This window comes from Ictidomys tridecemlineatus, chromosome 8 (genome assembly GCF_052094955.1).
Source record: "Ictidomys tridecemlineatus isolate mIctTri1 chromosome 8, mIctTri1.hap1, whole genome shotgun sequence".
Classification (NCBI taxonomy): domain Eukaryota; kingdom Metazoa; phylum Chordata; class Mammalia; order Rodentia; family Sciuridae; genus Ictidomys; species Ictidomys tridecemlineatus.
In genome coordinates this window covers 155,500,010-155,560,957 of record NC_135484.1, presented here as the reverse complement: position 1 = coordinate 155,560,957, position 60,948 = coordinate 155,500,010, and the positions used below count along the sequence as shown (strand labels likewise).

The 60,948-nt window shown below is 49.7% G+C and overlaps 2 protein-coding genes and 2 long non-coding RNA genes across 5 annotated transcripts; all 4 read right to left on the bottom strand.

The window, feature by feature from the left end:
- Window positions 1-1,552: 1,552 nt before the first annotated feature.
- LOC144366400 (uncharacterized) lies at window positions 1,553-14,214 on the bottom strand. The gene is made up of 2 exons (XR_013425506.1): window positions 13,583-14,214; window positions 1,553-4,534 (listed from the first exon to the last, which is right to left on the bottom strand). It is a non-coding gene; the product is annotated as an uncharacterized LOC144366400 (long non-coding RNA).
- Window positions 14,215-19,694: 5,480 nt separating this feature from the next.
- Window positions 19,695-28,112, bottom strand: Btn2a1 (butyrophilin subfamily 2 member A1). The gene is made up of 8 exons (XM_005337077.5): window positions 27,632-28,112; window positions 27,163-27,293; window positions 26,052-26,399; window positions 23,667-23,948; window positions 23,085-23,306; window positions 22,704-22,724; window positions 22,586-22,612; window positions 19,695-21,224 (listed from the first exon to the last, which is right to left on the bottom strand). The coding sequence occupies exons 2-8, from the start codon at window positions 27,242-27,244 to the stop codon at window positions 20,626-20,628; spliced, it is 1,581 nt and encodes a 526-aa protein (XP_005337134.2). The 5' UTR covers window positions 27,245-27,293; window positions 27,632-28,112; the 3' UTR covers window positions 19,695-20,625.
- A 2,870-nt stretch (window positions 28,113-30,982) lies between these two features.
- On the bottom strand, window positions 30,983-44,047 carry Btn3a3 (butyrophilin subfamily 3 member A3). Of its 2 annotated transcripts, XM_005337074.5 has the most exons (10): window positions 43,694-44,047; window positions 40,753-40,882; window positions 40,157-40,504; window positions 36,687-36,968; window positions 35,479-35,679; window positions 35,311-35,331; window positions 35,198-35,224; window positions 33,387-33,413; window positions 32,998-33,024; window positions 30,983-32,667 (listed from the first exon to the last, which is right to left on the bottom strand). In XM_005337074.5, the coding sequence occupies exons 2-10, from the start codon at window positions 40,832-40,834 to the stop codon at window positions 31,994-31,996; spliced, it is 1,689 nt and encodes a 562-aa protein (XP_005337131.1). In that variant the 5' UTR covers window positions 40,835-40,882; window positions 43,694-44,047; the 3' UTR covers window positions 30,983-31,993. The 2 variants fall into 2 exon arrangements, with proteins under 2 accessions (XP_005337131.1, XP_077876781.1); XM_078020655.1 differs by lacking the exon at window positions 43,694-44,047 and having other exon boundaries at window positions 40,157-40,667; window positions 40,753-40,884.
- Window positions 44,048-52,394: 8,347 nt separating this feature from the next.
- On the bottom strand, window positions 52,395-54,592 carry LOC120889234 (uncharacterized). The gene is made up of 4 exons (XR_005733139.2): window positions 54,374-54,592; window positions 54,038-54,268; window positions 52,977-53,095; window positions 52,395-52,574 (listed from the first exon to the last, which is right to left on the bottom strand). It is a non-coding gene; the product is annotated as an uncharacterized LOC120889234 (long non-coding RNA).
- Window positions 54,593-60,948: the final 6,356 nt, after the last annotated feature.

Below are 60,948 nucleotides of genomic sequence, written 5' to 3'. Positions count from 1 at the left end.
CAGAGCAATCAGACAGATGAAAGAAATTAAAGGGATACAGATAGGAAAAGAAGAACTCAAATTATCACTATTTGCAGATGATATGATTCTATACCTAGAAGACCCAAAACACTCCACCAGAAATCTCCTAGAACTAATAAATAAATTCAGCAAAGTAGCTGGATATAAAATCAACACCCATAAATCAAAGGCATTTCTGTACATCAGTAACAAATCCTCTGAAAGAGAAACTAGGAAAACCACCCCATTTACAATAGCCTCAAAAACAAAACATAAAAAACAAACTTGGGAATAAACTTAACAAAAGAGGTGCAAGACCTGTACAATGAAAACTACACAAGAACATGAAAGTAAGAAGTTGATGAAGATCTTAGAAGATGGAGAAATCTCCCGGCTTCCTGGAGGCAGAGTTAATGTTGTCACAGTGGCCACACTGACAAAAGCACTGTACAGATTCAATGCAATACCAAGTAAAATCCCAACATCATACCTCACAGAAATAGAAAAAGCAGTCATGAAATTTATTTGGAAAAATAGGAGAATCAGAATAGCCAAAGCAATCTTTAGCAAGAAGAGTAAAGCAGGAGGCATCACAATACCAGACCTTAAACTACACTAGAGTCACAGTATCAAAACCAGCATAGTATTAGCACCAAAATAAACATGTAGACCAATGGTGCAGAATAGAAGACAGAGACAAACCCACATAAATATATTTATCTCATACTAGAAAAAGGTACCCAAAACACACATTGGAGAAAAGATAGCCTCTTCAACAAATGGTGCTAGGAAAACTGGAAATCCATATGAAGCAAAATGAAACTAAACCCCTATCTCTCACCATGCACAAAAGTCAAATCAAAGTAGATCAGGACCTAGGAATTAGAGCAGAGACCCTACACCTAATAGAAGAAAAAGTAGGCTCCAATCTTCATCATGTTGGTTTAGGCCCCAATGTTCTTAACAAGACTCCTAAAACACAAGAAATAAAATTAAGATAGATAGATTCAAGCTAAAAAGCTTCTCAGAAAAATAAACAATCGGTGAGGTGAATAGAGAGCCTACAGAATGGGAGCAAATTTTACCACATGCACATCAGATAGGGCACTAATCTCTAGGATATATAAAGCACTCAATAAACTTAACACCAAAAAAACCAAATAACCCCAATCAATAAATGGACCAAGGAACTGAACAGACACTTCTCAGAAGAGGATAAATAATCAATCAACAAATATATGAAAAAATGTTCAACATCTCTATCAATTAGAGAAATGCAAATCAAAACTAATCTGAGATTTCATCTTACTCCAGTCAGAATGGCAGCTATTATGAAGACAAACAACAATAAGTGTTGGTGAGAATGTGGGGGAAAAAGGCTACTCATACATTGCTGGTGGGACTGCAAATTGGTACAGTCAATATGGAAAGCAGTAAGGAGATTCCTTGGAAAACTTGGAATGGAACCACCATTTGACCCAGCTATCCCACTCCTCAACTTATACCCAAAAAACTTAAAAACAGCATGAAAGAAGAAGCGATGTGAGACAAATCACCGGAGAAGTTCCACTTTATTACAAAAGACTGTGGGCTTATATAGATCTAAGGAGAGGTGACAGGGCTTAGGTAAATGATGGGTCACACATTTATTGGTAAGTTCTTCCATATGTCAGTTCCGGAGCCCACAAAATTAGTTCTTATTGGGGCTAAAGGTTTCCCAAGAGCGGGATTTGAATATTAGCGCTGGCAGGAGAATTGGTGCCGGTGGGAATTTTGGGCGTGGGTGGGAAAAGGAGAGGCAGGAAGAGAAGCTCCTCAGGTGCCATGTTGGGTTTTTTTGGGGTGTGGCTGCAGTTATACCTTTTCCCAACAATCCTCCACCTTTGTTTTCTTAGGAACTGGGGCGTCGTTGGTCAGATCTGGCTGCTTCCTGCTGTGTGGGGGCGGCGTGGGACCTAGAAAGGGGAAGTGGAGGAATGTCCGGGGGGCAGGCCTGGGGATACCATGGCAACCAGAAATAAAACCCAGTGGCTATAGACAGCTACTTCGGTAGGGGTGAAGTCTATAAAAGTTCCTTGAAGCCACAAGTCGTCGATGGCATCGAACCAGTCCTGGATGGAGGAGATTGTTGGTATCAGCCACTGGTCTTGTAACAGAGACTCTAGGAAGTAATGGAAGCGTTGCCTCGACATGGCGTCACCAGCACCTGAAGAAGATCAGAGCGAACAAAAACAGGATGAAGATAAAAATTAAAGTAAAGGTCAGTTTTTGGCAGAAGTTCCATGCTGGGGGACTGACAGAAAAGAGGCCAAGGGCCATGAGGAGGCTTAAAAGGACATAAAGGCTCAAAAATCCAGGATGGCAGGCTAAGAGTTCCTCTGGGCTCGTTGTCTCCCGCTGTCCGATGTCCGCTGTTTTCCATTGTGCCTGGTAGTAAGCTTCAGCACTGAGTGAGCTGTTCTCTTGAAGATGTTGGGGGTTCATCAGTCATCAGAGGCTGGTAGTACCTAAGCAGAAGCTGGTTGAAAGTTTGATTAGAGGGCTGGGGATGTGGCTCAAGCGGTAGCGTGCTCGCCTGGCATGTGTGCGGCCCGGGTTCGATCCTCAGCACCACATACCAACAAAGATGTTGTGTCCGCCGAGAACTAAAAAATAAATATTAAAAATTCTCTCTGTCCTCTCTCTCCTCTCTCACTCTCTCTTAAAAAAAAAAAAAAAAAAAAAAAGAAAGAAAGTTTGATTAGAAATTTTCTGTAATTGGGTTTGAAGGAACTTCGTTATGCAGGGCAAGAGAGGGCAAAAAAGGGGCCCCAAGAAAGGTAGCAAGTATGTGGTGAGAGAGGATTGGAAGAACCCCGTTATGGGGTTAGGGGAGGTGGGTTTGAGCAACTGGGTCGACAATTCCTGTAATTTAACAACATTCTTTTATGTTAGCCCAGATTCATTAATATAGTAGCAACATTCCTCTCTGAGGAACAGGCATGTACTCCCTTTTTCTGCAGTGAGGAGATCAATCGCCCTTCGGTTCTGTAAAGCCACCTGTGCCAATGAAGTAACCTGCCGCTGCAAGGAGCCCAGAGATTCAGCAGTGGGATCAAGCGCATCTTGCAGTTTTTGTTGAAGCTCATTGGATGTCCACAGCGAATGACCTATAGCTCCACCAGAGAGTCTGAGACTCGCCACTGAGGTTGTTAATGTGAGGCCTGCTAGTACCGGCAGAAAGACTGCCCTACGGGTGCGGGAAGGTGGGACCAATTGTCGGAATTCGGCAGAGGTGTACAAAGACAGCTGAGGAACTACAGTAACCAAGAAACAGGTGCCACAGACATTGGTCATTGTGGTACTTAAAGACCCGTTACACCAGAGGAAATGTCCAGGTTGCATAAACGCAGGGCTTGATGGGGTGTCATAGTTCAAGGAACAAATGGGTAAGGGATTCATTGTTGGCAGGTGGAAACAGATGAAAGGGAATGAAGCATTGGTGGAATACAGTTCTCACAATGGGATGCATGCCACGTGTAGGGGTTGTCCTTTCTTTGAGAAATTATAGGTTTTTGCAGAAATATTTCCTGCTGCTAGAAGCGGACGACTAAGTGAAGCACAGAGGAAGCACTGAGAAGTGAGCACAGAAAGAGGGGTGGAGTTTAATAATCGAAGGGTTTGGAGCATCAAATTAAGCCATGTGGGAGGGGGCCTGAGGAGGTTGAAGGCTCTGAATCCCCTTGGGATGGGCTATCAATAAGACCTTGAAGTTGTGATTCTGACTCCTTGATATGCTGGACTACTTGGAAGGCTGCCTTAGGTGGCATTATCAGGGAGCGGGAAACAGTCATCCATCCTGTGGGTCTGGCTGAGGTTGTCCAAGCATAGACAGCAAATTCAACATAGTCCCAGTGTTTGGCCTTGGGGTCAGATATATCTAAAGTATACCATCCACTGTTATCGGATAAAGAGCCCTCGTGCCATCTGAGGTAACTAGAAGTCCATCCTTCGGGGTAGCCAAGTGAGTGGTAAGAATAACTACCGCGTTCATCATGGAGCCTGCATGACCAATAGGGGCACCCATTATATACCTCAGGCCACCAACGGCAATAGTCTTTGGTTTGATCAAAAAGGAAGCAAATGAAAGGCCAGTTCCAGCTACTGGGAACAAAGGACCTGGAAGGTGACAATATTAGGGACACAGAGGTGCAGTTGTGGATGAAGCAAGTGTTTTCATCAACTTTGCGGACCTTCTGCATGCCATGTTCCGAGTATCGTTCCTGAAGGGTGAATTTGTACATAGTAGGAGGGGAAGGTGAAGACCAGGCCCAACAGAGCACAGAAAACAAGCAAAGAAAGAGAATTAGAGTGTTGGGAGAGCTCATTGTGCCTTCTTTAAGAGGAACTGGGCTGCAGGGAACACCGCAACTTAAAGGGATGAGATGGGTGTGGAGAGCAGGAGTAAAGGGGAGGTTCAGGAGGTGACTCTTGGAGTTCCTCTGGGATGGTCCTGTCGTCAGTAGATGAGACCTCTTGATGGTATGGCTTCTACCTAGAAATGGAATCCAGGGGGTGAGACGGTTGTCTGGTAAGGAGAGTTTGGCGGCGGTGGGGGTACAAAGAATGACCGGATAGGGGCCTTCCCATTTTGGGCAAGAGGCCCTTTTTCCTCTGGGGTATTATAATAGACTAAATTCCCAGATGTTAAGGGAGGAGTATTTGGAGAGGAGTCTGGGTCCGGAAGAAGCCAGTCTTGATATTTCCAGAGTTCCGAGCAGAGATGAAACAAGAGAGGTAAAGACAAATCTCATGTGAGAGGGGTCCCTGTGAAACCACCAACCCAGGTGGTATAAGAGGTCCTCCATACATTATCTCAAAGGGAGACAGTAGAGATGGTTTCTTAGAGAGAGCTCTGATCCGAAGCAAAGCCAAGGAAGCTTGACCCAGTCTAAGTTTAATTCCATAGTTAATTTGGTGAGAGCCTCCTTCAGGGTCCGATTTACTCTTTCCACTTTTCCTGAAGCCTGAAGGCGATATGGACAGTGGAAATGCCACTTGAAGGAGAGGGTTTGAGAGACCCTTTGTGTGATCCTAGAGATAAACTCAGGGCCATTGTCAGATTGTAGGGAAGTGGGCATACCAAACCTGGGGATGATGTCTGTCAGCAAGATTGAAGCTACAGTGGAAGCCTTTTTATTGGAAGTGGGAAATGCCTCCACCCAACCAGAGAAAGTGTCCACAAAGACAAGGAGGTATTTAGTGCGCCATACTGTGGGCATGTTGGTGAAGTCTACCTGCCAGTCAGCAGCAGGAACATGTCCCCGGGCTTGGTGGGAGGGAAACGGTTTAGGCCTTAAAGGAGTATGAGGGTTGGTCCGCTGACAGATCTGACAATTAGAGGCCATATTCTGTAGCATGGCTTTGTCAGAGGACTTGAGGGAGAAGCAGCTCTGTAAGAAGAGGGCCAAAGACTGAGACTTGGAATGGAATAGAGTATGGAGGAACTTGAAAAGGTCCTTGTTCTTACTGGAAGAAGTAGGGGCTTCAGATGGACAGTCTAAAGTGGCCATTATATGTCCCCCAGAGGGGGTCATAATTGGAAGTGGTGGCAGCCATCCGTGCCACCTGGTCAGCTTTGGCATTATCCTCAGTGACAAGAGAGCTGTCCTTCTGATGGGACCTACAATGGACAACTCCCAACTGGGTGGGTAAGTGGGAATCCTCTATCAGATTGGTTAAAAGAGCCGAATTAGTGACCTCATTACCTTTCGTGGTAAGTAGACCTCGCCCCTTCCATACTGCAGCAGGGGATAATAGAATATGGAAGACATATTTGGAGTCAGTATAAAGGGTGAGGGATTTGCCCTGCGCAAGAAGGCAGGCACGAGTGGCTGCTACAAGTTCAGCCTGTTGGTTAGTGGTTCCCGAAGGCAGAGCTTTGGCCTCTATAATCTCAGTGGCCGAAACTACGGCATATCCAGAGTAATGAGTGCCGTTCTGCCTAAAGGAACTGCCGTCAGTGAACCAGATAAGGTCAGGCTTGGTGAGTGGTCCCTCAGAAATGGAAGAATGACAGGGAGGAAATCGTCCAAGGTTTCCAAGCAATTATGAGCTGGTGTGTCAGGTGTGGAGGTCGTTGGGAGCAGGGAGGCCGGGTTCAGTGCAGAGCAGGGGAGGAACGTAATATTGGGGTTTTCCAGAAAGGAAGTGAGGAGCGACAGAACTCTGGATGGTAGAAGGGTCTGAAGGCCCTTATAAGCTAAAAGATCCTTCAAATGATGTGAGGAGTGGATAGTTAAAGGGGCCCCGAAAGTCAGCTTAGAGGCTTCTTTGTGTAAGATTTGTCCAGCAGCCAGAGCTCTTAAGCAAGGGGCCCACCCATGGATGGTAGGATCTAATTGCTTGGACAGATATGCCACAGGTGCAAATGTAGGTCCATAAGTTTGACCCAAAACCCCAAGTGCCTGTCCCCCTTTTTCATGGACATATAGATGAAATGGTCTTGAAAGATTGGGAAGGTGAAGGGAGGGTGCCTTTAAGAGGAGTTGCTGAAGTCTGCGGAAGTGGTAGTGGGGGGAAGAGGCAAGAGGTTCACCAGGGGGTCCCTTTGCTAGGTCACACAAGGGTTTGGCTAGAAGAGAATAATTTGGGATCCAGGCCCTAAAATACCCTGCTAGTCCTAGGAATGATAGTATTTCGGCTTTCGTACGAGGTACCGGAAGATTAGAGAGGAGTTGCCTCCTGTCCAATGTTATTTCCTTTTTTCCCGGTGCAAGGCGTAGACCAAGGTAGGTGACAGTAGACTGGGAAACCTGGGCCTTGTGGGGAGATACCCTATATCCCTTATCTGCTAGGAAATTGGGATTGAGACTGTTTCCAAGAAGGACTACATAAAAGAAGATCATCAACATACTGAAGGAGGGTAGATTCAGGACAGGTAGGGTGGAAAGATGTGAGGTCCTGGGCAAGGATTTGGCCAAAGAGATGGGGCCTATCCCTGAATCCCTGCGGAAGGACGGTCCAGGTAAGCTGATGAGAATGGCGGGTATGAAGGTCATCCATGTAAAAGCAAAGATATCTTGAGATTCTGAAGACAAGGGAATGGAAAAGAAGGCATCCTTTAAATCTAGGACTGAGAAGTGGGTAGTAGTGGCAGGGATCTGAGAGAGAAGGGTGTAGGGGTTGGACACTAGTGGGTGAATGGGGACCACAGAGGAGTGGACGAGGCGAAGGTCTTGGACCAGTCTGTAGGACCCGTTAGGTTTCCTAACTGCCAGAATGGGGGTGTTGAAAGGAGAGTGTGAAGGCCTAAGATACCCCTTCTGTAATAACCCGAGGAGGGCTGTGGTTGTGAGTGGATATTGTGGTTGATTAATATATCTTGAAGGGTCCCGTAAGACAATATGAATAGGAATGCACTTAGCCATAGAGGATGTAGTTGTGTCCCAAAACTCAGGGTTAACTGGTTTAGATAGTTGTGGGATAATGTGCAGAGGAGGTGTATCTTATTAGGACGGTGGTGATGACCTTCCCTGAATGACCTGGGCCAACATTTGGAATTTGGCATTTTCAGCCTTCTGTCTGTGGCGTTCGCTTTCGTCCTCCCTACCATAGAAAACCTTGAAAGCGACCGCGAGGATTTTGGTCTGAGGGGTAGCAGGGCCCTGTTCAAGCTTCTTAAGCTTGGCTTTAATATCAGGGTAGCTTTGGGCCAGGAAATACGTCATTAAGACATGACGGAGGTCAGGGGTTTCTGGGTCGAGGTTTCTGTACTGTTGGAGGGCCTTGGTTAGTCTATCCAGGAATTCTGAAGGTGTTTCTTCCTTCTTCTGAATGACCTCCTGCACTTTTTGAAAATTAATGGCCTTGCGGGCAGCCTTCTTAAGGCCCGCCAAGAGGCAGGATGCAAAAAGGTCACAAGAGTGTAAGCCTCCAGGGGTGTTGTAATCCCATAGAGGTTCCTGCTCCAGGACAGCGTGTGGGCCCGTAGGGTGGTTGGGATTGGTTCTATGATTCTCATCAGCGTGGGCCTGGGCTAGTTCCCAGACCCGTTGACTTTCCTCAGGGGAAAGTGTATTGGCCAGGAGCATGTAAATGTCGTGATGAGTGAGGTTATATGCTTGCAGGACCCACTGGAACTCCCGAATGTAAGTGGTGGGATAAGTGGTGAATGAGCCTAACTTCCTTTCTAGCTGAGTAAGGTCCGACATGGAGAAGGGCACATGTACTCGGATAACACCCTTGGGACCAGCTACCTCACAAAGGGGTGCGATCATCATGGGAGCGGGAAGGGATCCCTTAGATCTGGTAACAGGAGGACTGAAAGAGCTGGATGGCAACGCACAGGAAGAAGAGGAAGGGGAAGGGGATGTCTCCACGGAGGAGGAGGTGGAGGCAGCGGCGGAAGAGGGCAGAGGGGAAGGGGATGAAACGGAAGGTTGAGGATCCGTGGAATCAGGTGGAGAAGAGGAGGGGATGGCAGGAGGGGAGGAGCAGGTGGGGCTGAGGGATAAGGTGGGGGTTCGTCTGCCGGGTCAAATGAGGAAGAGTCCTCGAGGTCAGGAGTAGAAGTAGGGGAAGGGAGGGGTTTGTAAGCAAGGAGAACCTGAGAGGGAGAGCAGGAGGAGCAGAGAGCAGGGTGCTGGGCAAGAAGGCTAAAACCTTCAATGTAGGGAATCTCCTTCCATTTTTTCAGAAGCCAGCAGAAGATAAAAAGGACCCAGAGAAGATTTGGATCTAATGAGCCTTCTAGAGGCCAATGACTGCCATTATCCAGAGGATAGGTAGGCCAATCTTGGGTACAGAATTTGATCAGGAGTTTGGGCTTGATGTCTGGTACGAGGGAGAGTGTGGTCAGATTTTTTGTCACCCGAACTGCAGCTCTCGGGAGGCAAAAAGCCGGAGGCCACAAAGAACCTAGTACTAGGATTTACTGGTTACAGAAGGAGGAGAAGGAAGAAACCGAGGGGTCTCTCGCCTAAACCCAGAAGTCTCACTCCCCAAAAGGAGAACGGGTCGCCAGAGAGTCCATTGCGGTCGTAAAGGCCTTAGTGGGGTGGGTTCTCTCCCCTCTATCGGGAGTCAGGAGTACCAGACGATCATGGTCACAGTTCCTGCTGTAGCCCGAAGAGGGTGACCTGCCAGAAGGGGAAATTACTTAAGTCCGATCGGTGGTGGGTGTAAGGAGCCAGTGCCTGAAAAGTTGGACGAGGGTGAGATGTCTCAGCAGAGCCGGAGATGGGGCTCTGTTAAAATGAGCTCACCCGTCTCCAGGTTTCGGCACCAATGAAAGAAGCAGCAACGCGGGACAAATCACCAGAGAAGTTCCATTTTATTACAAAAGGCTGTGGGCTTATATAGATCTAAGGAGAGGTGGCAGGGCTTAGGTAAATGACGGGTCACCCGTTTATTGGTAAGTTCTTCCATATGTCAGTTCTGGAGCCCACGAAATTAGTTCTTATTGGGGCTAAGGTTTCCTGCCAGCAGGATTTGAATATCGGCGCCAGCGGGAAAGGGAGAGGCAGGAAGAGAAGCTCCTCAGGCACCATGTTGGGTTTTTTTTGGGTGTGGCTGCCATTATACCTTTTCCCAACACAGCATACAAAAGGGACACAGCCATATCAAGGTTTATAGCAGCACAATTCACAATACCTAAATTGTGAAACCAACCTAGATGCCCTTTGGTAGATGGATAGGGAAACTGTGGTATATATACTGAGTAATGGAACATTACTCAGCATTAAAAGAGAATAAAATCATGAAATTTGCATAGAATGGATAGAGTTGGAGAACATAATGCTAAGTGAAATTAGTCAATCCCTCAAAATCAAAGGCCAAATGTTTTCTTGGATATGAGGAGAAGATGCTGACTCATAGTGGCGATGGTGGGGGGACATGACCCATGGGAGGAATGGAGGAGTTCTAGATAGGGCCAAGGGGAGGGAGGGGAAGGGAGAAGGCAAAGAGGTAGGAAAGATGGGGAATGAGTTAGACATTATTACCCTAAGTACATGTATGAAGACAGGAATGGTGTGAAAATACTTTGTGTACAATCAGTGGCTTGAAAAAAATCGTGCTCTATATGTGTAATATGAAATGAACTGCATTCTGCCATCGTGTATAACAAATTGGAATAAATAATTTAATTTAAAAATCTTCTGGTAAAAATCAGCTTTGAAAAGCTAGAAAATTCCCTACACCATGGTAATAAAAAGTATGTAACATAAAAGTACAGAGCCATTAGCAATTATTAAGATTTTAAAGTTACCTTGCTTTCATATAAATAAGTTTTGCTCTACCCATACTTGCTTCATGAATCAGGCATGAAGTTATCAAGTATAAAATAAAGACTGTACTTTAATATCTTTTTACATAAAATAAAACCAGTAGTGTATATGTGTCTCACAAATGTTACTGTTTAGTGATAAAATATAAATAAAATATCTCCAGAAATGAAAACAAAAAATCTTCCAAATATAGTAATTTGCCATTTGCAAATTGAAGTCAGTCAGGAAACTAAGCCTAGAAAATTAACGGAAAAACTAGCTGGGCGTGGTGGTGCACACCTGTCATCCCAGCAGCTTGGAGGCTGAGGCAGGAGGACTGCAAGTTCAAAGCCAGTCTCAGCAATTTAGCAAGTCCCTCAGCAAGACTCTGTCTTAAAATTAAAAATAAAAAGGGATGGGGATATGAACAGTGGATAAATGTCCCTGAGTTAAATTCCTGGTACCAACAAAACAAAATAAAAGAAACAAACAAAAAACTGATCTCCACTACAATCTGGTACAGATAAGCACTCAGACCTTGCTGTGGGGTAATTCTTATGGTAAGAATGTACAAGTGACAATGGAGGAACAGAGGAAGATCAGAAGATGGGGGTTGACGAGGTCCCAGTCAGGGGGTAGGTGTGGGGTGGAGCAAGAAGGGGAACCTGCATGCGGCAGGATCAGCCTTGTCACCGTGCACTTAGCTGCTTGTGCAACGTGTTCACAGACCCTGGGAATGTGGAGGCTTTGGGAAAACAGGAAGTTAATAAATTTTTTGATATACATAGAAATCTTTAAACACACTTCTTGGGGAGGAAAAGAGGGAATAAAATCAACCAAATTATGCTACATGCATGTATGAATATATCACAATCCGGAACTTTTATGTATGATTATAACGCACCAAATAAGAAATAGTTAGAAGGAAGACCAGAGGAGTACAGGAAGGCAATCAGTGGGAAAGAGGAGGCGACAGACAGAGGAAGTAAGGGGACAAAAGGGAGCAGATGATGCTGTGCGCACACATGAACATCACACTGACCACCACTACTGTTAGGCAGCTATTCAGTCAGGAATAGGTGAGCAGGACAAAGACAGCAGAGGGCACAGAACCACAGGAACCTTATCTGACAGATGGGGGCGTGGTAGGTAAAACCTGTCTCATTAAGGAAGCCGGTTCCTGAACCTATATGTGAAGTGCTGGGCCTGCATTTTCTTCTAGCATGTGCGGGGTTTCTGGTCTAATTCCTAGGTCTTTGATCCACTTTGATCTGAATGCTAGAAATGAAATAAAAAATCAACAAACTAAAAATCTTCACAGCAAAGGAAACAATCAAGAGCATGAACATAGAGCCTATAGAACAGGATAAAATTGTTGCCACCTGCACCTCAGATAGGGTGTTAATCTCCAGGATACACAAAGAACTCAAAAAAGCTTAACATCAAAAAAATAAATAACCCCATCAATAAACAAATGGGCAAAAGATCTGAACAGATACTGCTCAGAAGAAGAAATACAAATGGTTAACAAATACATGAAAAAAAGTTCAAGGTCTCTAGCAATTAGAGAAATGCAAATGAAAACTACACTGAGATTTCATCTCATTCCAGACCAAATGGCAATTATCAAGAATAAAAGAATAAAAGTAACAATAAATTTGGTGAGAATGTGGTGAAAAAGGCACACTCATACATTTCTTGTGGGAATGTAAATTGGTACAACCACTTTGGAAAGCAATATGGAAATTCCTCAAAAAACTAGGAATGGAACCACCTTATGACCCATTATCTCATTTCTCTTTTTATATCCAAAGGATTTAAAAGCAGCATAATACAGTAACACAGCCACATCAATGTGTACAGCAGCTCAATTCACAATAGCTAAGCTATGGGGCCAACCTGGGTGCCTCTCAATAAATGAATGGATAAAGAAAATGTGGTGTATGTATACACAGTGGAATATTAATCAGCCATAATTAAGAATGAAATCATAGCATTTGCTGGTAAATGGATGGAACTGGAGAATATAATGCTAAGTGACATAAGCCAATCCCCCCAAACCAAAGTCCAAATGTTCTGATATACAGCTGCTAATACACAATAAGGGAGGATGGGTAGGGGAAGAATAGAAGTTCAATAGATTAGACAAAGGGGACTGGAGGGAGGAAATGGGGGATAGGAAAGACAGTAGAATGAATCTCAGTTTTCCTATGTACATATATGAAAACACCACAGTGAATGCCATCACCCTGTACACCCATAAGAATGGGGTCCTAATTAGAATAAGATATATCCCATGTTTGTATAATTATATCAAAACAGATTGTCACATACAACTAAAAAAAGAACCAATTTAAAAAAAATGTTTCAGATTTAATTAAGAAAAACTACTCTTTCCTGGTCATGTCTTGTTACCTCTAATAACTAAGTCTCCAGGACCCTCCCTGATCACCAAAACTATGTCACAACCCCATCACCCCAATTGCCCAAACAACAAGACCCTCACAAAACTTGATCGGGACTATTCAAAGGGTTATGAGCTGATTAAGGAGGGTCAGGAAATTGAGACAACAACAGCAAGTGACTCAAGTTCCTTAAAAGCTCCTTCTCTAAAAGTGCCACCCCATCCTCTTGGAGGTGGTCCATGCAGCTCCTACAGTCAGAAGTCAGAAGGTGGACTGGGCTCAGGACCAGCCTCCGCACCTTAGCGAGGCCCTAACCAAATGGCCTGGAAATGCAGATGTAGCTCAGATTCCCAGTATCTCTGGGCTCATCCTCTAGTCTCCATATACAGAGAAGTTGGGACCAGCGGGACTTCCCCCAGAAAGCAGGAGGGGCGCAGCCAACCTCTCCCCTTCGAGAGGGCCCAGTCTCTCCCTTGAGTGACCCCTTTCCCTTCTGATAAACTCCTGTCTGTCACTCTGAGGGACAGATCTGAAGTCTGACCCGATCGCCAGAGGGCGGTTTCGTTCCCGAAAGGCCCGGGCTCTGCAACACTGCTCTGCATCATCATCATGCACGAATGAAGACATTTTAAAAGTTGATTTAGGGAGCTGGGGCACAGCTCGGTGCTGGAGTGCTTGCCTCGCAGGCACGAGGTCCTGGGTTCTAATCCCCAGCGTCATTAAAAGAAAAAATAAAAGGCTGCACTTTTTGAGCCCTTTTGAACACAGAGGGCCAGGAGACCCTCGCAGCTTCCTCACTCGGGCTGTCCAGCTCTGCAGGAGCTCACTCCCGCAGCCTCCGCGCGAGCCGGCGCTTCCCGGCGCGCCCACCCGGCCCTCGGCCCCGCTCCTCCCGGCCCACTGCCCTGGCTGGGGTCCTTCCCCACTCACCCCCGGAACTCCATCCGCAGGTCGCGGCCCCCGGACGAGGTAGCCCATAGTGCGCCCAGAGGAAACAAGGACTTCAGGCAAACTTGGCAGAGTTGAACTAGGAGGGCACGATTCGGAGCGCAGCCGGCCGGGGAGCTACGGGCCCGGCCAGGACCCGAGCCGCCGCAGCGCGCCAAGAGACCGCCAGGCCGAGCCCGCCTTCAGCCAAGGCTGCCTGTGATTGGCTGGAGCTTGGCTGCTGTGATTGGCTGAGGCTTCCCCACGTGAGAGCGGTATCCTGGCTGCTGTGATTGGCTAAGAGACGACGGTCACAAGAAGGTACGGCTATTAACTTCTCCTTACGTCGTGAGTTAGGTGGCAGATCCTTACGTAAGGAGTCGGGTACGGGGGCGCCCTGAGGCCAAACTTCGTGTCACTTTGCCCATCCTTCCTGTGGTTCAGATGCGGTGGTGCAAAGGAAAAGAGATGGAGAAAGAAGCTGAGAAACAGTACCGGCCCTTTGCCTGGACAAATCAGGGTTTTGTATGTGTGAATAATCAGCGTTTTGTTTTATTCCGGCCGCTCAGCTCCTTGAACCCAGGGGCGCTAACCGCGAGCCACCTCCCCAGCCCCCCTTATTTATAAGGCCTCTGGATCCCTCAGCTGTGCCCGCGGCGCCGCCGATCAGTATTTCTTTACGTCCACCTGCTTCATGTCTTCCACTAGGCACAGCAAAAAACGAGTAGGAGAAGATTTCAATGGGTGAAGAGAGCAAGAGGGATTGATTAAAACGACACTGCAGCTTTCTGTTTTCTCCTTGCGTGCACGTGGGCACGTGGAGGAGGTTACAGCCTTCTGCAGCAGAGCCCAAGGAAGTACTAACGCAACGAGAACAGCCCAGTCCGCCTGTCTCAGTACTTCCAAAATTCAAGTCTTAGCTCCACCGCATTATGCAGTTTTACGGTTTCCAGAGGCAATGCTGCCAGTGATTTCTTGGTGTGTTTTTCCATAAAAATATCTTGGGTGTTGCTGAGATCTTCATTCACCCACTGGCTCCTTGTTCCTGCAAATATATGTCTCCATATATTTCTGTTTCTCACTCTGCCAGTGTGGTATGCCCTGAGGTTAAACTTCAGGTAGACTGTGAATGGTGTCTTTGTAAGGGGTCCTTGGAACAAACTTTGTCACCTTGCACTCAGGACTTTTATTTGAATAAACAAACCAAAAATAAGTCCTCACTTTATTTAGGTCATAAAATAGACCCCCTAAAGTAATTAAATCTCCCAGGACTTAGCTGTTATCTTGGCTGATGAAAGTTTATATCACAACCATTTTAATTTAAGCTGTGTGGAAGGGATGGCTGGGTTGCTTGTGTTCAATGTTCTTAGTAATAACCACCTCCCCCCACTCAGTGTTCAGTGTTCTCAGTAATAGCCACCTCCCTCTCTCCTTATTGCCATATGCTCATGCCTCTAACACAGGGGAGGCCAAGGGGCTGAATTTGACCCAATGGTTTGAGGGTAGCAGTTGTGCTTCTTTGAGAGATCCTTAAAAGAGGAGGTTGAAACAGCTAGGAGACTCTTACATCTCTCCTCCTTCCTCCTTCCTCTTGTCTGGAACGTGGACTTTGGAGCTGGAGGAACAGCAGCCATTGAGGATGGAAGCCACATGTGGAGACACTAGAGAATAATAACAGGACACCGGGTGTGAATGACACCGCTGTCATTTCCAGATCAGCTCTGGACAACTACAGTCTGAATTCATTTATGTGAGAGGAAGGTAAACTTTTGTTAAAGCCAGTGGTACTCAGGTCTCTGTTATCACTAGTAAAGTGCAATTCTTCCTACTAAACCCAGTTCATCATGAAACTTTTCAAACTTAGCAAAGCTGAGCACACTGTTTCATCTCCAGCCCCCATGCTCACCAGGACTTCAACACTGTGTCCACTCACCTACTCCACACCTCCACGTGAATCTCTAAGGGATCCCTCAACCTTGACACAGCCATAACTGAATGCTGATTCTCTCTTGCTCTTTGTCTCTCCGTTTCCCCATCTCAGAAATGGATAACCTCATCCTTCTGGTTTCCTTCTGGTTTCTCAAGACTACAACTTGGAGTCACCTGGCTCCACTCTATTCACGCCCAAGGCCACATCCACCAGCAAAGCTTTCAACTCTGCCTTTAAATTATTAACCCAGCACCAGAAACCTCTCACCTGTCCCACAGCTCCGCCCCACGCTGATCATCACCTCACTGTGGGTTCCCGCTGGTCTTCAGGTTTCTGCCTGCCCTCCTCTACCATAGCCCAGGCCCAGCCAAGCATCTGAAACAATTTTTGAGTCAGCAGTCAGAGCCAACCCTTCTCTGCTAGACACTCCAGTGACTGCCCTCCAGAGGCCACCAAGGCCTGTGCATGTGGTCTGCCCCCAAGCCTCTGACAAGCCACCTCCTTGCTCCTGGACACTTCCTGTCTCCAGCCCCAGCAGGCTCTTTGTACCTCTGCACCACCTGGGAGCCCCTGCCTCTGGGCTTTGGTGCTGCTGGTCTCTGCTTGGGGTGATTTTTTCCCCAGAAATTGTTATGGTTTGCTCCCCTACTTCACCATCCTGTTTTAAATTCCAACTTTGATGTCCTTTACCCTGGTTTATTTATCTCAAGTGCTGTCATCACCATATACCCTGCCACTATAATGCCAGATTCATGGGACCCCAATAGACCTCCAGGAGCCGAATCTGACACAATCACAAAAGAGTCTCTCTCTCTCTCTCTCTCTCTCTCTCTCTCTCTCTCTCTCTCTCTCTCTCCTCTCTCCCTCTCTCTCTCTCTCTCCTCTCTCCCCTCTCCCCTCTCTCCTCTCTCCTCTCTCTCCTCTCTCTTTTTAAAGAGAGAGGAGAGAGAGAATTTTTTAATATTTATTTTTTAGTTTTCGGCAGACACAACATCTTTGTTTGTATGTGGTGCTGAGGATCGAACCCAAGCTGCACACATGCCAGGCAAGCGTGCTACCACTTGAGCCACATCCCCAGCCCCAAAAAAGAGTCTTTATTGCAAGTGTTAAGGTCTGTAAACAAGTCTGGATGGGGCCTGGCAAAATGCCAGAGGGAGTGGTTTGTGAAGTATGGCCAGTGAGCCATTAAGTGTGGAGATTTCTTATTGGTTGACTGATGTATCTAGTTTATGCTAATTAAGATAAGCTGTGTGAAATGAATAAATACCGCTCCTGTCCTACAATAAACTGCTCCCACTCCTGCTGTATCAATCTACACAAGTTGCTCGTCACCCCCTGGACTCACAACTGTTCCATTCCCAATGCAGCGGTCCCAGGGAGTGAGTCCCGGTCCTTTGTTAAGTGAGATTTTATAGGTTTTTGGAGGGATACTCTATGCGTCACAACATCACACAGCAAATCATTCCATACCGCGGGAAAGCCAAACAACAACTCTTAACATTGATTAGCACATTCACTGGCGGAACAAGTTGGGTAGGGGTGATTGGTTAGCACAAGAGTCACAAGAGGGGGATTCCTTTGAACTGATTGGTTTAGGCCATGAGGAGAGTACGTGCTGAACTACATGGTTTCCCAACATGTTATCAACACCATAAACTACTTGGTGTCATCTGGCATCCCAGGTATTTCCATGTCTCATGCTGATTGGTGGCTGCTAGGGGGTTGCTATGGGTCCTCACCCAGCCTGACTGAGTCAGGGACACCTGGCACAGCAGATCTCTCCTGTTATTTGCAGACAAACAACTCAGCAGAGTGGGAATGTGCCTAGGAGTGCTCTGTGGGTTTTTCTAAGGACAAGGGTCCCACCCTCTTCTTTAGGACAGGCCTTGAGGTAGAAGCTGGTTCATCAAAAATGGAGTCACATCAGTTTCTCATCACGTCACTGAATATCCTGTGTCTGTCTCCTCCACAAGCTTGGTCTCTGTGACCTGGGCGTTCTGCTCTCTTCACTTCTGTGCCCAACATCTGCCCAGCAATGCACTCATGTTGAATGCATGAGTGGACGGTATAGCTAAATCCCAGGGAAGCCGGAGAGTGGGTCTGGATGAGGGTGAAGGATCAGTGTCTCACAGGAGAAAGGACACCTGGCCACTGGAATCAGAAGAAACCACCAGGAGGGGCATTGCCTCGGGGAAGCAGGAAGCTGGGGACCTCCTTGTTTCCTCTCTGGCTGCTAGATTGTGCTGCCTCTGAGAGGTGGACAAGGGTGTGCTGAGGAGGAGCTGTGCCCTGCACAGGGTGCTGAGTCCAGGCCTGGTCTCTGCGTCCCCTGCCCGCCCCTCTACCTTTCTCTGGCACCCAGCCTCTTTCTGTTCCTTGACTCACGGCTGCTTCCTGTGTTGATGCCCAGGGTTTGCTGTCCTACAGCTCAGCCTTGGCAAAGTGACACCTCTTCTGGAGGCCCTCCCTAGCTGGCCCTGTAAAACAGGCCACATCCATGGCCCTCTCTCCAACCTGGTGGCACCACCCGAAGACTGGCCCATGCTCCTCCTTTCTGTTTAACACATGGCTCTCCAAGAAGATGCAGGTCTGTGTCACTCACCAGTGTTTCTGCATGGCTGGTGCTAAGTTGGTCCAGGGGCCAAATGGGCATCTGTGCTGTGGGTTAGAGACGGATCGAAGGAGGGGAGGGATTGTGTCTTATGCTGTTTAAGTGAACAGAATTGGGTTCATGTCTAGTGTCAATAAACACTTAAAATTTATCAATTTTATGTTCAGGAGGTACCTTAGAGATAAGGCACGATTAACTGAAAAAAAAATTGAATGTGAACTATTATTTTCCTTGAACAAAAAAATACAACTTCAACTTGCTAGACCCCAGTAGGTTACTGTGAAATGGGATAAATGTGTCTGCTGTGAGAACTCAAAGATACAGCCTACAAGGAAGTGCTCTGTATATAGATGATAACAAAAGACATCCAAAGATGTCTTAGAATCTTATTTTAGGGCAAGAGATGTAACTCTGTGGTAAAGAATTTTCCCAGCATGCCCGAGGCCCTTGGTCATACAGAACAATGAAAATCTGTAAATGTCTTAGATTAATATGCAGCCCATTATTAGCAATACTTTATTCCTTATTCACAGTATGCTGTTTTTATTTTAAAATATTCAAATAAAGCTGGGAGTGTGGCTTATGCCTGTAATCTCAATGGTGCTGGAGGCTGAGGCAGGAGGATTGCAAGTTCAAGGTCAGCCTCAGCAATTTAGTGTGACTGTCTCAAAATAAATTTTTTAAGGGGTGGGGGGGTGGCTGGGGATGTGGCTCAGTGGTAAACAATCCCTGGATTCAACACCTAGTACCAAAAATAAATAAATAAAGTTCAAACAACAACAGAACTAAAAGTAAAAACAATACATACACTGCGACAGACTGAATGTTTTGTGTCCTGCCAAAATTCATGTGTTGAAATCTAATCTGCAGTGTGAAGACGTTTGAAAGTGGGGCAGCTGGGAAGTGACTGTTTCTTGGGTGTGGATCCCCCATGAGGGAGAAGAATATCTTCTCATAGAGAGATCTTACAAAACTCCTTTGCCCCATCCTCCAGCTGAAGACACCACAAAAAGAGTGTGAGCCAGGAAGTGGGTGGCACCTTCACCTTGGACTTTCTCTCTTTCTCTCTCTCTCTCTTTTTTTTCTCCCCAACTCCCAGAACTGTGAGAAATGAATTTCTCTTGTTTAAAAGCTTGGTTGAAAAATATTTGAATGGACTGAGGCAGGCACATAAGTAACAACCCAGTCTTCCATCTTAATGATCTGCTATCTCCATGTGTCCTGATTCTTTCTATAGTGTGTGCATTAGTGGCTCCAGTAATACAATTTTAGGCTTATAATTTTTTTTCATCCCAGTTTTACAACTGGATTACTAAATTGTCTGAAATCTAAAATATGGCCAGTTAAGCCAGCAAATCGACCTGGATTCCAGGATTCTCTATCTTGGTTCCCAAAATATGGATTATGGGTTCCTGGGGGATGTCTGATATAGTTTCAAGCCATATGCAAAATTAGTATCCCTTTCCTAGAAGTAATAAGGCATTTCCTGTTGCCCTCACTCTGATTCTGTCAACAGTGTACACTGTAGCTTTCTAGATCCTGTATGATATCCCGGCAAATTAAATGCAAAGGCATACATGACAATTTTGCCATCTTTTATTAAACCAGATATTAGATGTGCAATAACTTAAATAATTCCACAATTCTCAATAAAATCTATTTTTGCTTAGGAAGTAAGTTATTTTTCTTAAGAGAGGCTATTTATGATTACCTATAGTTGGTTTATTCTTGTTGTTTTAATAATAAATACACTTAAAATTTCTCAGTTTCAATCTCAAATGTCATAAATAATAGCAGATATTAAGCCAAAAGAACAAAAGCTCTTTGGGTTCCTCAATAATTTTTAAGTGTCTAAAGTCATCCTGAGACCAAGAAGCTTGAAACAGCTGCTGTCCCCACTTGCCCTGAGCCCTGTGGTGGTGGACTGGGTCACCTGCTCAGCGGGACCTCATCCCCTCATCAAAGACTGAGTTCAGCTCCTGGGTTGCTGCACCGACTCCTGAGCCAGACCGACCAAAGGAACTACTGTCCTTCATTCCTCCTCCTCCAGGTCCAGGCCTGCAGATATGTGATGTGGGCTCCTTGTGTGGTCTGGAAATCCTGGAGTGGGCCAGGCTTAACCTCACCCCACCCAGCTCTCTTGTTCCTGGGCCACCTGGGTGGCCATCTGTGGTCCCTCCTTCCTCTTACATCCTGGTGCATCCTATGGCCCTTGCCCCAACCGCCCAGTGTCTGGAGTGTGGGGCTCAGCCTTGTCACCTTGATGCTGAAGCCACAGGTTTTCTGTCCTTTAGCCTCTTACACTTTGCTCTTGGCCAGGAGCTTAGTCCCTGAGCCCGGGGCCCTGCCTGTACTCACCAGCAGCCCGGCCTGTGACAGCACTGGGGTGGGCCTAAGGAGGAGGAGGCAGGGGAGCTGAGTTCTCAGGGGACCAGGGGAAGGAGGACTGTATTCCCCAGGGTGCCTTAGGGTAGTGGACAAGGCACTGAGACCAAGGAATTGGCCCTATGAGGCACCCCTCCTAGGGGTCCCTGGGTTGTGCAGGATCAGGCCATCCTCGGGAACGGTGGCCCCCCGGGCCCCTGTGAACACTGGGCAGATGGAGAGGGGGCCGTCATCGGAACCCAGCCTGAAGAAGGGCCTCAGAGGTCCGGGGAAGGTGGAGCGCGGACAGGTGTAGATGTGGGACCTGTCTCTCGTGTTGTAGAAGGACACGTCTCCGGCTTCGCAGTCCAGGAAGACGGCCACGCGCTCGAGGCGCTCCCCCAGAGGGAGGGTCCTCTCGGGCGAGGACAGGGCCCGGTACTGGTGGCCGAACCTCTCCAGGGTCCAGAAGCCATTCTGGGGCAGCAGCAGGGCGTCCCCCTTCCTCTCCACGCCGTCGGCGCACACGCCCACGGCCCACACCATGGCGTGGCCCACCTCCACTTCCCAGTACTGGCGCCCGGAGGAGAAGCTCTCGCGGCCCAGGACGCACGGCCTGCAGTCGAACCTCTCGGGGTGGTCGGGAACGCTCTGCCGGGAGGCCTCCCGCCACACGCTTCTCAGGTCCTCTGACAGGAAGAGCTCGGGATGAGCCGTGTCCGGGTCCAGGACCACGTCAGCTGCAGGGAGACCTCGGGCTCAGTCCTGGGGTCTCGGGACCCCTGCAGACTGTAGGCTCCCTGGTCCTCAGAGGGGTCCCCAGGGCTGCTGGGGGATGAAGCAGCTCACTGCTGGGACCCTTGAGGCCACAGCTCTGCCTCTTGGTGACAGCAGTGTTACCCTCGGTAGAGGACAACTGGGCCTCTAAGAAACCCTGGAAGTTTAGCAAATGGGCCAAAATGGGAGGCTCCTCCTTGCTCAGCATTCTCAGACTTGCCTTCTTGTGGATTCCTGACTTGGGGCCTCTGGGCTCTAGTTAGAAACCAGCCAGTTTGGCTTAAACCAGCACAGAGGCTTTATCTCCCACTCCCCCAGCCCTGGGTCAGCTAGGGAGTGTGTGTGGGGTAGAGGGTCTCTTCCTTGGTCCCCTGCATCCCTTTGACCAGGTGACAACTGATTAGCAGCTGACGTGGGCACCCTTCAAAGGGAAAATGAGGAGGACAATGTCTCCCAAAGACAACCTGCGCCTGAGAAGTGTTTGGCTAACATAGACACTTCCATCCATTTGTTCTTAACAACATGGTTCTGAAGCCCACAGTGACGTCCTTTCTGGGGCAGGGAATACTTCAGACCCCCCCCCCCCCCCGCATGTATTACTGCTTATTCTGTCTATCTTTTTCACTATGTTAAAATGATTTCCTCCTTTCCCCACGTTGAGAAGTCTGAATGTGATGGTGTGCCAAATTGTGACGATTTTGAATATCTCCTAAAGTGTCAAGGTCCACACAACATGGCATCTGGTGAAACCTGCATTTATGCTGTGTGCTTAGGGCAAAGTGTTCATTCGGAGTAGGGGCTTGGAGTCGGCTTGCCCCGCTCGCCTTCCCTGGAAGACTCAGAGTGCCAACACGGTCTTGGGAGCACACAGGCATTCTGGACACCCCGTTGTTCACCCTCTAGTCAGGCACAGGAAGCTTACTGCCTCTTCCCCACGCCAGGCTTCAACTGTGCAGAGCCTAACTATCTCTCAGGTCATAAAAACAGCACTGTTTAATTAATTCCAATTAATCCAGGATCCAAGAGCAACCAGTACTCAAGTGTAAACTCTCAGGGAGGGCTGCTCTGTATGGATACTCTGGTAATCATGGATCAATTTTTTTCTTTAAAAGGAAGTATCGTGAGAAGCAGACTGTGGGGCTGACTCAACCCTGCAAGGATTCCCTAACAAAGCAGGGATCCAGCGTTGGTGGGTCTGTTGGCCAATGGCCCTCAGCCACCTGTGGCGCACCCCAGCCAGCCTTGGCCCTGTTCATCTCCTCTGGAGTCCTGCGGGCTAGTAGGGAGAGAGCCCTGGATGTGAAGGGATGTCAGAGGCACTCACCAGCATGTAAGAGCGTTCTCCTCCATCCTGCAAGCAACAGACAGAGGTCAATGTCCCCAGAAAATAGATAACCAAGCGAACTCAAACCACAGAACAGTTCAGGAAAGGCTACACTTACGCAGTTCCTCCTGAAGTTGCTCTGAAAAAGAAACAGAAACAAAATAACTTCTTCATAGCAGCACTAAGAGAATTTGAATTTGTATTAAAGCCTGAAGGATCTGCCCCTTCTGTAACACCAACATCGCTGCCCCCACCCCCAGGCCTGGGGCACTGTCAGAAACCAGAGATGATGTACAGTCTGCTGGCGGGGTAGCATTGGTATGGTTTTAGGCTTCCTTTTGTGCAGCCAGATGGAGGAGTGCGGCCCTTGCCTGATGGAAGAGAGTGAGCTGCCGGGGGTGCCTTACTAGGACCTGGTCACCAGCCCTTAGGGCTGCTTCTGTGCTTCCTCTGCTGAATGCTGTCCCTTTGTGACATGAATCCTCTTTGACTCCTTTACCTTTTGTTTGGCGTTCTTCCTCTTTTTCCATACATTCTTTCATCAGTTTCTTATGTGTGGCTTCTTTCTCTTCATGTTCTCTCTCTTTTTCCGCTGACAGAATCTTTTTTTTCCTGTGGAGTTTCTTGATGAGACTGACACTCCCGAACAGGAGGAGGATCAGAAGGGGAAGGGTGACAGCCAGGGCCACCATCCAGGCAGATACCCTGGGCATGAAGGATTCTGAAAAGGGAGCCAGGAAAGCCCCGTGAGTGACAGACGGGACACTGGGGAGCAGTGAAGAGTTGCCGTGGGGACCTGCTGTGTGGGTTTCTGAGGATGCCAGAGAGAGACACATGGCTCATTTTTTCTTAATGTTGAGAATTTGCTGCTGCACAGGGATCTTACTAGGGAAAAAAGGACCAGATTTCTGCTCCTGAATTCCCTGTGATCAGGGAAGAGGCCTTGGCTCAGCTGCAGCTTAGCTCTTCCCAGCCTAGGACCCTTCCACCCACACTCCTGTCCCCCGTCACCACTGGGCTTCACTCTCTGCTGAGGATCCTACCTTCACAAGTCGGAGTCTGCAGAGGGCAGAGGGCTTACCTGGAATGAAGATCACACTTTCCATCTCCCTGCCCAGCAGAGTGTTGTTGACGGAGCAGGTTGTGTTCCGCATGGAGCTGTCTCTGATGATCACAGCCAAGGTGACTGTGAACAGGCCATCTTTGTCAACCGTGTAAGCCTTCTCCAGTGCAGGCATGACCCCACCATAGGGGTCCTTCCACACCGCGTGGGGCTCTGGGTACCACCCTCCAGATGTGCACTCCAGTAGGATGCCCCCATCTTCATGGCCCTTCATTTCAATGAGAGGCTTAGAGCCCAGGCCTGGGGGAGAGACCAGGGCTCAGCTAAAAGGTGGTGGTCTCCCAGCCCTGGGGTTTTCCATCAGCTCTAATGTTAGGAGCCAGGGCAGCGGGAAGAGAAGTGGGCAGCTGCACATGCAAGGTCCGTGCATTCCTGCAGGGCTCTTTCTAAAGGCAGGGAGGAAGGAAAAGGAGGAAGGGAGGAAAGGAAAGCTGAAAGAAGGAAGGAATCCCGTGCTGGACATCACCAGGAGGCCACGGTGCCAAACAGACCAAGCAGTCTTTGGGCGCCACCTACAGGCTCATGACAGCACACACACTGCTGTCTGCTCTAATCAATTGTTAATTCCAACCCAACTTTCTCACTTCCCAGGGGGGTCTACCCAGTGCAACCCACCGGGCAGGCTTAGAGGGCTTCACTTTCTACTCTTTGGGATAGCTTCTCAGTAGCCCTGGCCTCCTGAAATTCTAGAATAACACAACATGGAGAGACACTGCCAGGTTGCCACAACCCTAAGAACAGTTTGACCTCAAGACATTGTCCTTCTCTTCAGGGTTTCACTTAACGCTTTCCCTTGCCTGGCCAAGCAGTGCCAGAAATCACCCACAGATGCTCACCTCCATAGGACCTGCTGTTTTCAGGAGTGTGGAAAAAGTGATCCTGCAAAGTCAGACCCTGGCCCAGTTCAGAGATGCTGCCTTCCCACAGGCTGTCAGTCAGGTACCTTTGAATGTACCTCCCAACAGTCACCTGTTAGGACGACCTAAATGCACCAGAGACACTTAAAATAACAATATCCCTTCCTCAGTGTATGCCATCAGAACATCCCAAGAAATCCAGACTCTTCCAACTATATTCTATCTTTAAATTAGAGTCATTGCTGGAAGAGAATTCTAGGTGAGAGGAAGGTGCAGACACATGGTCCTGGAGCCCTCTGTCCTGTTAATCATGTGTCAATCAATGATCATTCAAACGTCTATTGAATAATTCCCTTGTTAAATTCACCCAGAAAATTATATTAAGGCCAGGAAATTAAAGCACTCATGTAAGTACAGTGCTTCTTGCTCAACTTGATTTTTTTGTCAAGGAAAAAAAAAAGCTGTAGATTTTAAAGACTTACACAGAAATAAGACTCAAAAATGACTCAGAAAATTTGGAGATAATGATACAAAACGTTCCATGGGGTTCGATAAACACAAGACAGTAGTCTACAGGACAGATCACCCAGCCAATCAACCCAACAAACAAAAAATCAAGGGAAAAACAAGCGAACAATCCTATGGCAAGGGTGATGCTGGGAAAGAGTCGAGTTTCCACCACCCACGTGGCCAACAGCGGAACTGCTAAAAGGCAGGGCCAAAGGGTCAGCAGAATCTCCTTCCCCATTGTGCAGTGTCAGGCAGAAACAAGGCTTCCCTTACAAGCAAAACAGATGGGGTCTTTTACCAGTTACCATTTGAGACTCAAAACTCCCTTCCACAGGTCTAGTGCATGGAAATGCTAACATTGATTCTTCTATGTCTCAAAGGCCCTTCCCGTCATCAGATCTTTATTTTAAAACATAATGTACTGATGCTGAGGAGTGATGTCATTCACTCCTAGAAATCCCAGTTCCTCCCCACTTTCATGTTGGAGGCTCTTGGAACTGCTCCTGGCAGATTTCTCATTCAGTTTCTCTGTGGGGCCCGGGCTTAGTACATAATTTGGCCTCTATACTTAATCACACTGGAATGATATCATCTGCTTACATGTCAGTCACTCGCTTTACAATCAGTATTTGGGAAAAGGGAAAAAAGACATTAATATTTATCCACAAATGTGGCTTACACCTGAGCTTGCTTATTCCAATTGCTTAGTGCAATTACCCACAGTGACTTCTCTGATCTCAGCCATAAGGCAGGACTCTGAACTGTCATCCATTCTCCCCTGCCAGGGCCACAACTGAGCCTGTGTGTGCCCACGGCTGAGCCGACCCAACCCCTCCGTGTGGCCCGTGGAAAACGCGGCTGAGTCTTTAAAGGGATCCAGGCAACGATCTCCTGCTCTGCAGAGGGCCTGAGATTGAGAGAGCAACTCCCCCAAAGTCACCCTGGGAAAGGCAATGGAGCAAAGCAAGGGGCTCACCTGCCACCAAGAGGCGCAGGATGGCCTCGTCGTAGGACCTGCCCTCCTGGAAGTAACAGCGGTAGACGCCGTTCTCCTGGGCCGTGACGTTGCGTATGACCAGCGCCGCACCGCCCTTGCTGAGGTCCCTGCTCAGGAAGGTGGTTCTTCCCCGATACTCCTCCATCTGCTCCTCTGCTCTCGCTCGCCTGCCCTTATACACGAACACCGCGGGGGAGAACTGAGACCGGAACCACCGCACCTCCATGTCCTCGGCGCTTCTCTCGGGCAACAAGTGGCAGTGTAATGTGGCGGTTTCTCCCACCATGGCCAGGATGGGCTCGGCCGGCCCCACGACAGAAAACTGGGCTGTTCGACAAAGGGGAGAATCAGCAGGGGGCTCTTCTGATTTGGATGGATATTGCCATCCAATATCCAAGATGGGAAGGGAAGTGGATATTCCAGAAAGAGGCAACTTCTTTCCAAGGCCAGAGGGGATTCCTGTGCTGAGGATTCTGGGGACCAGCAGCTGTGGCTGGAGGGCAGCATACCTGGGAGCAGACCCAAATGACGTTGCTAATGTTTTCTAAAAGGAAAACAAAAGGGCAGGGGGGGGCAGCAAGGAGCTTATCCTGAACATCCTCTGTAGACTCAGTGCTCACAAGGATTTGGTCTTCTATCCCCGAGTCTAGCACAGTGCCTGAGTGCAGCATAAACTTGAACTGCCCAATAGGGTACCCACTGGCTAGTTCTAGTTAAACCGGGGTTTAAGGATACAAAACGTGTACACAGGATTTTGAAGATTTAGAATTAAAAATATTAAATGTCTCGTTAGTAATATTTTGCATTCAGTAAGCATCTAAATATTAATATCTGATTGGGATTAAATAAAATATATTTTTAAAGTTTATTTCATCTGTGTTTAACGTTTAAAAAATGTTGCTTCTTGTAAATTTGCAGCTCTCCTTTGTGGGTCTCATTTCTATTGGACATCCTGGGTAAATGCAGTGACCATGTTCAGAATGAAAGGACGGATCAGCACTGCCGCAATCCTTCCGGCTGTGCTTTCTGAAGACTGAAGTGTTCTGTCCTCTTTGAAAAGCTGATAGGAGCAAGTGGGACACAGCCCTACCTGAGACCAGTGCCAACAGGTCGAAGAAGGAGAGGAGAAAGGAGGCTGGCGGGCAGAAGCGCAGGCAGGCAGCGGGCTCCATAGGTACCCAGGACAGACCGCGTCCGCCAGCACAGGCGGCGACCAGGAGCCTGGGGTGCAGAGGAGCAGAAGTGAACACCAGCGTCGTTGGGTCTCAGGGGCTCCCCGACTTCTGTCCTGAGCCCACAGACCCCTCATCCCAGGTATCTCCCGAGGGACGGGTTCGCTTAACCTTCGGGGCAATAAACTACTAGCCACGGCCGGGCAGGCAGCTTTCTGCCCCCCTGGGCGCACTTCTCTGCGCAGAGGCCAGCTCTCGGCGACACTCAGTTTCCTCCCCACGTCCGCCCGGCTCCACCCCCTAACGGGCCGGCCCCGCGCAGAGCCCGGGGCCCGCTTTCCACCCACAGGGACGGTCCCCACCTGCGCCCCGCCGGACCCTTCCTACCTTTAGCGTTGACCCGCGTTTCTCTTCTCCGACCCTCGGATGGGGGTTTTAGGGCCGCTCCCCTCCTTTCCACCCACCCCCGGGCACAGCCATCGCGGGAGAACCAGCTGTTCCCAAAGGGCTCGGACACGTTTTCCTTGCCTCCCGTTGGCCGCGGGGTGCAGGGGGTTCACGACCCGGGATCTCCGACCCGGTCCGCTCCGCGCACACCGAGCCCCGGGATTTCCGACCGGTGGTTCAGGGTCCAGGATTGGCCGGCGGCGGTGTCCCGCCCCTTTGTGTCACCAGCTGCTGGGCGGACTACACGGAAACAGTTCGAAGAGGGGAAATCTGCAAGAAGGGCTTTTTGAGAGCATTGGACCTTTTAATTTTCGTTTTTCTCGTAAGAAACAGAACACTGCTCTTCGGTTTCTTGCAAAGCCTTGAGATTCCCCGCGAGTTGTGGCTGCTGGCCACGGGGAGAGGCCTCTGTGGAAGGGCGTGTGGAGGCTGAGGCTGAGGACGGCCACGGGGGAGGAGCAGCCTCTCCCCACAGCTGGAGGCCTCTTCCGGGGCCAGACTGGAGGCTGACGCAGAGGAGCCGTGGGAAGTGGGCGTGGGCTAGGAGGGCGACAGCAGGGGCTGTGGCCCTATGAAGACCTTGCCCATTTAAAAACTATTGGCTAAAACCAAAAATATTGGGTAAGAGCTTCTGAGGATACAGCGAGAGTGCAAAACCCCCTCGGGGGGGGGGGGGGAGGGTCCATCTGGGAAGACGGCAGTGAACAGGCTTTCTAGTTATGCCTCGTCATGTGTCCCGGATTGGGTCCAACCCCGTTAGACACCTACTCTTTTTCTCTCCTTTCCCGTGTCTCCACAGACTCTCAAGCGCGACCTTGCATAGATGCAGAAAAACCCGCACTTGCCTTGGCATAAATTCCTCTTCCTCATCCCACAGGCAGCCGTCTCTTACTGTCAGTTCTCCCTCTTGTCCAGCCTTCATGTACACCTCTCCCAAGGGCACCTCCTAATGTTCCCAGCTTGAGCGGTTCTCAGTCTCCTCTGACACTGAGAGCTTTCTACATCCCTACATTCTGTCCTGCGGTGTTGCTATTTACGCATCCTCTGTATCTTGACTGAACTACCTGCTCCTCAGGACAGCTATCCAACCGATGTGATTCCTCTCTCCTTACAGTGTCCAGCCCTAAGTGCTGCAGTGGTCATTGTGCAATGCATAAGGGAGAAAGCTAAGTGCAAGGTCATTTCCTTGAGAGCATGACTCAGTTACTAGACCCACTGACCCCAGAGACCAAGATGGCAGCACAATCAGTGGAGTTCCAGAGTCCTTTGTCAGCTAACAGGAATCATAGGAGTTACCTAGAAGTAGTTAGCAGAGCTGTTTCCTTCTCTGCTTTGCAGAGGAGATCTTTGATGAGAACAAGTTCCAGAAGGCCCTGAGAACTGCTTTTTATATTATCCTGATCATCTCTCAAATTCAGCAGACTCATGAATTGCCTGATGCTTCTGATTTGTACTTAGAAATGGATTCTGAGTTCAACAACTAATGAGTGAAAACAGTTTTGAATGGTCCCAGTCAGGACTGGGTTGCTCTTGGCAAGTAAAGAGGAGGGGGCTGTGGGGGTATAAAAGCCTGCCAGTCACAGCTTTCATCTGAAGAAATGAGGCCTGGGGCTTGAGGCAGCTTGTGCCAGAAGCATCTGATGGAATCAGGCATCAACCTCTGCGGTAGGTGACCGGAGCCAAAGGAGACAATTCTGTCTTAAGCTGGAAGGTGGCCCCTTGACCATGAAGTCTCTGAGCAGGAAACCAAATCCCACTGGGGTTGCTGCCCTGGATGCCGACACCCAGATCCAGTCATTCTTGGGAGGGATAACCACAGAAGGGTGACCTGCTACAGCTCTCCATGCCAGTACACCCTATGTACACCACGTGGACCTGGTGTACATGCCAGTCCTGGAAGAACCATGACTCAGAGCGACCAGGGATTCGCTTTGAACTTCAATAAACTCATCTTTGAAAGCAGTCTGGGTAAATCTCTTCCTTCAAGTCGCCTCCTTCCAGGGAGTCCCCCGGGTTGAGGCCCAGACATCTGGACACATCTGGACATGCAGAAAAACCATTCCTACTTTACCCTATTCAGACCCCAGATTTCTGACTCAGAATCAGTGAGCAGGATAAAATGGTTGTACAAAGTGCTTGTTTTTAGGGCTACAACAATATATCTACTTTGTCTCAAGAGAATAAATGTCACAGAACACACAGTAGGAATGATAGCAAAGTTGAAAAAGTTGCACAAACTTTTTTTTTTCCTTGAAGCCTTCTCTCTGCACATCTGCCTCAGTTTTCTCTCCCTGCAGTCTACTTTCCTTCTCTTTCTGTATCACCATAGACAATGTCTTCCCACAGCTCCTCATGCCTGCTACAGATGTAGCAGGTTACACGTTCACATGGAAATCCTCTGGTCTTGCCAGACTCAGATAAGCACCCAGATTCAGGCCATGTGCTAGGGCAGGAGAACCATGTGATATGAACAGGTATTGGGAAACTGGAGGGCACGACTGCTAGATGGATTGGGCAGAGGCATCCCTCACTATGGGGCTGGGGAAGGGCAGACCAGCCTTAGAAGGCATTTGCTACACTCTCAGAGGCAGTGCTGTATGAACTGGTGCTGTTGAGGCCACCTCATCCTCTTGGCCCATCTCAGTTCACCACGACCTGAAGCAGACATTTTTTCTGCAAGGATAGCAACTGCTGACCTCAGGTGCCTGCCTGTCCTCTGCCCAAAGCTTTCTCCAATGCTGGTGATGTTTTCTCTTTTTGCAGATACATAGCTCAACCTAAAAGTGCAGCAAAATTAACAGCCCCAGGGGCAAACTTCAACCTATTCAAGTAAAGGAGGACAGGAAGTATGGATAAATATTCCAGGATCCCAATCCCTTAGAAAGATTCTGAGGTCTACCCCACAATTTCACATGGTTTCTTAGAGAGTCCCAGGGAAACTGAGTTCAGTCGAGCATATAGTAACTGACTTTTAAAGGAATCCTTCAAATTGTTTCTCACTTAATTGGCTTTCTCCTTTCTGTCAAACTTTACTTCTGCACTTGTGATTTCTGATCCATTCCCAAATAAAAATACACTACGTGACATCCACCCCCAGTAATGTCCTCTGACTGCAGAACTGTGAGGTGATGGAGTTGTGTCAGGTCTCCCAGCTTGTGGTAATGAATTTTGGCAGCAAGAGAAACCAAGACAACAAGGTTGTGTGCATGTGATGCAATGAAGCAACCGAGGAGCTGGAGAGTAGGTGGGGTGTGTGGACCAGAGGGTGAGACCTGGCAGAATGCAGACAGATGAGAATACTGATGAATTTATTGAACAACTAGAACCTAGGACCACAAGCCAGGCAGAGGGGACAGTGGTGAGCAGTAGCAGTGACGCTCAGAGCAGCTCCTCTTTGGCGCTCACCCGTTAGAAGAATGTCGGTCCCCCAGGGAGCCAGGATGCGTGGCCCCTTTCCTGGAGATGGAGTCTACAGTTCAGAGAAAAACCCTTGACACTCTTCTGGCTTCTCCGACCTACCCTAATTTTTGTTTCGTGGACAAGCTCTCAGCTGTGGTTCCCAGAGACCTCTAGTGTAGGGAGTTTAGTTCTCCATAACAGTTAACTCTCCATAACAGTTATTGTTCAAATTCCAGCTCTTTGGCTCCGTGATCATGCATAGCATTTCAGCATGGGCCATCTATGCCTCATTATTAAGGGTGTGTCTCTCGGCCTTGTGTGATCCAGCTTGTACTATGAATTTATTCTCAGGGCTAAATCACCTAGCAGAGCCACCCAAAAAGTGCTGGGGAGAAACAAAGCAGTGTGTGGCCTCCACACCATGGTCCATGATCCTGATCTGGGATTTCCATGGAGAAGGACCTCAGGGTTGCACCTGGGCCCTTCCCATGGGGATAATCTGGCTGGAAGGGAGGAACAGGTGGGTGGTAGGGGACAGAAGCTGAGCACCTCTTATTGCACAACTTACTGCTTGAATTATCTGTGACTTAACTTTGCCTTGCCTCAACTTCAAATTGAGAATATTTCACAGGGTTGTTTGAAAATTAAGTGAGTGAGATCCGCCTAAGGCAGCTATCTCAGAGCAGGGGACCCGTCTCAGGTTCTCCATAACAGTTATTGTCAAAATTCCAGCTCTTTGTTCACGAGCCATGGTATCTTTGGAAAATCTATTCTCTTTTCTACATAAAATTTTCCTGATCGATACAAGAGGGTCAGTAAAGTGGCAATGAACTAGAGGAATTGTCTCACAGAACAGCTGAACAGAGGTCAGTAAAGTGCTTGGCGCAGCGCGTGCAGGTAGCTTTACAGCTGCAGTGGATTGCTATGGGGGAGGAGAGGGGCCCTGCCCTCAGCCTGGGGCTCCTCCCTCCAGTTTGCTAAGCATGAGGTCACTGGGGGCTCTGGGGGAAGCTCAGGTGCCGGGTCAGAAACAAGGGGCCTCTCCGTTCCTTTCAGCACTGGGCAAATGGTCAGGGCAGTGGGCTCCAAAGTCAAAATTCTAAAAACAGGCCACAGAGGCCCAGAGAAGGTGGACTGAGGGAAGGTGTAGATGTGAGATCCGTCCCCTGCATTATAGAATGACACCTCCCCCATCTCATAGTCCAGGAAGACCCCCACTCTGCTGGGGGGCTCACAGAGGGTCAGCTTGGTCCTGGGTTCAGTGAGAGCCCGATAGTCATGCTCATCAGACAACCCCATGGCCCAGAACCCATTCTCAGGTGTCATTTTAACCCAACATTTCTTCTCCACCTTTTCCCCACACACCCCGACATGCCACTCTTTCCTGTCCCCCACTTCCACCTCCCAGTAGTGTCTCCCCGACGTGAAGTTCTCACAGCCAAGCACACAGTAATGCCAATCAAATCTCTCAGGGTTGTTTGGCAGGTCCTGTCGCTCCTTTGCCCGCTGCAGACTCCTCTTGTCCTCAGAAACAAGGAGGATGGGGTTTGCTGTGTCAGGATCCAGGACCACGTCCGCTGCAGAGAGTTGAAGGGTGTGTCTGTGGGGTCAGCCATTTTTCCTGGTCCTCAGAGCCTCGGCGTTCAAGATCTGGGCCTTGAGGAGGTCTGAGTCTACAATCCACCGTCCCTTGTCTGCCCTCAATGTCACTGTAGCTAACATCATGAGGAAAAGCCCCAGGGGTCTTGGGTCCAGCAAAATGAAGGTCAGATGGGAACTGAAGTTGCCCACCCAAGACTTTCCTACTTAAGTGGAATTTACTTCCTCAAATATCAAGAGTTAGAAAAGAAAAAGGGAATATAGTCCCTTAGGTTGTTGTCCTAGGAAAAATACAGTAACTTACTTACCAGCTTGGAAGAGAGCTGCCTTCCAATCTGGGGGAACAAAATGGAGATACAGATAAGGAAAAAGATCAATATTCCTATTAACCGTCCTCATCAAATCTTTCCTCTCTCCTTTTCTTCAGAGTCTCTCCAATGTCCACCTTCTCTCATCTACAGCTCTGATGGCTCAGAGGTAGCACTTTTTCCATTCCCAAGCTCTGCCAAGGGCTGGCATGTATGCCAGCAGGTAAGGGTTCTCACAGGCTCTGAAAGCAAAGGTAGTACTCCCACCAAAGATGAGCCTTTGGGTTAGATCCAGTTATAACCACAGGGAACATCAGTGGTAACAGCAGAATAAAGGCTTACATGCTCAGGGCACCCACCCCAGAATGTACAGTTTTAGGATCACTCACCAGCGTAGGCTGAAGACTTTGCCCCACCTGCAAAGGAAGAAAAGTGGAGATGTCTCCTGAGCTCTGCGTGGCTGAACTTTGGAATCTTGCACACTATCCAAACACATCTAGACATGGTGACACCTCCAATTGAGTTCAGGAGTACATACATACAAAGTGGGTGGACTGGACCACATCAGGAAAGGTTCTCACTGTGCCTGTGTCACGAAACGGAACCCCCACACTATGGACAGCCCTTAAACTCTCTGTGCCCAAAGAGTTCTGAGCATGGCAGGACATTTTACCCATGACCCATGAGTGGAGAAGGGGAGCAGTACTGTAAGGGCATTACTGGGACTGCGTGGTGAGGGTCCAGGCTGTCACCAGCGTGCTCCAGGAGAGAGGAGACTTCCAGGAATCAGGGTGCCACCGCTTTCCTCTAATTTGGGAATGGCTGGGTCTGTCACGGCAGAGGTGAGTGAGTTTTTATCATGGTTTATAATGAGTTTAAGGTCATCTGGAGTGTCCATGTGGGTTCAGACCAGATCTTGCAGGCGTAGAGCACACCCCTGGACCTCTGGAAGCATGTGATGACAGGACTGTTGGCCCGGGCATGTGATTCCCAGCATCTAGGCTCTAAGGTTTGCAAGCAAGCAGCACTCAACTGCACGGCAGGCTGTCAGTAATCTGGGGGTTCCCTCTGGTGACACAGGCACTGTGCGGACCTTTCCTGACATGTCCAGTCTGTCCACTTTGTACACATGTACTTTACTGGAGGTGTCACCATGTCTAGATATGTGTGGATCTGTGTGCCCAATTCACTTACCTTGATCTGTATTGTTTTCTGCCTTCTTCTGAAAAGAATTTTTAAAACTTAATACAATTTCAAGGACTCCTCTGTTTTGTTTTTTGTTTGCAGGGCTGGTGCCTGAACCCTGGGCCTGGCATTTGCCCTACCCCTGAGCTGGATCCCCACCAGCCCTCAGGGACTAATTGTTTTTTAAATTTATTTTTTAATTTTTTTTAGGTGGATACAATATCTTTATTTCTTTATGGAACCCAGTGCCTCACATCTGCTAGGCGAGCGCTCTACCACTGAGCCCCAACCTCAGCCGGCAGGGACTAATTTTTGGAAACAGAATAAACCTGTAAGAACTGGGCCACCGTAGCTGCTCTTGTCCACGCAAGACACGTTCCCTGCTTCTTTTCTCTGATTTTCTTATTTCTCAGGATCTTTCATTCTTTTCTTGGGAGCAGCCTATAGTTTGTGTCCATCAACTGGTGAGCTTCCTGGCCCGGAGAAGGCAGCTCATACTCCCGTGCGTGTGCGTGTGTGTGTGTGTGTGTGTGTGTGTGTGAGAGAGAGAGAGAGAGAGGTGGGGGAGCAGGCAGGTGTGTGTGTGTGGGGGGGAGCAGGCGTGTGTGTGTGTGTGTGTGTGTGTGTGTGTGTGTGTGTGTGAGAGAGAGAGAGAGAGAGAGAGAGAGAGAGAGAGAGAGGTGGGGGAGCAGGCAGGTGTGTGTGTGTGGGGGGGAGCAGGCGGGTATGTGTGTGTGTGTGTGTGTGTGTGTGTGTGAGAGAGAGAGAGAGAGAGAGAGAGAGAGAGAGAGAGAGGTGGGGGAGCAGGCAGGTGTGTGTGTGTGTGGGGAGCAGGCGGGTATGTGTGTGTGTGTGTGTGTGTGTGTGTGTGTGTGTCCTGGCTGCCCCTTCCGTCCCTCACCAGCCCTGCATAAAGAACCACCCTGGCCCCTGGGCAGGAGTTAAAGGCTGGAAAGTGTCCTAGCAGGGAACCAGTCTAAGATTCGAATTCACAGAAACCGTCAGAGCCACTCACGAGCCAGGTACTGGATCCTTCTCCACTCTGCAATGGAAAGACAGGGGGTCACCGGGGGGCGTGAGGCAGGCGGCAATGGGGAGACGTGCCTGGATCTCGGGGTCGGAACTTACTGAGTTCATACTGCAGCTTCTCTGGAAAATGAGCAGAGAGATGACAACATTAGGGGTGAGGATTTTCTCCCCCCCCCCAAAGCGACCCGGCGCTGGGGCGGAAGGGGACGAGGTCCCCGCGGTGCAGCCCGGGGCCAGGGAGGGGCGTCCACTCCCTCGGCCGCCCACCTCTCGCGCTCCGCTCCTGCTCGGTTTCCTCCTGGGCCTTCTCTTTCTGCACCCGCTCCTGCTCTTTCTCCGCGGACAGAGCCTTGTTTACTTTCTGCTGTCGCCACAAGAAGAAGCCGGCCCCTGCGAGCAGCAGCAGCAGGATGGGCAGGGTCGCCCCCAGGGCAGAGGTCCAGGGCCGCGCGCTGGAGAAGAAGGGGCCTGCGAGCGAGGGCAGCGAGCAGTTGTCAGACGGTAGCAATGGAAGTGCACGTGGACGCCGTTTCTCCTCCACACTGAAAACAGGGCTCTCTACACCTGCATATACTACCTCCGCCGTCTGCGCCAAGGTGAGCTCGGAGCCCCCCGGGTTGGCACCGGGAACGCCTCTTCCTTCGCAGTGGGGCGAGGCCCCTCGCTTTGGATGTCGCCCACCAGCGACAGTCTGCGCTGTTTCTAACCGTGTGCAGTCGCAATGCTCTTAAGAAATAACCTAGGACATGCCGTCTCGGTCGGCAAACTGATCTGTAAGGTAACCTCCCAGAAGAGGAATTTGGGATCAATAAATGCGTGGTTGGAAAGATATCACTAGGAAGCCCCAGTTGGAGGCAGTGCTGATGTACATACTTCAAGCACATCAAATATACAGCCAACAGAGAGCCACCTCCACCTCTCATTCCTGCCACCGCCCATGCGTTATCCACCTCCTTTTTCTTTTCTTTTTTGGCCACTCTCATAAGTGGAAAAAGTTTCAATCTGTTTGTCTAGTGAATGAGATTATGGGTCCTTTTGAGTGCTATTTCCTTTCCCGATAACTAATGGTTCATGTCTTTTGTTAATTTTTCTACTAGGTTGTCATGAATCTCTCTCTATTTTAAGTTAGATTTTCCTTTATGATGTGATAAGTTATATCGTATATGACATGTATTTCTATTTTGTCGTTTGACTCTGCTTAAGGATCTTATCTTTGTCACCCCCTATTCCCATTGCCTTGTCACTGTTTCTGAGAGGCAGGGGATGGTCAGTCAATGCAGATGGCATCAACAGCTTTCTGGGAGAGAGAAGCTCCCACCTAGCAAGGAGAAGGCTCTGGGTCCCTGCTCTGGACATTGAGTTCACTACAAACGACCCACGTCTACAGCAGAGATCTCACAGGAGAGACTCAGGCAATCTCCGTCTTTCAGCAGCCACAGCACAGTTTGAATCCCGGGGCTAAGCCATGTACTGACCTGCGATGGAAATCTTGGCTGACTTCTCCTGGCCGAGGAGGGAATTTCTGATGGTACAGGATACCCCCGGCCCAGAGCCACCCCTCAGGATCACTGAGGCTGCCACTGTGTATAGGCCTGCTCCATCTGCATCTGCAGGTGCTGCGGCAGCTGGGATGCGCTTCCCCGAGGCGTCTCTCCACTCTACTTGGGGCTGGGGGAACCAGCCGGTGGATGTGCACTCCAGATGGATCCCTCCGTCCTTATGACCCTTCATCTCAATGTGAAGATCAGAACCCAGTGCTGTGGAGAGAGAAGCCCGAACAAACTCTTGGAGCCTCTTGCAGCTGGAAGAGTGTCAGTAGGAACCATTCGCATCAGATAACAAGGCAAGGAGAGCTCCGTTCAGGAGCAGATCACAAACGCAGGTCCCTGAGGGGAAGACTACAGGGGAAGACTGCAGTGCCCAGGCCAGTGACTGTGGGACTGTTCCCCAGAGGGAGGGGCACAGGGGCTTTCTTGAGACCTAAGGGAAGACAGTCATGCACTGAGGGGCTTCTTGAGAGGGGAGGGGCTTTGGCAAGGAAAAGCAACCCACTGAGGCACTCCCAGGGAGGAGGCCCAGGAACAGACCTCTCCTCTCTCCCCCCTTGCTTCAGCTCCCCATTTTCCACACCCCACCAGAAGCCACAGGGCCAGGGACTGTTCTGTGGAAGAGAAAAGTAGCCTTGACCCAGGAACCTGAAGTCAGGGAGTGGCATTCTTTGAACACGGGCAGTTTCACAGAACACTAACAAAAACAAAAGCACACCACAACTGTGTCTGGACATAAAAGCATGAACATTGTCCCAACCATAACAACCAGACACCTCAGTCTGCAGTGGAGACTCCTGCAGCTGGCAGGGTGATGGTATGGATCTCTCCTTACCTGCACAAGTCAGCTCTACTCCCACCTTGGTCCTTTCTGTCCAGAGAAGATGTATTAAGATTCCCACCAGAAAATTAGCCTTCTTTCCATTTTCCTGACAGCCCATCCAGAGCAAAGGCCCGAGTGTGTAAACCCTGCCCCAGGCCCTGGATACAAGCTCAAATTCCATACTAAGTTTTCCCTAGCAGCCTCTTACCCAGGCACCCCACAGTTCCCCGTGATGGGTATTCTTAGCTGAAACAAAGGATACACACCGAGGGTTTGACTGCAGGTGTATTACAGGGGTGGGGGGTGGGGGGTCACTGGCTGAGAATAGTGACAAGTGAGCTTCCCAGGGCCCATGGTAGTCTGACTTGGAGGGGCCGCAGTGCCATGCGGTACACGGTTAATCCAACAACTGTACCCGCCATGGAAGAGAGGATTTCTTGCCCTTCCTGACCCTGACCCCATGTGTGAGGATGGCCTTAGGCCAAGCCTAAGCAGCTCCATTTAAAAACTCCAGTTTGAAACCTGCAGTCTCACCAGGCCACCCACAGAGCCCTCCAGGGTGGCCTCAAACAAGTCACTTCCCCTCGTCCTGATAAACAGAGTGAAGCCCCTGGCAGGCTGATAGAGGGAAAGACAGGAGATCAGGGTGGAGACCACCAGACCAGATGTTTCTGACCCCACGGTAAATGATGTCACTGAGAAATCAGGTGGTAGCTGATAAGGATTGAAAGGGGGGTCAAAACCCCCCAAATTTAGTATAGATAATAGAGCTGATGAACGGGATTCAGCCACCTGAAACAAGGATGCACTCGAGCAGGAGAGCCTGCTGAGGACCTGACGTCCCATCACTTGTCATCCTTCCTGAGCCTCTGTGTGATCCTCACTGCTCTCAAACTCTACCCCCTGGTCTGGACCCTGGTGAGAGCCCCAGCTTCTCCCTACGACCCTCTCCTCAACGGGTCGTCCACTCCACAGCAGGAAAGGCCTGCCTTGGTTCCGGACCTGGTCACTGCAGTCTGAGTGAGTGTGCACCTGCTGGACGTAAAGCCTGAGGCTTGAGACCTGTGAACTTTGCACTCAGAGGGAATGCCTGTCATTAGCCTGACATGATTAAGTGAGTTTTGCAGCGCTTAGAATTAATCTAGAATTGTTTGCCGTGAAGTGGTCATGTCCATGGCAGTGCCCAGCATTAAGGATCGTCGTTTTCTTGATTAAGAACCTATAGAGTGAAACTGTATTGAGTAATTTGAGTGGATAAAGCATTGAAAGGGGCAGAAGCACGTGGACATTCTTTATTTCTCCCCTCGACTGCAATTTTTGCCCCCTGGTGACACCATGTCACTAGTTAGAACCCTGGTGGCAAGCAGGAGGGAGCTCTGTGGCACAGGAGGAAGCCTTTCTGCAAGGAAACCTGGTCTTCTTGGGGCCTTGGGAGGATGGGCTGGATGCAGCAGAGCACTTTCTGGCTGACTTGGGGCAGGATCCCTGGCTGACTTGGGGCAGGATCCCTGGCTGACTTGGGCAGGAGCCCTGGCTGATTTGGGGCAGGATCCCTGGCTGACTTGGGGCAGGAGCCCTGGCTGCCTTGGGCAGGATCCCTGGCTGACTTGGGCAGGATTCCTGGCTGACTTGGGGCAGGATCCCTGGCTGACTTGGGCAGGATCCCTGGCTGACTTGGGCAGGATCCCTGGCTGACTTGGGGCAGGAGCCCTGGCTGACTTGGGGCAGGATCCCTGGCTGAGTTGGGGCAGGATCCCTGGCTGACTTGGGCAGGATCCCTGGCTGATTTGGGGCAGGATCCCTGGCCGACTTGGGCAGGATCCCTGGCCGAGTTGGGGCAGGATCCCTGGCTGACTTGGGCAGGATCCCTGGCTGACTTGGGCAGGATCCCTGGCTGACTTGGGCAGGATCCCTGGCTGACTTGGGCAGGATCCCTGGCTGACTTGGGCAGGATCCCTGGCTGACTTGGGCAGGGTCCCTGGCTGACTTGGGCAGGAGCCCTGGCTGACTTGGGGCAGGATCCCTGGCTGAGTTGGGGCAGGATCCCTGGCTGACTTGGGCAGGATCCCTGGCTGACTTGGGCAGGATCCCTGGCCGATTTGGGGCAGGAGCCCTGGCCGACTTGGGCAGGATCCCTGGCCGAGTTGGGGCAGGATCCCTGGCCGACTTGGGCAGGATCCCTGGCCGACTTGGGCAGGATCCCTGGCCGACTTGGGCAGGAGCCCTGGCCGACTTGGGCAGGAGCCCTGGCCGACTTGGGCAGGAGCCCTGGCTGAGTTGGGGCAGGAGCCCTGGCCGACTTGGGCAGGAGCCCTGGCCGACTTGGGCAGGAGCCCTGGCCGACTTGGACAGGATCCCTGGCTGAGTTGGGGCAGGAGCCCTGCCTGGCTGACTTGGGCAGGATCCCTGGCCGACTTGGGGCAGGATCCCTGGCCGATTTGGGGCAGGATCCCTGGCTGACTTGGGCAGGAGCCCTGGCCGACTTGGGCAGGAGCCCTGGCTGACTTGAGCAGGGACACTGCCTCTGTCCCCAGGCCCTGGAGAAGCAACCCTAGCACAAGACTTGGAAGCTCACCTGCCACCTTCAGCTCCACTATGGCTTTCTCATAGAAGTCGCCATCCTGGAAATAGCACAGGTACTTTCCATTGTCAGAGGCTCTGACTCCGTGTATTCGGAGTGCAGCCTTCCCTGCAGCGAGGCCGTCTCTCAGAATGGAGGTCCTGCCTCGGTACTCGGCTATCTGTCTGTCTTGCACTTGCTTTCCGTCTGCGTACACGAACACCACCTGCCTCAGGCTGGACCTCACCCACCTCAACTCCATGGTCTCTGCGCTCGTCGCTGGGGACAGGTGACAGGGCAGATCAGCATCTTCACCCACCACAGCCACGATGGGCCCAGAGGGTCCTATCACAGCAAACTGAGCTGGTCAGCAAAAGAAGGAAACTCCATCAGAGGGTGTCAGAGTGGGGGCCACCGCAGCACCAGCGCTGCTCAGGCAGGGAAGGTCTAGCAGCGGGACAGTCCTCACTGAGGCGGTTGTCTCTTAATAGCTGTGAATCTTCAATATGGGATGGAACTTCCAGGTCTGAGAAGGAGTCAGAAGTTCTAAGTGGCATTAATGGGCAACTGTTAGCTTCAGACACACAGAGAGAGCATCTGTCATTCCTTACCTGCCCAAGGAGTGGGCCACTGGACCAAGACAAGGCAGGTGAGGCAGAGCACGGGGAGGGCTGGGGAACGCCATGTATCCATCTGGGCTGCATGTCAAGAGACGGTAGATGCAGGGGCGGAAACCATAGCCTGGAGAAGATACAGGATTCTTGTTGAACCTGCACTTACCCAGAGCTAACTCCAGCCTTGAGACCTAATTTCCTCCTCTGCTAAAAGTGCCTGCCCTGGAGTCTCTTACCCTTTCATTTCCAACTTAGAAAATCACCAGCGTGTATATGTTAAATGTACGCGTTACCCATGCAGAGTCTCATGGCTTCCCCTGCTACAGCAGGCCCACCTCCATGTCATGCTCTGATTAAGGTAGGCCCTCCTCGCCAGCCTCCCTGCTTCCACTGGTGCCCACTGTGGGTTTGCCACTGAATAGGCCTTGATTCTGCTTGCTCTCCCAGCTGCCCTATGAAGAGCCCCAGAGAGCCACCAGTTCCACTTTGATCACACCACATAGGAATGAGGACATAGGTCTAGCACCCTCCGTCTCCCCTCTCTCCTGGAGCTGAGACAGCAGGGAGTCCTGGAAAAATGGCTTGAGGCTGTGCCCAGCTTGCAGCACATGCCCTAGAACCCAACCCATGGCCAGCACCAAGGTCAAATTTCAGCTCAGAAGACCTAACCCTGGGGAGGCTCTGGAGTCCTTCAAGGGCTGGACCACTGCCTATAATCTCTATCCACTGATCAGCAGAGCTAGGCACAGGAGCAGGGCTCGACGTGCTTTCACCCAGTCATTTCACAAATATGTGCCAGGCACCCAGTATGTGCCAAGCCAGACATGCTTTCATCCAGTCATTTCACAAATATGTACCAGGCACCCAGTAAGTGCCAAGCCCACTATGTCTACTGCCAGGGACCAAAAAAGAGATAGACAATTGTGGGGGGCAGCACATCCCTGATATCTCTGCTGGCCCTCCTCTCCCCACCAGGCCTGAAGGCTCCATCTGCTGAGATTTGGATGAGGTTTGAGTGTACCCTCCCCTCCAGGGTTCGTATGTTGAAAGTTCATTTCCATTGTGAGGAAGTAAGCTATGGACATTTAGTCTGATTTCAGTGTTTAGAAGGTGGAGCCTTCGGGGAATGATTAGGATTAGATGATGTCATCAGGGTGGAGCCCCCATGATGGAATCCAGTTGGCTTTAAGAAGAGGGAGAGAGAGGTGCCGCTCTTGCCATGTGATGCCCTGCACCACCTTGGGAGTCTTCCAGCAAGAAAACCTCATCAGAACCTTCAGGGCTGTGAGCTAGATAAACTTTTCTTTACAAAGTATCCTGGCTCAGCTATTTTGTTATACTCATGAAAAAGACCAATGCACCCTCAGATAAAACACAAGCATTCCACGCATCTTCTATTCCTCAAAACAACTCTGTGTTGCAAGAGAGGTTAGGATAATTTTTTTTTTTTTTTAGTCCCTGAGCTAAAGATTCTCTGCAGTCCTCAGAGTTTTCTTTCTTTCATTTTTGTAAGAACATTTATTGTTTGTTTGTTTGTTTTTTATTATAATCAATTTTGAAAATAATTTCTAATGGTAACCATGTAACCACGTACTTTTTAGTGGGAACATAAATATTTTGGGCAGCATATTGGCCATATAGAGCAAGGACATCAAAATGTCGTATACTTTGATGCCAAAATTTCACTTACAAAAATTACTCTTAAAGAAAAGATTAGGTATTAAACAGAAACTTATGTTGTTGTTTTTTTTTTTTAAATACCAGATATTGAAGCTGATCAGGGGCACTCAACCACTGAGCCACATCCCCAGCCCTATGTTGTATTTTTTATTTATAGACAGGGTCTCATTGAGTTGCTTAGTGCCTTGCTTTTGCTGAGGCTGGTTTTTTACTCACAATCCTCCTTACAGGTGTGCACCACTGCACCCAGCCCCCAAATTTATGTTTAAGGCAGTCAAACAGTAAAATATATCTACAATAGCAAAATGTGGATACAATTTAAATATCACAAAAATTAATTATGTATGACTTATCAAAGGGCATTCTGTGGGGGCTGGGGCTGTGGCTCAGTGGTAGAGCGCTTGCCCACACTGGATTTGATCCTCAGCACCACATAAAAGATAAACAAATAAAGGTATTGTGTCCATTTATAACTAAAAATGGTTTTTAAAAGTGCATTTTATGTATGTATAACTAATTAAAACAAATTTTAAAAATATTTAAAGTATTGCAAATAAATTAAGGGCTAAGTAAACAATGGCACGTTTATACAATGCAATAGCTTGCAGCCCATCGCAAAATACACTTTAGGTTTTGGAGGAATTAAGAATGAAAAGAAAAATAGACACTACTCACAGTAGATACCAAATAAGGTGTAATGTATGAATCTAATCTTAAAACCATAAGTAAAACTCTTCATCAAAAACATGATTCCTAATGCCTGAATGCAAATCTCTTGGACGGTTGCATCACGAATTGTTGATCCACTTCCCAGTCCTGTCTGGATGTCGATTACAACTTTTTATACTATGATCAGTTCTATAGTGAACACCTTTATAAATAAGTCGGCGAGGCCTACCTCTTTATCTAAGAGATTCTAAAGAATCTCACCTAAGGTGACACGTCTGACTTGAGGCCTTGAGGGCCTCGCTCAGTTTCTGAGGCTGGCTTTGAACTTGAGATGCTCCTGCCTCAGACTCCTTCTGGGGTTAAGGCGTGCCCTGCGGCGCCCAGCCTCTCACACCTTCTTAAGAAGGTGCAGCCTGAGTCTCCTCATTCAGTCGCCTCCTGCCCTCTCCCAGCCCCGGCCTCCGCAGGTCCTGGCCAACACCCCCTCTGGCAGCGCAGCTGCTGGGTCCTGTCTCTGTGGCCTCCTCTTTAGGCCTCCAGCATTTCAGCCCTCGCTCCTTCCTGGCTCTCCTCCACCGCCCCCACCTACCTCCTGGCTCTCGGACTGAAAATTACAGCCTCCAGAATCCGCAATGCGCCGTCCTTTCCGCAGGCGAAGAAAGCAAAGAGGAAGAAGCCGGGTGTCTGCGCCCCGGGAGGACTCGGTTTTGGTTGGCTCTGCGGTGGCGTTTGTCATCTGTTGCTGGGCGGCGGCCTCGGGCGGAGGTTGGAATTCAAACCGAAACTCTGCAGGCTGCTCCCTGCGAGGCACCCCCCAGCGGGACTCCCACGTGTGGTTCGCTCGGTTACCTCCGTGCGCCCGGTTGAACCTCGGACCGCCCTTGGTGGGATTAGTGTTCCATCCCTCCAGATCCACCAGGATGTCTTTTCAACATATCAGCAGGACCGAGTGGGAACCTGGATTTGTCAGTGTGTAGAGAGAGAAATGAATATCACCTGAAACCTTGCTGTGCTAGGTCCCCTCCGCTGGCTTACAGAGGTGCCTGGCGGAGATGGTCCTTAACTGCAGAGCCCCAGAGTCTGAAGGCAGGGAAAGCCAGACTCCTTTTACCCGTCAAAGCGCCTCCGACATCCACAGCTAGGCGCTGTCACTAGGAAATGCAGTTTGCTGGCTCCTAGAGGCGTGCCGCAGGTGACCTGGTGACCTCTGGCCGAGCCTTACATTTTCAGGAAATCCTTATCTGGGTGCTTCTGAGCGGCAGGTCCTGGTTCGTGCCAACCTGAATTTTCATGTGCATTTGTTTCCCACGCTAGCAGCACATTGCTTATTGGCTGAGGTTAGGCTCTACACAGGCCCCTGAAAATATTGTGGAGCAGGCAGGTCCTACCTAGGGCCTCTCTAGACACTTCCTTTGGGTTGCAAGACAGTGATCCAAGTCCTCAGCCATCAGATCTGCCCTGGGCTGAAGGAATGTGCTCATCACGGCAGTTTGAATTTGGATTCCGGGGCTGAGATGACAGGCTGCTTGTGCAATACCCCTTCCATCCTTTTTTCTTAGACTCGATTTTCTTGGTTACTGCAGTATGTCCTATCCTCTTGCAGACAGGGGATACCAACAGAGTATGGAGCCAGTGGTGTGTAGGTGGAAATAGTCGGGTTGCGCTTCAACCAGAGAGTCTTTTAGGAAAGAAAGGCTGGAACAGCTGGGAGATCTTTATACTCTCCTTACTGCCTTTTCCCTTTCTTCTTCCCTCAGCCTGGAATATGGACTTTAATGCTAGTGGTGCAGCATCCATCTTGCAACCATGAGGAAAACTTAAGGATGGAAGCCACACGCCGAGACCACAGAATGAAGATAGAAGCAGGCTGGGGCATCTCTGAGCTGCCGGAGCAGCCCTGGACTGCAACTCTTTGAATTCATTTTACATGAAAAGAAAATGAGCCCTTGTTTTGTGTAAGTCACTTGTAGTTCCTGTCTTTGTTATCAGCAGAAAAACACAATTCTTCCCTCCCCAGTTTTTCCCTTGCAAAAGTGTATCATACATATAGCAAAGTACAAAGAATTTTCAGTGAATACCATAGAGCTTCTACCTACGTTTACAATCAACGTTTTACTGAACTTGCTTATGTTATTGTAATTCATCCCCCTCAATCATCACCATCCGTCCATCAATCCTTATTTATTTATTTAAAAATTCACAGTCTATCAGGACCTTCCTGCTTGAAGGCGTATCAGTAGGAGTGACACAACCCTCTCCTGCCTGGAGCATTCAAGTTACTTTGACACAGAAGCAGCCTGCATTCTGAGTTCAGATAAGCACTCTGGAGACCAAAGCTCATACCTCTGAACCTTACTGCTTCAGAGAAATGACCCTGAGTCCACTTCTTACCCAGTAGTTTACACAGGGCCCTGGGGATAAGGTGCTAGGAGATAAGTGGATGTGAAATGAGGCAGCAGATATCTTCGTTGGTTCAATCATTGAAGCATCTACCATGTAATAGACCTCAGGCACTGAAGTTCAGGATTGGTGAGGAGAGGTGAGACAATGGGGTGGTTCAGAGCACAGCCTGAAGCCAGGTTGCTGTGTGACCTTAGGCCAGTTACTTAACCTCCCAATGCCTTAGTGTGCCTAGCTGTCAAACAGGGATAACAGTAGTACCTGACTTTCTGGGTTGCTATCACGAGAATGAAATGAGGTAATATTGGCGATTTTCTTACAGCGGTGCCTTACACAGAGTAAGTGATCAAAATTGTGAAGCGCAATGTAGGCTTGGTCCTTCTCAGGGTTGAGAGCTTGGGGTTTTTCCTTGAGGGGAGCGAGATGCTGAAGGAACTCAAGGCCTCAGTGTGGGCTTCTACCGCAGACTTTGGAAGAGGAGCCTAACAGAGACCAAAAGTATGTGGATCCTACAGACAGTGTTGCCTGTAGGAAATGGATGGGTTTGTACGTACGTTGAACAACAGTTCAAGTCCCTTTTGTCCAACAATTGCTCAGTCAAGAATTATCCTAATGAAAATGAAATCTGGAAATTTATTCTGTGGAAGTGATTAGAACAATGTACAATGATTTAGGTTCAAGGATGTTTATAGCAGCATTATTGGTAAGAAGCAAAAAAGAAAATCATCTTGGTCCTATCGGTGTTAAAGTAAAAGAAGCACATCATGGAATGATATAGATGGAGCAAGGTCCAACTTTTCAGGAGAAAAAGTGTTACAAAATGTGTTCTCAACTGTTGTCGACATGGATTTTTCTAAAGCAGGAAGTGACTATGGGAGGAGAAGTGAGGAATCTGCACCCTGGAAGTCAACCCTTCAAAGATCTGGGGTGACACATGATGGCTCCTGCTTGAAATCGCTGGGCAGAGGGCGCACTAGCTTCTGGGGTGAAGTGAGGGAGCAGGATGATGGACAGCAGGCGCAGCCCAGCCCCCATCTGGAGGAGTGACTCTGCTCCGTGAGCTTAATTTAGACTCTCTCTAGGTTTTCTGTGGGTCAAATGCTTGTATGAAAAGACTGAGAAAGAGTCAGCCCCACCCAGAGCCCACTGCCCGTGGCTCTTGTTAGAAACAGGCCCTGCCTGGGCTTCCGCCCTTCTGTCTCTTCTAGCCCTCCAGCCATCTTCCTTAGCAGCTCCGGATGGGCTTCCCCTGTGTCCCTGTCTGGCTTCCGGATGGGAGGGCAGCGGCTGATGGGCCTTCCTGACAACAGCGTCATTCCTTGGCCCTCAGCCCCACTCAGCCCTGGGACAACGTGCCCTCCCCAGAGCTCACCCAGTGGCCCTGTTAGGCCAGATTCCCGGGACCCAATAGACCTCCAGGAGCAGAGTCCAATGCAATCACACACAAGAGTCTTTATTGCAAGCTCCAGCCTGGACTCACAGCTGTTCCCGATGCAGCCGTCCCAGGGAGTGAGTCCCGGTCCTGGTCCTTTGTTCAGTGAGATTTTATAGGTTTTGGGGGGATACTCTATGTGTCACTACATCACACAGCAAATCATTCCATACCACGGGAAAGCCAAACAACAACTTTTAACATGGATTAGCACATTCACTGGCGGAACAAGTTGGGAAGGGGTGACTGGTTAGTACAAGAGGGGGTTCCTTTGAACTGATTGGTTTAGGCCACGAGGGGTGTTCATGCTGTACTACATGGTTTCCCAACATGTTATCAACCACCATAAAGTACTGGGGGGTCATCTGGCATCCCAGGTATCTCCCTGTCTCATGCTGATTGGTGGCTGCTAGGGGTTGGTATGGGTGCCCACCTAGCCTGAGTCAGGGACACCTGGCCCAGCAGATCTCTCCTGTTATTTGCAGACAAACAACTCAGCAGGGTGGCTATGTGCCTGGGAGTGCTCTGTGGGTTTTTTCCCAAGGACAACGGTCACGCCCCCTTCCTTAGGACAGCCCTGAGGTAGAAGCTGCTGTTATTCATTTATTTTTCAAAAAATGGAGTCACATCAGTTTCTCAGCCCCACTCCCGGGGACAGGAGAGGAGGGGCGCGTGTGCAGGAAGGTCCCAGCAGGGCTGCCCAGGGCCCTGTGAAACTCAGGGCAGAGCTGTCGGGGGAGTCAGCTGAGAGGGGCCAGGTGCCCGGAGCCTCAGTGACAGAGGGTCAGAGGGCAGGGGTGATAGAACCGGAGGCTGAAGTAGGACTGCAGAGAGCTGGAGAAGGCGGCCTGGGGTCGCCACCTGCCCCGTATAGAAGGAGACACTCCTAGACTCTGGTCCAGGGAGATCCCCACCCGGTAGCAGGGCAGTTCAGGGGGTTGGGGGATGGGACGGCAGGAGAGGGCCCGATGCTTCCTGGCACACCGTCCCAGGGCCTGGAATCCGCTTAAGGTGACTCTTGGATTCCCCACGCCTTTCCACAACTTTCCTCACAAACTCCAAGCCCCCAGAAAGTCCGGTCCTCCACCTCCACTTCCCAGTATTGTCTCCCTGAAGAGAAGCGCTCCTGGCCCAGCACACCAGGGTCACACAGAAACCCCCAGGGTTCTAGGGGCGCGCTTCACACTCGGGGTAGACTGTGTCTGGGTCCCGAGTCACAGCAGCTGCGGGGGGAAGAGGGGAGGAGCTGGTGCCAGCCGCTCTGCATCTCAGGGCCCTGGAGGACTGGGGAAGAGGGCAGAAGAGCTGACCTAACCCATGGATTCCCTCCCTCCTGCTCAGAACAGCTGCAGTGAGACAGCTCTCAAATGTCCCCTGACTCAAATAGCCACTGGGAGAGGTCAGACGCAGATATTCCAGGTCTCCCAGCTTCCCCCGGGAGAAGGGAAGCTGCCCAGGCATCCTCCTCCATGCTGGCTCACCCCCTGCAGCATTCGGTACAAAACACTCACTGCCACTCACTACTGCCGCATCTTTCTTCTCTACTGGACCAGGACCCCAGATGGCAGAGACAAAGGTTATCTTTGATCCTCTCGAAGACTTGTTCCTCAGCCCTGGCTCCTTCCCCTGGGGCACAGGGCTGGCTGAGGTTTCCCAGATCCCAGGCCCAGCCCTGGTCTTTCCTCTGCACCTCCCTGGTCCTTGCTGGCTGAGTGCTGAGGAGACCCCCCGCAGGCCACAGGTGCACAGGTGTCACTTTGCACCAGACCCATCCTGGACTCCGAAGACGCAGAGAAGTAAGCTGTGGCCATGGCCATCTGGCGAGTCTGGGTTGTTGGTGGGAGCCAACTCCCCTCACAGGCTGAAAGTGTATGTGCACATGCTGGGTCTGGACCACCGCGCTGAGCGCCCAAGGCCTCCCTTGGCTGCCCCAGCCGCACCACAGTAGGCTGCGGGCGTGGGCGTTTCCCTCATGACCTGAGCAGGCTGCCTGTGGCTCACTGCCCGGCCCAGCCTCTCCAGGAGACTCTTCCAGAAGTCTAACTCCAGAAAAGACCCAACTTCCCACTTACAAGTGTGGTTTCAGCTGAATGCACATCTCTTTCTCATCACAAACTTAAAACAGTCACAGGCTGAACTGTCATAAGCTGGGACCATCCGTACTGGATACTGAAGAGTCCAACTCTGTACAGTCACAGTCCCTGCCTTTGGCGACCCTCTCTGAACTCAGTCTTGTGACAAAGAAGAAACTAAATTTCATTCAAAGGGAACATTTACAAAACCCTGTCTGTTCATCCGTCTCAAAGCCCTCATAATCTCCTTCTCCGTTGCATTGCTTCAGGGAGTCCTTTGAAATTGTTCCCTTTCCTCTTGAGTAGCCTTGTATATACCTGGGTGTGGATCAGTCTCCAGAGTTCAAGCTGTGAATTTGATGATCGAAGACTTTTGAAGTTAGCTTGCTCTGAGTGGCTATGGCATAATCCAGGGAGACAAACTTAGGGGGCTGGTGGCTGGGAAAGAAACCAAGCTAAGAAAATGGGAGTGGGCATGTGTAGGTTTTCCAGGGAACATGCACAGAGGCTGGCACCCCTGGAGTCACTGGTCAGCTTGGAGTCCTCGGGCAAGCTGCTGGGTCCCCACACTTGTCCCTGTTGGAGATCAGTGTCTGGGACCTGTCCCCTGGGGCTTGTGTCTCAGCATCACCACCCCCTGGTGGATGACTTGGAGCAAGACTTTAATTCTCTTGCTCCAACTCATCCATTCTCTTAAAATAGTTCTTCTATTTTAAATGGCATAACACTGCCCTCTGCCCTCTGTCTTTGAGACTATTAGGATCAATAAGTGGGAGAATCCCTGGAGAGCACCAGGCTGCTGTGTCTGCTGTGGCCGGAGATGTTCTAGAAGAGGTGGGTATTTAAAGAGACAGCTGATATGCGTTTCCTCACCCTCCCTTCCAATTGAGCAGCTGCCTCTGCTCTGAGGTCTCCTGGAGGGTAGGTACTCATCACCCACCTGAGACTTAAGCTTATGGGGTTGAAAATCCTGAGGAGGAGAGTAAAAGAACCAAAGAGAAAGTGGGTGGGGAGGGCTTTCAGAAGGGAAAAGAGTCTCAGCTGCGGGAAGGGAAAGGTGCTGCTGCCTGGGGCACCATCAGGACTGGACGTGGGTGGGGCATCCCCGGCCTCCATCCATGGCCCTGCCAGGAAGATGAAGAAAGGCCACTAAGACCTTTCCCCAGGGAATCTTGAGCCTAAGACTTGGGGAATCAAGTGGTCACTCACCAGCGTGAGGCCGAGCTGTTCTCCAATCTGCAGCAGAAAGAGGGCGGTGAGCACTTGCTGGCCAGAGCTGCGGCTTGCTTGGTGCCTCTGGACTCTGGCTGATTTCCTGTCCCTCCCTGGCCCTCCTGGTCTCTCACACTAACCTGGCTTCTCCTCAAGCTCCTCACTAGAGTGTGTCAGGGAAGGGAGGTGGAGGAAATGGGCTCTTCCATTTGCCTTTCTTGGCCCCTCTAATGGCCCCGGGCTCCACTGAGAACTCTTCACCCATCTCCCCATTGGTCTAAATTCTCTGTGCCTTGTAGCTAAGAGGGCACCAGCATGTGGAACTCTGTTCTGGTGCAGAACATGAACCAAGACTCGGGGGGAAGGCTGGGTCTCCCTTCATCAGGGTCACGGTCTACTCATTCCCCGGGCCCTGGTCCTGTTTCCTCCAGGAGCTGGAATGCAGTGTCCTGCACGTCAGTGTGGCCAATGCCCAGTCCTGGTTTTGTGGGCTCATCAGGAAGCATCTGTTTCCTATGACTGTACGTCCTCTCTACTTGCCATGAGGGACATTCAGAACTGCAAATCTCCCCAGTAGCCTTATCTGGGTAGCTGGGGCAGCAGGGGAGTTGCTCAAGCTGCATTCTGTGGGGTGATACCTAATGGAATCACAATATCTCCAGTTCTTAAGGCAGAGCCAGATGGTAGGGGACAGGTCACCCTAGGAGGAGGCTCTTGTGGCACAAGAAGTGATGAAGGCCCGAGGTGAGGCACTGGCCTAAGGACTCAGGGAGTGAGGAGGGGCTGATCACCACTGTTAATAGTAGGTGGTGGTCTCAAGCCATCCATGGGCTGTGTGTGAGCTATGAGCACCGTGGCTCTATGAGGGGCAGGTCTGGCTTTGCACACTCATTGGGCTGCGAGATGCAACTGCGCCTCTCCTCTCGCTCTGCCTGTGATCCCCCACAGCACCGGGAGATGGGTGTGACTTGCCAAGATGTCAATCAATCTGCTGACCGCCAGACATCAAGAAGCAAGACTCCACCTTTGAAACCTTATCCCCTGCCTTATTTGGTGAAGAACATTCCATCGAATCTCTCCCCATAAAAATAGGTTCCAAGTGCACACTCTCTTTTTCAGCTTACCCTTAAGGTCGAAGAGCCGTCCTACCCTCGATAGGAAAAGTTACTTCTGTGTTCTGTGCTTTTTTGCTGTTTTCTTAGCTTGATGTTGCATCCAGCTCTTTTGAACTCAGTAGTACCTGACGCAGTGCTGGTGAGTTTTTGAGGAAGGAATGAGTGAACTACCACAAAGCCCCAGGGACACTGCAGAACAGGATCCAGGAAGAGGGGGAAGGACTAGTCTCAGAAAGGACACTTGCCCTGTTGAAATCCGGGAACAGACAAGGACAGGCAGGTGCATGTGCTGGGACAGGAAGGCAACATCTCCCGCCGAGGGGGGGGTGTTGCTTCGCTATCTGGGATGGAGGAAGGATGTGGTAATGAGAATAACGGCAGGGTTCTCTCCTACAGCCACAGCTGTGTTCTGTCCCAGATGTCTGCCCACCTCCCTTCATTCCAGGACACCTGCTTCCATCTGTATACAGACTTAACTCAACTGCTGGGTGAGGAAAGGGGAGCTCCAGAGGGGTGAAAGGAGCTGCCCTGGTCTGTCTGAATGAGCAGGTGTGTCAGCCCTGCAGAGGAAGTGGGTGCAGAAGCAGGAGCCAACTGGTTGCCTGTAGGGACTAGAGGTGGGGCGCTAGGGCTGGTGTGGGTGGTGCATGGCAGATGGAGCAGAAGCAGGAGGCCTGGGCAGTTAAGTGCCCACCGTGCAGGCAGAAAGGGCCAGGAAGCAAGCTTTACATCTGAGATGAGTGTTTTTTCAGCTGTGATTTGTATAGAATACAAAAACGAGTTCCTCGGGTACATCTGAAAATACAGCCTCAGACTCCTGAGTGAGATGGGAACTAGCTAAAGGTGCAGCTCGGAGAGTTGGAATCTGGCCCCAGCGAGGTCATTTTTTACTGATTTGCGGTCACACACACAGTCCTTAGCTTGAAAACTGGATCTCCACCTCATCCTTGATTACAGGATGTCCACCAATGATCAGGAGTTTGCTTAAGTATGTGTTGGTAGATTAAAAATAACTTAAAAGATTTTAGGTTCTTTAAGAATTGACAAATGATGCTGAGCTCAGTTTGGTCACAGGTTTAGAAGTCCCTTGGGACATTTGGGTATTGTGACATATGGGGCAAGAGTGAGCAAGGCCTCAGGAGAAGGAAACCAGACAAAGCCACCTGTTAGGTGAAGGAGGTGAAGTCTTCAGAACAATTCCAGTTGGCTCGCCTTTCGCCTTCTGGCTTTTCTTCCAACCTGAAGTGGAACAAAGAAGTCTTGTGAGGTCACTCTTGTGAGGTCACTCTCCTGACAGTGGCCTGAATGACACACAGAGGAGAGGGAAGGACTTACTGAGCTCTCCCTGCAGTTTTTCTGCAGGACAAGAGGTAATCAGTCTCCAGTGGGGGACCCAGGTGTGTTGGCAAAGGACCCACTGGGAGACCTTCTGGGGTCTGCACACTGAGTCCCTGAGCTGTCAGGGAGGTGGGCTTGAGGTCACAGCCAGGGTCATAGCTCTGGTGGGGTAAGTGGGGTAAGGTTGGTCCAACAAGTGGGGAAGGTCAGCATCAGAACTTCAGGCGCCCTCTCCTCACCCTGTCCCTGTCCGGTCCCCTTTCCACTTGTGAGTCTCTCCGTTTTGGTCTCTGACGGCCTTACCTTTGGCCCGACGATCTTGCTCTCTCTCCTGGTAAAGTTTCCAGGTGAACCCAAGTGTGCCACCAGGAGAAGCACCACAACAGGCAAGAGTGGGGTCCCAGTGGCCACCCAAGGGAGCCCTTCAGGAAGAGAGTGTCTGGGTCAGAACTGCTGAGCATCATTCCCGTGAAGGAAAACAGGACAGGGCTGGGAGGCGCTGGAGCCGTACACAGGGTGCCCCAGGATCCCCAAGATTCCTGGTCCGGCCAGGTGACAGGGAGGGACCTGGCTGGGCAGTGACTCTAGTTTTGCCCTATCATTTGTCACAGGATAATGAAGAAAACTTGAAAGTCATTAAAAAAAAAAAAAAGTCCCTGGGACTCAGGGTTAACTCAGGAAGGCAAAAATCACCCCCTGGCATCTAGGACTGAAACTGAGGTCCTGAGACATGGCTGGAATTGCTCCTTTTCCCCACGAGGTGACTTCCACTGAGAGTCAGCGTGAACAGGGTCCCCTTGAGCAACTTGCAATTGTTGAATGAGGTACTTTGGTTGGGAAAGGAAGGACTTAGCCCTGAGTACTAGTCGCAACTAGTACTAACTAGCCCAACGTGTGACTCTGGCCAAGACACCCAGTATCTCTGTCTCAGTTCCCTGACTTGTCACCTGTGGAGATGGGAATGCTGATTAGCCTGCTTTGATCAGTACATTTAAATTTCCTGGGGGCTGCTCCTGCTTTGGGAGAGAAAAATTGTCGAGATCCCTGTGGAGTCACTAGAGCCTACAGGCAGGTGTCGGGCTCTCGTTTCAGATTTGACTCTAAATGCTGTATCTGGAGATGGGCTCCTGAGTCCCTTCACTGAGATGGGTGCAGTCCTACCGAGGCTGTGCAGTTGGACTTCACCAGATCCCTGCTCCTTCCTGGGTTCCCTCTAAAGCAGATTCCCCTCCCTACTTGCTGCCACCAGACACCCAGATGGGGTAGAGGGAGAAAGAGCAGAATCAAAGCCCTTGCCTCGGGGAGCCTCTGTGCTCCAGTCCACACCACCCCCCTGCACCCCACTGCCCCTCTCAGTCACTCACGGCTCTCTGCTCCTCTGATCCGGTCACTCTGGGCTTCAGATGTTGTCCTTCAGTTGGACTCTCCTTGCCTCCTGCCACTCAAACTGGGAGGCGGGCAAGTGAGGAGAGCCTGAGCCAGGTATTGCACAGTTGTCTAAGATCCGAGTCTGGCCAAGGTCGGCTTCTGTGCCCCTACCCTCCAGCACAGGAACAGATTGGGACAGCGTGACCTCTGGGCATGCACTCTTCCTTCTGCATTTATGATGTATGGTAGTGATCACTTCCAGGGAGAAAGCCAGGTGTGCAGCCAGCCCCCACAGCTCAGCCCCCACAGCCTCCAGGCAGCACTGTTGTTACCTGGCAAAGGCTTTGAGCCCATGGGTGTCAGCAGAATCCCCCACACATGGGTAGTACAGTGCAGGCTCTGGAAGGGAGAACACGGGGAAACCCAAACCCAAACAAATCTTCCCCATCGCAATGCAAAACACATCGCTAAACCTGTTGACTTCTTTAGATCCACTGATAGTCGCAGAAAGGTAGGAGCCATGAGCAGGGGGCTGTTTCTCAGGAGCAAGGTCAGATAGGATGAAGTCAGAGAAAAGTCAGGGAAATTTCAGAATAAATAAACTTTTGGGTTTCACAACACTCTGAGCAGTGTGATGCAATTCTGTGCTGTCCAAGGGAGGCATGGGCCATCCCTTTGCCCAGCGTTAACATGCCAGCTGAGCCACCTGCCCGTCAGGGCATTTCCTAGCGGTCTCTACGGTCAGATGGGCCATCTCAGAATCACAGAATGAGTGCATGTCGAGGAGTGAAGTAAGAGTTGAGTTAGTTGGGTGCAGCATTTCCATGGTTCTGATAGGAACAAAATATGTAAGTATGAACAAAATGAAATATGAATTCTAGAAATTATAGAAGAGATTGTAGAAAAAGAAAAAAGCCTTATATTTTCATATTTTTAATAGCACTTCTTCCTGTCTTTTGAGCAAAGGACCTCCTGTTTTCAATCCGCACGGAGCCTTGTGAAAGGCAGCCAGCCCTGAATGGGCGTGGCGTTTGCTGGAGGAGGAGTGAAGAGAAAGAGTTTCCTAGTGTGATTCTGTGTTGACCTGGGGCCGACAGGGTCCCTGCTGAGACAGGGGAGCCTGGGGCAAGGGAGGTGGTGAAGAACCGGTACACGTGGCTTTGAGATGCCTGAGAGATGCCTAAACTGCACAGAGTCAGGCAGTTGGAGAAGCTGGTGCTTGTGAGGGAGGTTCTTCATAGAGGGAGGGACAGGCTCATGCACATGGCCAGAGCATTCAGGAACAGAGAGAGGCCCAGGAGCTCCTGCTGGGAAACCCTGGAAGAAACAGGAACAGTGAGGAAGGAAGCACATGTGTGATGTATCAAGGGAGACTGGCACACACATGACACTCCCAGGTGCAAGAAACTACACCTCTTTATGTTTTAAAAGAAAATAAATTCTGTCCTTGGATTCCACTTGGAGGTTTGGCAGGAAGTCCTCTGGCCAGTCCTTTTGCATATGGCTCCTCACTTTCTGCTGTGGAGCAACAGTCTTCAGATCTACACCATTTTGAAAAACCCCAAGGGATGGCTGCACTGGCATCATGTACCTTAGCTAAGAGAAAAGGATCCAAAGAGGAACCGTGCAGGCTGTCTCCTGACTTCTCTGCCCACCCCTTTGCTGCCTATCTCTCCTCTGTAGGCACAAGAGGTAGACTTAAGAGTGATGCAAATACAACTTAATCAGGGGGCCTTTCCCAGGGCCTCTATTTAATTTATATGCATCAATTTTGTATTTTTTCTTAAAGAGAGTCCTGGAAGTATACAAGCTTCAGGCCCCTGTGAGGCACTCTCCCCTCCTGTGTAAATGCTGCACAACATACACAGCAGACCCCAAGCAAACGGATGGCTGCTGTGCTCTAGCCTGGGTGTTCTCACTGAAATGTGGATGCTACCCACTTCCTGTGATGCACCTCTCATTTGTTATGTTGCCCAGCTTGGTCTTGAACTTGTGGGTCTAGATGGTCCTCCCATCTTGGCCTCCCAAGTAGCTGGGACTACTGGATTGTGCCACTACACCTGCTGTAGTGAATATGCAAGTTGTGCATACTGCTCAGGGCATTGCCAGCTTTTATGACAAATATATTCAAAATTTCAGTCACTAAACCCACTAGCCCTTGACTCTTTGCTCACATAATTGTTGAGGCAGTTCTTCCCTCTGGGCTGGCAGGTTTCATTGCTGGGACTCCTTTCTGCAGGGGGCGGTCAGGGTAGTTCTCTGGGTAGCCTTGGACTGGCCCAGTTCTCCCCCATTTCTTTTACTTATTTATTTTTGGTACTGGGGATTGAACTCAGGGGACTCAACCACTGGCCCACATCCCCAGCCAGTATTTTATTTAGAGCAGTGTCTCACTGAGTTTTGCTTAGTGCTTCACTTTTGCTGAGGCTGCCTTTGAACTTGTGATCCTCCTGCCTCAACCTCCCGAACTGCTGGGATTACAGGCACGCCCATTTCTTGCTAGTAGTTCTCAAGAAGGGTTGTAGAATGTTCTAGAACTGCAATATGTTGAGATAGAAAGGAAGTACCTGAAACAGCCTGGTCCTGGTTCCTGGCTCCTGCAGGGACTGGGAGACCTCGAGTCAGGGAGGAGCTGTTGAGGACAACCTTGGCTTTGACCTCTCTCCTGGAGACAGGACATCTTTCACAGATTCAGCCCAGTAAGTCTCTGAGGTCTCTGACCCAGGAAGGGCTGCTTTACAGTGGTGCATGTGGGGCGAGTGTGATTAAGACCCTGTCCCCCAGGGCAGCTTTCCAACGCCTTGGCCACCAGCAACTTTTGTCCCTTGCTGTCCTACTTGCAAGTGCAGATCTGCTTTGCTTAAATGGCTGCAGCAAGTGTTCTGTCTCACCAGACCCAGGTTGGGGAGCTGCGTGTGGTGAAACTTCTTTGCAAACCCAAGCAGTGTGCAGGGTCCTGTCTGACAGAAGCATGGCTTTCTGGGAGAGCAGGAGGGACAATACTCGCCAGTAGCCAGCTCAGGGAAGAGACATCAACCTGCAACTGGATGATAAGTGGGATGTAAAGTCACACTGTCTGAACTCCACGGAGGAGTGAGCTGGGCCTGTGGACCGTCTCCGAGGAAGGAACACAGAAACAGGGGAGTATAGAACGTGATCCCCTGGTTGTTGGGTACTTTCGTGCTTGCTCATTCCTGGGGCCAGAGCGCTCAGGAATGGACAGTCAGGTGGACCCAGAGTCCATCTGTACTCAACACATGCACGTTCTTCTGGTCACTATTTCTTAATACATTAGTTAAGGGCTTTTGTGGGAAGGGGGACTCACTGTCTAAGGGAGAGACCAGGGAGGGCTTACGCTGTCTGTTGTGGGGCTCGCTGGATAAAGCAGCACCATTGCAGACCCAAGTGTCTGGGGGTCCGCAGTGAAGTTATAAATAGGACCAAACTGTCTAGGTCCCCATGGGAGGCCAGTGACCCTGTGCTCCTGTCAAGAGGAAAAGGGAAAAGAGAGACAGCTCAGAGTTTCCTGAGAGTCTTAGATACTAGAGGCCACATGACCATCGCTTCAGCTTCCCCGAGGGGAAGAATGCAACTGGTGACCTTAAGAAGATGAGGGATGACCACAGTGACCTGTGACCCTTAGTTCTCCGAGGGTGGGGCCTTGGGGCCACTTCGGTTGTGGGCGACTGGTTCACGCTGCCAAGTGTATCGTAGGCTTTGACCCTGACGCCCCCTCCCAGGTGAGAATTCAGGTCAGGAGGGTGGGATGTGCCTCCTCCTGCCTGTCACCTGGACGACCAGGCCCCCATATGTCCTTCAACCAAAGCCATGTTGCCTACTCATGGAGAGCAGGACATTATAGAGTTAGTTCAAGGCTGGTGGCAGATAAAAATGTTGCAGCCTGTTCTGTCACAATGTGACAGGCAGCCTGCAGCACTGAGAAGCTAACGATGGACAGTAGCAAGTTAAATGCCAAGGTCGACTGGACTAGAAGCCAAAATATATGTTCCAGATACAGTCAAGCAAGAGTCGTGACTCTGGAGGCACTGGGCACGGGCTGACCAAGGTAGACCCGGCAAGTAGGAGGCCCCCGGTGACAGACCCGCAGCTGTCCATCTGGGAGTTCGCTGGCCTCCCCGTCAAGGTGACTGGCAAGGCCAGCCGTCTTGAATGGGGCCTTCTGAGGCACCAGCACGACCCAGGCACTGCCTCTGAAGCCTTTAGAGCCTGCTGGCTGCAATTACAGGAGTCCCCAACCGCCATGCCTGTTGAGTGGGGTCTGGTCCCAGAAAACTGCCACCAGGGAGCATCAGCCTTTCAGAATTTGAACACTTACACAGCCTGGGGGAACCTTCACATGGCAACTCTTTACATGCACACCAAGTCCTAAGGGGGGTAAATAGATTAAATGATAATCCTCGCCAGGCTCAGGTAGATTGAAGTTCCTCATTTTGTGGATCTGAGCAGCGTGATCATCTAAGCTTGGAAGTGTTAAAGTCAGAATCAACTCATGGATGACTTGGGTGGAGTAAGAAGATAGCCTTTCACGGAAGAGATGCTTCCTACTGTCGGAGGTCCACCGAATGAGTCAGATGGCTTCTTATGCCACTCTTTTTATTCCACAAGTGGAAATAAAAGACTTCAGATTCAATGTAAAGAAGTAGAGCAAATGAGTTTTTAAGCCAAGGGTAAATAATGATTCTCTCTTTCTGTTTTCCAACCGGGGGTCTGGGTGTCTACACCCTGTCTTTCAGGGACTAACTATTCCCTCAAGGATGCAAATGTGAAATAAATAAAGGCCTTGCTTTTCAGAGCTTGTCTGATAAGGGCTAGGGTTAAAAAGTCCACAGGCTCTGAACATCTGAAACTCAGCACCAAGAGAAACTAACTTGAGAGCCAGAGGAAACTGGATATCACAAGGCTGAACTTCTCCAATTCCACAATCGGCCTCAACACAGACCCTTTTAGAGGCAAATAGAAGCGGAGCTTCCAGGTAGGTGCTGCACTAGTGGATACTGAGCCTTTACAGGTCTCTGCCTTCCTCCTCTGTTGAGAATGACCAGTTGCTGGGGTACCCCACCACTGCCCTGCCCTGCTTTCTAACCTTGGTGGTGCGCTGTAGCGGATTCACTGGCTCCTGGGAACCAGTCCTGCATACCTGTCTCCAACTCAGCGTTCAGTGATGTTAAAGACTTCTGATCCACAGCTCAACTCAGCCATGGGTGCAGAGTTTCCACTATAGAAATGGCTAAGCACTGCACCAGGTTAGGGTTTCTCCTGGAGAGGCCTTAACCAGCACACCACTGCCTGCCTGGAGACCACCAGGAGAGTAACCGCCCAGTGAAAATCAGCATGAAAACAAACTGGCAGGTAAGGAAAGTCTTCACTTGGCTGATGCTGGAAGAAGTCAGAAAGTCAGGCTAAAATAAGGTCACAGGAACGTGAGACTTTCAGGGTAGTATTACATTTACAGAAGAGTACTATCCACTTGTTTATTTTATTCAACTTGGGTTTTCAGTATGGGGAAGTAACGTGCAGAAGAGAGCCTTAATAAGTTTACTAGGTAATCATGCATTATTAAATAAGGTAGTAATTTTTGGAATTTGGGAAAAGTCATGTATTCTCCACCATATGTATAACATGTGTGTTACTTATGATTCTAGTTACCTTATCACTTGGTGCTTTATGAGAATGATATAGTTGTGAAATTTAATTAAAGTTGCATTAAAACACGGGAGACAGATGAGCCTTTTTTATTAGTAGCATATTAGTGATACCAGTTGTTGTAATAAAAAAACCCATCAGTCTCAGTTTTTCACCTTAATAAATGTTGTATTCCCTATACAGGCAACATCTAATGAAGATTTTCTTTTTGGTCTTCCTACTAGGTACCAAGAACTCACTGTGTGATGCAGGCATTGTAGGTCCATGGTGTCTTCCAGGATCTCAGTATTTAACTGACAGAAAAGAAGAGCATCGTCATGGGATATTTTCCTAGACTAAGCCTAAAACAACCCCCCGCCCCCTGCCCAATACCAATGTAGAAGTCAGGACATAATTTCTGCCTAAGCTTTATCAAATGTCTGTGTGAATAAGGTAACACAAAAGTGACTACAAAGTCTGGGAAGAATGTTCACAAATTTATCAGCAAAGTAAGAGAAAACATAAGCACAAGTTCTCTTTTCTCCTTGAGTGACAAGTGGGTGAAACTTGCCATTGTCTGGTGCATGTCACGAGGGACTCCTGAGTTAATTTCGGAGATAAGCAATCGGAAGGCCCATGACCTTGCATTACAAAATGCATGAGACCTGATCTCATGTTGAGCCTATTGATTTACAAATTCTTGTATTTCGGCATCAGAAGAAGGAATGCAAAAAAAATCACCTTGTTCTCTCCTTTTCTGATCTCCGGTTCCTCTTTATTCTGCCTCTCTGTCTTGCTCTTTTAGTTATTTTTTTTAAATTAACTTTTAAGCTATTTTTTATCATGGTGAAATTTACATAAGGTTTACCATGTTAGCCATTTTTGGAGCACGATTCAGTAGGGTAAAGCACAACCACACTGTTATACACCCGTCACTACCATGCATCTCCAGGACTGTCATCATCTCAGTGCGAAACTCTGTATTCATTAGTCAGTGACTCCATCCTTCCCTCCCCGGGCTCCCATTGATTTTTATCCCACTTTGTATCTCTGAACTTGACTTTGAAACCTCACACTGGTGGGACTGTACAGTATGTGTCCTTTTGTGTCTGGTTTGCCTCACTTAACATTATGTTTTCAAGGTTCAGCCTTGCTGTAGCATGTGTCAGGATTTTCTTCCCTTTTTAAGGCCAAATAATACTCTATTTTATGTTTATTGTGTTTATATTCACCACTTGACAGATATTTAGGTTGTTTCCACTTT

What these genes read in the sequence shown, in the direction of transcription:
- Btn2a1 (XM_005337077.5), bottom strand. Translation starts at nt 27,244, where the DNA reads ATGGAGCCCGCTGCCTGCCTGCGCTTCTGCCCGCCAGCCTCCTTTCTC. An exon ending in AAGTGTGATCTTCATTCCAG is followed by an intron (nt 23,307 to 23,666) that starts GTAAGCCCTCTG and finishes CTCCCTTTTCAG; the next exon opens with AATCCTTCATGCCCAGGGTA. An exon ending in GGAAGAACGCCAAACAAAAG is followed by an intron (nt 22,725 to 23,084) that starts GTAAAGGAGTCA and finishes TTTCTTTTTCAG; the next exon opens with AGCAACTTCAGGAGGAACTG.
- Btn3a3 (XM_005337074.5), bottom strand. Translation starts at nt 40,834, where the DNA reads ATGGATACATGGCGTTCCCCAGCCCTCCCCGTGCTCTGCCTCACCTGC. An exon ending in GCAGGAGCGGAGCGCGAGAG is followed by an intron (nt 35,332 to 35,478) that starts GTGGGCGGCCGA and finishes CTCATTTTCCAG; the next exon opens with AGAAGCTGCAGTATGAACTC. An exon ending in AAAGTCTTCAGCCTACGCTG is followed by an intron (nt 33,025 to 33,386) that starts GTGAGTGATCCT and finishes TTGTTCCCCCAG; the next exon opens with ATTGGAAGGCAGCTCTCTTC.